Raw genomic sequence first — 72,089 nt, forward strand, 5'->3', positions numbered from 1 at the left:
CGAGTTACCGATAAATACCGCTAGTTACCGTAAATTTTCCTATAATACGACAAGCAAAATAATAGTATACGGAATTTCCGCAAGGTGGAGCTAATGAAGCTCAACCTCTCATGTTTGAGCTGTGGCCATCAAAGTCTTTAACGAAGATATTACTAATAGTATTAATAATGAATGACCTTGGACAAGCTGTAAGTGTACTGTAAACTCAAAGTATTGCCCTGGTCAACATTCTTTTTTTCATTGACCGTGTTTGTAAAAGTAACACCACAGCATTTCGCAATCGCGTATTTGTTTCCAATCATGCAAAGTACAGTCATTTTTGAGAATCGATTCACCATGCCTTTCACATGCTCATAAAAGAGATTGATTTAGAAACATAAACATATTACCGTATGAAAACTGTACTGTATACAGTATGTATATGTATATTTAATGTCTTATCTGTGCCCGTTTAAGTATTGAATATTCATATCTAATTTTACCACTGAAGGGAAATCTTAGTAGCTGAGCATAAAAAGAATAGGAGCATACTGCAATGCGTGTGAAGGCCATAAACGATATTAATTTTGGAACATAAACATACAGTATATGGCTGGTCTCGGTACTTTAAAGAAAACATACACGAAACATGGTTTCATTATGACCAGAATCGGTCTTAAAATATTTTTAACTTGATTTACAGTATTTGAGAGGTATGTCTTAACACCGATACTACAGTACGTAAATACTGCTCACGTATATGTTTCTAGGTTTATATTATGCATTTCATACGGTCAAATTACTTTTGAGCAACTAATAAGAAGCGCGAAACGGTATGCCCAGGGCGTTTTAGTTTCGTTTTGTGCTGTATCTAAGGAAAATTGCAGTATAACTTTGTTCATGCACAAACAGTGGCATGTTACATTATAATTTGGGTGTCTCCTCTTGCCAGAAAGCTCTAAATTGCATTTTGAGTGCGGTTTTTGACTTTTTCTAAATTGCAACCCATAAATAAAGCTGATAAAGCTTAGACTAACTGTATTCTAAACTGTATTACAACAGCACATTGGACAATGCAACGTAAATTGCAAAAATGCACTTGGAATCTGTCCAAGCCCTCCTACAAAAATTATTTAAACTGCGACACTGATCATTCATCTCTAAATAAACTTTATTTTATATAGCGTTTTAGGCGAATAGGTAATTAGATTGCTCATAAACCTAATCGCTTTTTCTACATAAACACAGTGTGATTGCTCTCTGAAAATTTAGGCTCAGATTTCAACTATAGATCGCATTATTATAAACTTTCTTGGAAAAATGTATTTTATGTAAACCAGGTTTGCTATTAATTCATTTAGGGCTAAAATACGTTCATTGTCTTCCAATCGAGTCGAGTTGACATTGGAAGCTTGCCACTCCCGGACTGTTACACCAACGCATTAGCATGTTAAAGCGATTTCATTGAGGAGCCCAGCTACCAGTTAACACTGTACTTCCTACTTTGAAAATACCTGTGAAACTGGTTTAATTCGTCACAGCCAGCACTCCTGCAGAGATGGGGTTGTACTCGTAAAATAGAAGCAGGCGAGATTTCCAGCGAAAGACACCTCCCCCCCCCTCAAAAACCCAGTAAGCAGTAATGCTTTATGTTGAAAATTGAGGTGGATTTTGTTTATGATAAAGAGGATAAACTGGGATGGGAGGAGGGTTTGGTTTTGCATAAGGGGCGGGATTATGATAATTGGAGGAATTTGCGAGAGTATAATGGTTTGATATATTTGATTTTGTATTGTGGTCGTTATCTATGTTTTTGGTTGGTATTATGTTTATATGGTTGTTTTTGTTGGTGGGTTGTTATTATGGTTATTAATAATACGATCTATAGTTGAAATCTGAGCCTAAATAAAAAGAAAAAGCAAGTGATTAGGTTTATGAGCAATCTAATTACTTATTCGTTTAAAACGCTATATAAAATAAAGTTTATTATTAATTTGCTGGACAGAGCGGTGAACATTATTATGCATAAGACAAAGATAACGATCCTGATCAGTTTAGAAATCTGTGTACGCTGTAAGGTTTTTACTTCTTAAATGTTTAAAATACACGTTTTGAATAGAAAGAAATCCTCTTCCTGGTACAGTCGCATGAAGAGAGAGGCGAAACAGCCCTACACAGCCCTGTCGCAGTACACAAATATAATCATATCGGTATTAAATTCTTTAGATACGCGATTCCATATTATATTAGCAGAAAAGCTTAAACTACCACTTTTTCACACGCTATTTCACATGTTAGTTAAATTTAATTTATTTATATATTATATATTTATATCTCTGACCAAGGGAAACATCTCATTTTTTCAAAGAAATGTTTGTTTGTTGATTGTTATCAAAAATGACTTAAAATCGATCATGTTGTGATATTTTGAAATATAAAAGTCAATTGATTGTCCATAATATCGCTATTCTATTTTTTCGAAGAAATGTTTGTTAAAAGAAAAGTCCAGCACCAGCTCGATTTGAACACACAACCCAGGAGTTGGTAGTCAGGCACGTAGACCAGTAGGCTACAGGGGAAGTCACATGAAGAGGGAGGCGAAACAGCCCTACACAGCCCTGTCGCAGTACACAAATATAATCATATCGTTATTAAATTTTTTAGATACGCGATTCCATATTATATTCCCTATTAATCAAATTCTAAAAGTATGCTTGTTGACTCCGGTATCTCTTTAGTTAAAGACTTCGATGCTTAAAATGTTTAGGGAGAAATGGAATACTGGTGTGTATTTTTTCTTTAAAGTACCAAGACCAGCCATATACAGTACTGTATGTTTATGTTCCAAAATTAATATCGTTTATGGCCTTCACACGCGTTACAGTATGCTCCTATTCTTTTTATGCTCAGCTACTAAGATTTCCCTTCAGTGGTAAAATTCAATATCTACAACAGGCACAGCAAAGACGTTTACTGTAAGTCTTTCTACGACAGACCAACAGACCACGAGTGCCCCTGTCGGTCAACCAATCACGTACTGCTGTGCCGCGCGTCATCTTGTGTCACAATGCGCGACGCCACCTGCGGTACGTGTCTGTAACGCGCACTTTGAATGGCTGCATCTGTATGAACACCTCTGAGTTCCAATTTCATCTTCAGGATGTTAAACCCTTCGTTGAAGTTATATACAATCCTTTTTAAAATGATGCTAATTCCATAAGCTTTTGTTGCTGCTCCCTCAGGGCTTGGGTTGAGCATAGAAACACTCAACCATCTTCAGACTTTTGCAGCTGTATCGAACAAAAACACTAGATGAGGCCCAATTTGTATCTGTTACGGTCGCCTGAGGGGCGATGTTGGACCCTATGCAGGAATTCTTCTGAGTGCAGCAAGAGGCGGATAGGAGAGGTCTAGGTTGGTGTTGAACAGGGTGGTCCGAACACAGCGGAGGTGCCTATGGCGTACACAGAGTCCGAATAGATGAGCAGGGTTCACACCGGGATATCCACAGGTCAACAAGACAGTAATCAGGAGGCAAGGTCGGAGCAAACAGGGTCGAAAGCCGAGAGATGCAACAGGAAGTTTAAGCATCGCCACAGAGAATGAAGGAGTAAACCCAATACTGAGAGAGGACAGACGGGCTCGGCAGGTATTAGTAAGTTGATGGAGAGCACATGGATGATTAGATAATTAAGCCTACGCTGGAATGTGTGGGGCAGCAATTCCTGTGTGGCTGGGGCATAACAGTAGTAGGCTGCAGGGAAGAAAGGTGGTGCATGTTTTATTGTCCATCTTTAAATAAATGTGAATAAAAATAACTGCTTTATGCCACAATCCTGAAATCAGAAATTCCCATTTTCCTGTCTGTGGAGGTATTTTCTAAAGTTCTAATGCATATGTAATGGTCACTCATAAACACTATAAGAACTGTACTCCAACTTTAAAACTCTTTGTAAAACTGCTTTAATTCAGAGCACCATTGAGCTTGCACATTGTGTGTGTCTTCTTTGGTGTGCTCTGGAAATGGTCTTTTTCATTACAAATTAAAACTAATTTCAAACCCTTACTGAACTGCAGTGTGACTTCTCCCTTTTCTTCATGCTCATCAGACTTTTATCTTTCCATTTCATTAGTTCTCTGTCAGTGTTAAGGCAGCTGTCACCTCCAGGATTACATACAGTGTGGAAAGAGCTGCTGCACACAGCTGCTTGAAGCAGTTGAAACTGTTAGTTGAGTGCTTGCTGATGGCCTGTCACACAAAACTATTTAATAGTTATACTATGACACATATGAACAATATCCTACTAGTCACAATCCCTAAAGGCCTAGAAAATGAAGAATGTTGTCCCTGTAAGCAAAATATTTAACCAAACAGGCCAAAAAGCTGGTGATTGTGGTGTACAACAAGATTTTGCATTGCAAGAGCACGTGCTTTAGATGGAAATATAAAGAAAACAGGATAAATAAGAAAAGGTTATGTAAAACAATAGAAGAACATAGTTCAGTTGAACAATGGCTGACTATTTTTTAACCATGTTGGTCCTCAGCAGGACGTCCTGAGTGTGATGGAATACATAATTTAAATGTAAGCTTTTATATTATATCAGACCTTGGTTATATAGTAATGTAAATATAAATTTATGGATTTCATTTTACTTAGTCTGTCACAGGCACTGTGGAGAAAGTGTGATGAATTCACAGTAGAATGATTGCATCTCCAAAATAAACAGTAGAATTAATTCTCATAAAAATGAAAAAATGTTTTTTAAAAGTAGCTAAAATTCTATCAGAAAAAAATCACACTGAAGATAGAAAGCAGAAATCAAAATAATTTATTCTTTTGAAACATACAGCATTAAGTGAGTCAAATCTTAAAAATTGCTTTCTAAATGGTTTTAAGAAATGTTTCTTTCCCTTTCTTTGATTAGGGAGTTCTTACCTACCAGACCCCTACTCCACTACAGTTCTCTAAATATCAGCTATTAGCTATTAGTAGTACAGAAGAATTTATACTCATCTCTTATTATCACTTACTTTGCTTCTTATTATAGAAACTGACATTTCAAATTCACCCTTCATTATTTAAATTACAGTTGTGTTTAAAGATGTGTTTAACTTCATTCCATTTGGCACTTCAAGCCAAATCACAATACAGTACATATATTGATGATCCAGGCTGTAATTTTTAAAGGTGTGCTGATTTGGGTAGAGTGAGGTGAGTTATATATTGGATACCTGTTGGTAGACCACATATAACTCAAACAATGGTTCACTAAAGTTGCTGCTTAGAACCCCTGTTTCATTTTGTTTACAGATTCAGCTGTAGACACAAAGAACCACATTACTACAGGAACAGCATTTGATGTTTGCTGTTTTCAAGAGGCAGTAAGAGATAGAAACTCAGTTTTCTGCTTATGCTTTGCATGATAATATAAATATCTTTTTTGATATTTTCTTTGTACATATGTCTTATCTCTCTGATACAGTGAATACCTAGCTTGTTTACTCTGCAATGCATTAATTATATAGTACCAAAATTTAGAGAACAAATAATTGTGAACAACTATTGCAACACAGTTACAGTATGTAGTCTGTTGTTATGCCTATTTGCTTTGTGTAGAAATGTGGGTACAATGATGTGTAAGAGATGAAATCTCAGCTGAGTCAAACCAGCCACACCTGGAGCAACAGAGATGGAAAAAAGATGAGTAAAACACATGCATAGAAATTGCACAATGGAATAGTTTTGTTTTGAGTTCTATATTGTGTTTTATATTCTGAAACTAGCAAATGATGAAAATCCAAAATACAGATTAATACAACATGATAAAATTATTTCTGAAAGGGAGTTATAATATATCTTTATAATAAACTTTCCAAACCCAAGGACACTGTTCATTATGAATAAAGAAGCAGACAAAAGGGACAATAAAAAGTAAAAAAAAAAATAAAATAAACAAGATCAAACAGGTTCTTACAGATGTAGGGCCACTCTCTGGGAAACTCTACAAGTATGTTTGTATGGTCAGATTATTTCATACTCAGCCTTTAAAGGTGTAAAAGAAAAAGAAAGATGGAACATGCTGTACATGTTCCTGGATGCAATAATACTCAGCTGCTCCCAGTTTTCAATTATTTAAGGAATGCCTAAAGCTGAAGGGTGAACTTGACCTACTCAGGCATATCAATTAGATTTAAGGATGCCATAGAGAATGTTTCTGTCCTGACAGATCCTAGTCATATAAATGAGAAATCTAAACAATATCACTCTAATTTATACACCCCAGAATCCACTATTGAGAACTCCACTCCACTGTGCTTTTTCATACACCTCCCCTCCATTACTACTGATTTCAAAAACAGTCTCAGTGTCTCAATCTCAGTGTCTAAGATGATAAAAGCAAGTACTGTAAATCAGTGTAATCTGGAAAGGCCCCTGACCTTTGACCTAAAATCCTTTAGACTGCAGCTCCCTTGTCCCCTCTCAGTTGAGGTGTTGAGATCTTGATCAAAATACTGACACAGGGATCTGAGGTTTCTCTCTCCTCAGTTCTTGCACTAGACCAAACAAGATTAATTAAGGGCTCATATTCCTTTTTGTAATTTAAGGTGTTTCTGTAATGTACTCACCATCCAGGATGACACCTGGGGTAATCATAGAATTAAATATAGAGAATTTGGAGTGGTGATATTTATTTTACTCTCTGGTGACATTTGGGTTTTGTCTAAGTTTTATTTTAAGACTGATCTATAGCTGTTCTGTTGCCTCTTTTGTTGTTACTCCAAACTAACCATTTATTCTCCAATTATGTTCTGCAACATTGTGGTGTGAGACAGGGATGCCTTCTGTCTCCCCTTCTTTTGGTGTCTTTGAGAATATTATGTAAATTAATTTATGGTATGATCTGTGGGGGCATTGTTCAGAAGGATTTTTTTGTATGCAGATGGCCTCCTGTTATATGTATCAAGACCTTCTGCTTAAATCTCTCATATACTTTGTATTTTCAAAAGGTTTGGCAGTCTGTTATGGTAAAGGATAATTTGCAAAAAAGGCAGCTGCCTCCTATTAAATCAGTTGCTGATAAGTTGGATCTCTCAATGTTCAAAACCTACCTATAGAGGGGATTATTTAGAGGTCTAAATATTGCAAGAGCCAAGAATCTCTTTTCACAAAAAAAATCAGTTTTACTAGAGCAGGTTAAACAAGATCTGGCCTGCTGGTCAAATCTTTCCCTTTCAAAAGTTTTTCAGATCAATGCAGTCAAGATTAATATACTTGCCAAATTTTTAGATCTTTTCCCAGTGTGTTTCCATTTTCCTTCCTAAAAGTTTTTTTATTGATTCTCATATAGGCACATTCATATGGAATAACAAGGCTCTTTGTATATGCAAATCTTTTCTACAAAGACCTAAACAGATGGGTGAGTATGGTGTTGCCTAATTTTCATTTGTATTTGTGGGCTGCAGATATCCATTGTACAGGGTACTGGAATGCAGTATAGCGTGGATCAATACTGAAGCCTGTCATACAGATGAGGCATTCTCCAGGTCAGTGCTGTTTTATTACAATTTGGCAAAGTCTTACATTGATGAGCTAACTGATTCAAACTCTGAATATTTTTCCTAAATATCACAGCTGTGAGGAAATAAGCATCTTGTTGTTGCCTCTACTTCTTATTTTTTATTTTATTCTTTTACATTGTGTGGAGTTTGTTTGTGTGATGGTTTCCTCCCCTAGTCCAAAGACATACTGGTAGGTCTGGTAGACTTCTAGGAAAATTGGCCTTAATATGACTGTGCATGCGTTGGTGTCTGTGTGTGCCCTGTATTGGACTAGTTCCATCCAGGGTGCATTGCACCTGTTGCTTGCCAAGATAGAACCTGGCTCCCTGGCGACCCTACATTGGATAAACCGTTTAGAAAATTATTGGATCTAAATAATTCTGTAGTTAGTAAACTATTCAGTTTTACAAATCAATGAGATATTGGAAACTCTACAGGAAGAACAGAATTTTCAAGAAGACAGATATCATTTAAAATCTAGACAAGTGTTGGTTTGTTGTAAAAATAAATTAGAAATATAAGATGGGAAGCACTGAGCTTAAAGACGGTACTTACAAAAAAGTCACTGACACATCTTGTTCATCTTCTATAAACTGTGAGGAGGTAATTAAAACAAACAGTATTAGGAGATATCAGTCATAACTGTTGAAGTTAAATTAAAATTCACGATGCATAAGAAAATAAACATGGTAACAAATGAAAGGAGGTCATTTAGACTTCAAGGAACTCATCCAAATTTCATGAAGGAAGCCAAGGTATCAGCATTAACCACTGAATGGGAAGCTTTATCTATACTACCATGACCATTTGAGATAAGAAAACCCTTTTATTCTTGGCTATAAATCACTTTCTACTTGTATCCCCTGGTTCAGGTTTCACTGTTCTGAAGAATTCCATTGTATTGCCATTGTCAAAACGTTGATGTATTTTGATCCCTGAATCATATCTCTGTTACACCCTGAGTATAAGGGGTGGGCCAGAAGGTGAAATGGACCCAAGAGCAAGGGCATCAGTCCAGGGGTACTAGCCGGCCTATGCACGAGAATAGACTCTGCATCACAGGAATAAGTGCAGATAAGAAAATCAGATATAGGATAGGGCTGGTATGTCTGCACTTGGAGCTGGGCAGGACAGGATGCATGTCACTGGCTTGGTCTGCCAGGAGGTGAACCAGGTACCAGGCTGAGAGGATTGTGTTCTCTTCATAGGGGTCTCCAGAAACCAGGCCAAGCGTGTGGGCCAACTGAGGACCAGGTCCAGTGCAGAGCCCTAGAGGCAGATCAGGTAAGAACAGAGGGCAGGCAGACAGGCTAGCAGGCTGAAGCAGAGTCCAGAGAGCAGAGATGGAGCTCAGGGCTGTGACATTGAGTTAGTACATGGGGTCCCTTGGTTTCCTAGTTTTTCCTGGTTTGGCTTTGCTTGTGTTTTGATTCCTTCTTGTTCCTTACCGTGTTCCTTTATTACCCCCCCCCAGGCTTTGGTTTATGTTTTTTTTTTTACTTTAGCCTCTGGCTTTGAACTTGAACTAAATGACCATGTACTTGGATTGTGTTTGCCTGCACCACAGTTTAATGTCCTGGCTAGCCCGGCCTCCAGCCTCCAGGCTACAACTAGATCCCAATGTGTGCAGCATGCTCCCTCCAGTTTCAGTAATGCACAGCTTTTTGTAATCTGACCACTTAATCCGGCAAATGGGTTCTCTACACTCCAGGATTTTGCCACGACGCCCACCTCAGAAGCGTGATGTAACATAATGACTGAGCCTGTAGACATAAACCCATCGGGTTCAGATGAGATTAGTCTGATACTAGCCAGCCACAAATCCGCCCTGAGAGCACAACAAAACAGCATCTCAGAAGAGAGCTATACAGTAACTGTGTGCAGCCATGCTCAACATGCAGCAGAACCTTTCGTTTCTCGGCTCCAACCAGTGTACCATCTTATGGGGCCGACTGATGTGTTATGTCAGAAAGCGGGACCACCTGTTCAGTGAACTGGGGAATGAATCTGTAATAATAACTGACTGAATAATTGTAATAGTAACTTGACCAGACACAAGAAAGACGTCACTTGGGTTTTAGTCTTAGGCACTGTCCAGTCACAGATGGCTTTGTCCTTGTCAACCTGGGATCAGATCTGTCCCTCACCCACAACATAGCCCAAATATTAAAATGGATTTATGTGCAGATGTGCTTTGACTAGGGAGGGGTGGATAACATGACAGTGTTCTCGATGTGAGTTCCAGTCCTCACTGAAAATCACCAGATTGTCAAGGTTAGCCACAGCATATGGGAGCTGCGGTCTTAATAACTAGTCCATCAATCACTGGAAGGTGTTCAGAGCTCCATGGAGCTCCAAGGATCTGCCAATACCCTTTTGTTAAGCCCAGGGTGGTGATGTACATTTCCTTTCCTAAGTCTCTCCAGAAGATGATATAAAAGTGCCAGGTTTGGGAATATTAACAACAGGGGTGGACCAGGGGTTGGTATCTCTTTGATAATGTCCAGATCCAACATATTCTGGATATGATGAGGTGAAACCCTCACAACAACTCCAGGGGGCATCTCAATGGGATACTGAAGGAGATGTGTACACCCCGGTAGGCTTGAGAAAAGATGATTGTCCTAGCATAGGGTAGTGGTCATATCCTTGTTGTCTTCTGGTGAGAGATGAGGGGAGAGAGATTGATTTTTCCACCAGTAGAGCACAAGGACAGCACATGTGTATGGGGTTAAGGTGCATTTCTTAAAGTTGTTTTGAGTCAGTCTCTCCTGAAATTTATTCAGGTAGGCGAGGACATTACGTGAAGTGAGACGTTGACTTCGTTGACTGAGGTGAGGATTCCACGGGGTTGTATCCCATAAAATAACTCAAATAGAGAGACCCCATTGAGGCCCTGGACACCTTCCTGTTAGCAAACATTAGAAGGTGTAAGAACTGGTCCCAGTCTTTTCTCTCTGTTTGATCCACCTTCTTCAACATTTGTTTAAGGGCTTGGGGTTGCTATACTGATATGCTTAAGAATTAAAATTTAAGAAGATCTGCAAATTTCTGCATCAGGTGCAAGGTATATGGGGTTCTCTGGTTTTGGGGACCTAGAAGATCCATAGCAATGTGGGTAAAAGGTTCCACAATAATGGGTAATGGCTGTAACTGGCTTCAGAGAACTAACAGTCAGGACAGTTAGTGCCCTTTCTCGTGTTTTGTCTAGCTTAACTACTTGCGCTGATACATGGCCCAGGGAAGCATCCTTAACTTGGTCTCGCTGGAAATGCAGTGCCAGATTCTTTGTTTTGGTAAGTGATGAAGGAGTCTTCAGAGCTCTACATCTATGCAGAGAAAGAGAAGGGGAAGAATCTTCAGTGTTAAGAGTCTGTTTCTGTAGCAATTCCTTTGCCTCCATGTTTTCCAACGCAGTCCTGTGAAGGGAAAATCTTACTACCTCGGGAGACACGAAACACAGGGCTCTCCTTGGGGTGACTAGTGCTTGTAGTAAGTGACTGTTCTAGAAAAGGACAATGTTTGGAGAGATGACGGTCTGCTTGATCTTCTTACTGATCCTTTGAGGAAGTGTGGATGATGTCACAGTCCATTCTTGTACTCTCCTCGGTAAGACACTCATCTGCCTCATGTCCTGTCACACACTGGGGACAGCAGAGTGGTCACCATGAAGGTGCTAAGGTTCAGCTTGGGAAGGAAATGGCCACCCATGGGTTCATTCAGAAATGAACCCCTTGACCACTTCTCATCTCCGCTTTGTCCCCTTCATTGAGTTGTTCCTGACAAAGAGAGGAGCCCCCCTTGGAATCCCTGATGATGTCACCTGCTGACAGGTGTCTCTCTAAGGTAGCAATGAAGTCATAAGCAGTTTGAGGATCCTTTTGTGTGATAGTTTATTGCACTTCAGGGAGCAGCTGTCATAGTTAAGTTTCAAGTACTATTCATTCTACTCTTCTGTTGAGTGTTAAGGTTTCTGGTTCCAAACACTTTTTTGTAGATCAAATCATACATTTGGAAGCAATCTGAGATATGTGGATCATAATGCCACTGGTGGAAATGTGTCCAGACTCGTGTCTTGACCCCATCAAGGTGAGAATTTCAGCTTTGAGCAGCTTATAGTCTATAGTTGTTGTGCTTTCAAGGTCATAATAAGCCTTCTTATTTGCCACAAAGTCAAAGAGCCACAATACTCACCCAAAGGGCAAGGTCTGTAAAAGGGCATCTTCTGTAAAACGTGACTAGGCTGGACTTAGACCTGAACTAGGGTGACCAATTCACGAGAAGAGGTTGTAATTTTCTCCACAGATCTGATGACACAGATCTTGAGTCGCTGTGACCTATTCCTACATGCCTCCTGGAGCATTGTGATCTATACTTGCTAAGTATCCTGGGCTTGATGCTGCATCCCATTAGCTTCCGATGAAAGATAAGGTGGGGGCTTGGACTGCTTCCTCCAGCAGTCTGTCTAAAAATTTTTTTTCTCTTGTTCACAGAGACAAAGTGCATCTGACCTGAGGAGCTGTTGGCATGGTTCTGGGACAAACAGGGAAGTATACTGCATGAGTATCTAATATAGCTCTTTCAATTAAGGTAGTAGGTGTTGGTAGTGAACCTATGATTGCATATTCATGCGGCTGTCAGGGAAGAAAGCAAGAGTGTCACATTCTTCGACTTCGTGGGCCATCTAGTGAGAACTAGTCATAGGATGATGGATATCTCCTCTGTGGCACATTGGTTATAAAAGTTATATCTCAAGATGAAAGCAGCACAAACTGGATGGTTTTAAAGGTGCTGCAGTACAATAATTCTTTAGGTTTCTGGTTTCTTTTAGCAAATTGCTGAATAAGATCCTTGGATCAAAATGCCACTGACAAAAAAACAAACAAGATACAGTACATTAGCCAAACAGACTCTCATTTGTAACAATTCTTATGTTGTTGTCCTTCTCAAAACTGCTTCAAATGTATAGCTCAAATGCAGGATTAAGATGCCAGTCCATCACAGAGCAGACACATACAAATATGAACACACTCGCACCAGGGCCAATTTTACCAAAGCTGATTACTCTACAGTATGTCTTTGAACTGTGGGAGGAAACCAACATACCCAGCACAAATTCATGTGAACAAAGGGAGAACATACTGTACAAACTGTACTCAGACAGCACACCCCAGGTCTGGAATTGAATCCAGGGCCCCACCATTATGAGCCAGCAACACTAAGCACTGCACCACTGAGCTTCCCAATGAAAATTCTTCATTTTTACTTTTTCTTAGAAGTTATATTATTATTCTACTGATATATTCCCATTAAAGAATGTTCATAAACCATTTCTAATTCAACAAAATAGGACATCATTGGGTGGTGGTGGGGGTACTATAATAGACACTACAGATTGTTACTTCAAAGAAAGTTTCCAAACACAAACTTCACTGGACAAAACATTTTAGAATAAAAAGTCGTTAAGGAAAATACAATTCAACAACCAAGTGATAACTTATTGTTGGTGTATAAAAAGTAATCGCTGTGTTTTAAGTATACATTTGAAGGTGGTTCAGTTTCCTCCCACACTCCAAAAGCATACTTTTCGATTAAAGTATTAAACTGTTTTTTGGAAAAAAATGATCTTGTGTGTCTGTTTCAGTTTGTGCCCTGTAATGGACTGGTATCCCATCCAGGGTGTATCCCACCTTGCTCCTGTTATGTTCTGGGTTAGGTTTCAAAAAACCCCATGACACTACACTGGATAAAGACCTTTGGATGGATGGATTGATATTGACATTACAGAGGTAACCATATTTATTCTACTATTATTGCATACAGTGACACTTCACCTAATGTTTTAGTATGTGTTGTTTAAGTAATCTTGTTCAACTAAAAGAATTTAGGTTTGCCATAACAAAGCGGTAGAAATATTTTGTGGTGGGTTAAGGTGGAGCCAAAGCCTCTCAGGCACAAAGTGGGAAAACCATGCATATTATAGAAGAGCACACAAACTCCACACCGGTAGCACCCCAGAACTGAACCCAGGGCAATGGGCTCTGGTGCCTCCTAATAACAATAGTTGATATATAAATATAGACAGTTATGGGTGATTGAACAATGAAGAGCGTATTGATTTATTTGATCTATTGAATGACTTTTTTATTACTGCTTATGCATCTTTCCATGCCTTTTCTGCTTTCTATTTTATAGCCAGTTACTGCAGTTCACACCCTTGAAAGAACTTTGAACTTGGTTATAACTCTATCAGGCCTTAAAAGATGAGGTCTGGATGGAATTGATTTTGGCATAAACCTACAGAAGGGCTCCTAACCAGGTTGCTGTGGAAACAGAAAAAGTTCATAAAGAGGACACAAGACTCTTAAACTTGAAGTCCAGTGGTTGCCATGGTGATCTCCTTATTTGGCAGAGGGTTACTGTGATGAAGATGAGGGGCACTAAGATAATGTATTGTATTGATGTAAACAAGGTGAGAAGGTGGGATGGCAAGATACTAAATACTGTAATTGTAGTAATGAGCATTATGTTCAGCAATTAGGTCTAGGTATGTTTTTCTAAAATTGGGGAAAGTTGAATTAGCCACCCATATTAGAAATGTATCATCATTGGGAAGCTTGCTTTTATTCTTAAGATTCCATTTGTGTCTGCTTATGGAACTGCCACTGTTTGCATATCGAGAATTACAAGGAACAAGTCTCACTGCTGTCTCTGGTCTGTTTCATCTTTTCCTGATTGCCTTAACTCAGTGGTTCTCAAACTGTGGTACGCGTACCGGCAGTGGTACGTGGAGTGCCGGCAGGTGGTACGCCAAATGACCCTGGAACTGTGTCATGTGCGCTGAAAAATCGGGACGGGTTTTCATATTTTGTATTTTAATACGTGTCGAATACGCAGCCTGCGTACTACCATACAGTGTGTGCTAATACTTCAGTGGACACAAGAGATACTCTGTAATTCTATACCACTCTATAGGAATGCGTGCTACGGATGCAAGTGACCAATTGTATTTAAAAAAAGCTACTGTATCTCCAGCAAATAGGGAGAAAGGAGAATGTGCATGATTTTGGAACAATGCCAACGTTGTAAACACAGGAATGCAAAGATATACGTGCTACGAACGCAGGTAATCTTGTGAGCACACGAAAGCGTGATAACAGAAAAATATTTAAGAACTGTTCTAATTTTAGAAAAATACACCGAACGTCTTTGTTTCGCTCCCATGCACATGAAATTAAGACTTAAAAATAAATAAGGAAATAAAAACGGAAACGCGGAAAAATGCAAGCTTGTGGATTGCTTAAGCAGGTAAGCTACACTATTTTTGAAGAACCTTATTTACCGTTGGCAAAAGAGCTGACACGTATTATGTGTAGAGAAAAAGCTGCTAAACAGCTCGACCTGCTGCCCCCCTCTCCCTGAAAGACACAGTCATTCATAGAATTATTGAAATGAAGGATTATATCAAAAGTACACTGATAGAGCGTGTTAAGATGAGCAGATGTTTTTCACTGCAATTAGAAGAGTCTGTAGTCAATTTGGCCAATTTGCTCGTTTATGTTAGATACGAGTTTGAGGGCATGTCCCATGAGGACTTTCTGTTCTGTAAACCGCTACCAACAGGAACTACAGGAGAGCACATATTTCAGCTTCTGAATGAATTTATCGAAGAGAATGGCCTCGACTGGAAAAAATGCATCTGAGTTTGTACAGACGGTGCTAGAGCAATGACAAGCCAACATAACGGTGTAGTTGCACGAATTAGATAGGTTGCTCCAGAAATGAATGGGCGCATTACAACATCCACCGCGAGACCTTTGCCGTCAAGAAAATGCCTGACGATTTAATATCTGTTAGACTCTGTTGTGAATTGTATCAAGGCTTGAAAAATTAATTCACATCTGCTTTGCTCAACTAAACAGGCTCACCCCTCTCACTGAAATGGTGCTTTTTTATTAGTTGTTGTTAATGTTTTTTTTTCTGTAAAACACTTTGAGAAGCCACCTTTAAAGGCGCTATATCAAATAAAGTTTATTATTATAATATTTATTATATGTATGTGTGAGTGTGTGTGCACGCGTTCTCATGTTGGTCATTGAGAATTTCTGGGGTTCCTATGAGAAGATGACTTGTAGGTGGTACTTGGATGCTTTGGTTGGATTAGGGGTGATACTTGGTCCAAGAAGTTTGAGAACCACTGCCTTAACTCAATCCTTGCAATGGTACAACTTAGCTCGTCTGTGTAAAGCCTTAAGAATGTCTCTGATATAGGCTACTTTACTAGACACTATAGCCTGGCTCTTAAAAACCAACCAGGATATCATACATTGTGTCCGATTTGACACCCAGTTATGAAGTGTCCTATGCTTCAGTCCCTCTCTTTCCATAACCCCAAGCTACAGATACAGCCATTCAAAGTGCGCGGTACAAACACGTACCGGAGGTAATTGGCTACGGCGTCGCGCATCGTGACGCAAAATACCGCGATACGTGATTGGTTAACCGACAGGGGCACTCGTGGTCCATTGGTCAGTCGTAGAAAGATTTACAGTAAATGTCTTTACTGTGCCCATTTTAGCATTGAATATTCATATGGAATTTTACCACTGAAGGGAAATCTTAGTACCTGAGCATAAAAAGAATAGGAGCATACGTTTATGGTGTGTGAAGGCCATAAACGATATTAATTTTGGAGCATAAACATACAGTATATGGCTGGTCTTGGCACTTTAAATAAAAAATACACACCAGTATTCCATTTCTCCCTAAACATTTTAAGCTTCAAAGTCTTTAAGTAACGTGCTAACGTAGTCAACAAGCATACTTTAGAATTTGATTAAAAGGGAATATAATATGGAATCGCGTATCTAAAGAAATTCATAACGATATAAATATATTCATGTACCGCAACACAAGAATTGTACATGCTGTACATTGTCTGTTGATAATGTTTCTGTAGTGCTTTTTCAGCACTCTGCATGTGACCTTGCCGGTGGCACTGTGGGTTAGGTTCCTGACTTCCATGTCACACAGTCTGTGACTGAATCCCACTGGAGCCATGACTTTTTTTTTAACAAACATTTCTTTGAAAAAATGAAACGTTTCCCTTGGTCAGAGATTAAATAAAACCTCACTCGCACCAAACAAATTTATATTTCTAAATATCACAACATGATCGAATTTGAGTCATTTTAATAACAATGAATAGTCACCTATGCGTTACAATATAAACATTTATATTGATTTAAATCGCAAACGCGTGTTTAAATATGTGTTTTTTTTTATTCACAATCAGACAAATGTAACATAAATTGATATCTTTATTTTCTAAGTATCTTAATAAACTTTCAGCATAGCTTTCTCCCCGTTTAGATTTATTTTTCTTGGGATATTGGGATCAAAAGTGGAAAGATTAGATTGTAATCATTTTTATTTTTTAAATACATTTTAGAAAATTGTAATCTATACTAAAAAGCTGTACACCACCTGCTATAAAGATACATATTGTAATACTTTCACAAACAGCCAGAACATGTAACTCCACATTCCCAAATAGACCTCATTTCCATACCCCCGCCCCGTATGCAAAACCAATATCCCTCCCCTGTTCTCTCTCTCCGCTGGCGTTTGTAATCGTTTTTATTTTTAAATAAATTTTAGCAAAGTCATGTATTTTAAAAATATTAAGATTTCTATATTTATGTCTTTATTTAGTGGTTTCATTAGTGACAAAGACTAAACTTTCTTGGAAAAATGTCTTTTATGTAAACCATGTTTGCTATTAATTCATTTAGGGCTAGAATATGTTCATTGTCTTCCAATGAAAGAAGGGTTCCTTTCGCCGTAGTCGAGTTGACATTAGAAGCTTGCCACGCCCGGACTGTTACACCAACGCATTAGCATGTTAAAGCGATTTCATTGAGGAGCCTAGCTTTCTTAACTAGTAAGTACTGTACTTTTGGAGGGGGGGAGGTGTCTTTCGCTGGAAATCTTGCCCCCTTCTACTTTGAAAATACCTGTGAAACCGGTTTAATTCGTCACAGCCAGCACTCCCACAGAGAGGGAGGTTGTACTCGTTAATGTCTAAGCCGGAATATATCATTATATCTTATTTTGTATTTCTATAAAAACATTGTTTGCCCAGCCTAACACTATTGTTATTGTTTTTATCCTGTAAAGCGCTTTGAGGAGCACAGCTTTCTCACCCCTTAGATTACTTTCTGATACCATCCTTACACAAAGCAGAAACGTCTTGTATTTTCCGATGACATACAAGTGGAAAGATTACAGATTTTAATCATCTTTTTTCTGAACCAGGGAAAATCTGATGATGTTTCTCTATAACAATAATAAAAAACTTTATTTTACATATCACCTTTAAAAGTGGCATCTCAAAGCAATACAGTAGATGTAAACCACAGATTACAAAGTAAATACCCAGACAAACGCAAACGCATTTTTAATAAAATGCTTTTATTCATTCAGCAGAAAGAGAGCGTAAAACCTGGTCGTCACAGTTGTTCCTTTTTCTGATCACTCACTCTCTGGATACACGTCTCACCTGTCCTGTTCTTTGTTTTCCTAATTTACTGATTATGCCTTCTGCGATCCACTCCTGCCCATACACCTAAAGAAGACTATTTTAAATTTCTTTGCGCGGTCCATTGTGCAATTAACCCTTGTATGTGCTGTCCTTAAAGTGATATCACATAAAGGTGATATGTAAAATAATGTTTTTTATTACTGTTATAGAGAAACATGATCAGATTTTCCCCGGTTCAGAAAAAAAGATCTAAAGTATACTACTTTGTCACTAGTATACTTTTAATACAGTCTTTGCTGTGCTCTTGAGGATCCTTGTGATATTTCGAGCTCTCGTTTAATGATAAGTGTCGCAGTTTAAATCATTTTCGTAGTTCGAAATTATGAAACGCTCTGTTAAAAGCAAGGGAGTTTTTATGTCCGTTACAGTAAAAGAAAGTGCCTGACAAAGTAGGGATTGGACAGATTCCAAGTGCATTTTTGCAATTTACGTTGCATTGTGCATTGTGCTGCTGTAATACAGTTTAAAATAATTAAGTCTAAACAGTATCAGCTTTATTTATGGGTTGCAATTTAAAAAAGTCAAAAACCACACTCAAAATGCAATTTAGAGCTTTCTGGCAAGAGGAGACACCCAAATTAATAAACTAAAACGTGATTTAAATCAATATAAATGTTTATATTGTAACGCATAGGTGACTATTCATTGTTATTAAAATAACTTAAATTCTATCATGTTGTGATATGTAAAAATATAAAAGTCAATTAATTGTCCATAATATTGCTATTCTATTTATTCAAAGAAATGTCGCAGTACACGAATATAATCATATCGTTATTCATTTCTTTAGATACGCGATTCCATATTGTATTAGCAGAAAAGCTTAAAATTACCACTTTTTTACACGCTATTTCACATGTTAGTTAAAGACTTCGATGCTTAAAATGTTTAGGGAGAAATGGAATACCGGTGTGTATTTTTTCTTTAAAGTACCGATTCCTGGAATCTGACTGGCTGACACCCTTCTGGTTCCATAATATCTGGTATACGGAAAAGAAAGCGTTGATAAAAAAAGCCTGGATTCTCATTTATCTGATACAAGTATCTTTTAATACAGTCTTTGCTGTGCTCTTGAGGATCCTTGTGATATTTTGAGCTCTGGTTGAATGATAAGTGTTGCAGTTTAAATAATTTTCGTAGTTAGAAATTATGAAACGCTCTGTTAAAAGCAAGGGAGTTTTTATGTCCGTTGCAGTAAAAGAAAATGCCTGACAAAGTGGGGCTTGGACAGATTCCAAGTGCTTGTACAAATGTGCTAAAGAAATTATACTTTGAGTTTACATCTTGTCCAAAGTCATTCATTATTAATACTATTAGTAATATATTCGGCAAAGGCTTTGATGCAAAAATATTTCTGATAAAGGTAGGTTGTGTACTTTTGTCCAACTGAGCAATCTTGCTTTCATAAAATATACCAACTTTTTAATGACTGATGATTAACATGCTGTAATACACAGTTTAAATTTAAAAGCTCAAATGCTGTACATGAGAGGTTAAGCTTTATTGGCTCCTCCTGGCAGTTTTACAAGGTGATGCCGGATAATTTCCTTGATGCTCAGACAGTGGTCTCAGTCACATGTTCAATTACAGATGCAGCCATTCAAAATGGGTGGGGTATTTCGCGGTATATCCCAGTGGGCGTGTCGCAGTATCACGGGGTTAATCGCGTCATTTGACATCATGCCGGAAAGTAATCAGCAACTGTTTCCTGAGGCATGTTTTAGAGGGACATATTTTGAAAGGTACCACAAATAGGAAGCCAGTACCTGTTGATTAGTGTTGTCAGTCTCACACTTCTACTGAAAATCCAGACTTTTGTCAATGTTTCCAAAAGTTAACTGGTTAGTAATTGAGTAATCTTGCTTCATGATCCAGGCCCTGGGTTGAGGTTTTATTCCACTACTACTTAATTTCATGAGGTAAACAGATATACAATCCCTGCCTTATTCCAGTAAAGAAAAGAGAGTTTTTATATGCAGTTATCCCATGCTACTCTACTAATAAAAAGGTATCTGTCGCATCTCTCAACATTAGGGTCTTTACATCTGTGAGTGTTCGGTGCAGAGAATTCGCATACAACCAAGTCCACCACTATACTGTTGCATAATGTCCTACAGTTTATGGTATGCATGGTTAAAAGACATTAGAAACTCTCAATTCTACTCTATCAAGTAAAGTAAAATGCAATGGCTTTAAGTTAATTTAAATAACTAAAATAACCACAGTAATCAAAAACATATAGTAAACATCTAAAATGAACAACATGAATCCCTCCTCTGCTGTACAGCAGATACCTCTGGATTCTCATTCTGTTTCTTAATCAGCACGCCACACTGAGAAAAGAAACTCCATAATTCAAAATACTATAGACTTTATATTTGCATTTCTCAAGTAAAATATTAAATTTTAAGAGTGGGAAACTCGTATAAGAAGCCACTCACAGATCCAGCCATTCAGAATGCATGTCGGATAATGCAGCAGACTGAAGGGCACACACCACACCCAACCACACTCCACTGTGCTATTTTAAAAATATAAAAAAACTGCCAGGTGGTGCAGTGAATGCTTAACTTGGTGTGTGTGAGCATTTAGGCTGTTGCCAGAAAACACCTGGTTTCGAATCCTGTTAATACTGTGCCCATTGAGACAATCTTTCTCCAATTGAAGAATTTAAGCTGTATAGTGTTTAGACATTTATTAATTTTATACTGTATATTACAGTATGTTAAATTAATTAAAAAAGAAAGTAGGGGTATTTTACAAAATCAAAATTACTTAGTTGGATCTATACAAATTGTCCATTATTATAGCCTGTTGTGAACGCAATATGTTTCTTTCAGGATTACATCCACATTAAAATAGTCTATATTATGTCTTAATGCAAGTTTCAGCAACAAGTAATCACGGAACAATTTTACTTTAAGTTTTGATTATAAAACATATTCCACACATACTGTTCTGTAGTACCTTGAAAACCATACAGTATCATACTATGTATACAGTATGTTTATATGATCACACTGCAGTTAATTGATCTGTACGCTACTGTTTTAGTATATCTATGGATATGACTTCATGTGATTCTTTAGTTACTTGATTCTGAAGGAATTATTCTTAGTTCAGGTATAAGTCATTTATATCTTAAACACTTGTGTCTTGAAACTTTCCACCCCAGCAGTTGTGAAAGTATGTAGTTCCACTTTTGTATGTATATGCTGAACTGTCATGTCTGTTGTAATCACAAGGCATAACTGCCATATGTTCCTGTTACAAAAACAGAGGAACTTGCACAGCCAATGTCTACTACCTTTTATGGACCAGTTTTACAGACTTTACTGTACAAAAAGACCACTCTTTGTAATACTTCTTTGAGTCTAGCCTGCAAGAGCTAGGTTCCCATATGCATATGTAATAAAGAAGACACGGACACCCAAATTGCTGTCATTTGTTTGACACAACAATTCCATATTAATATTCCGCATTAACTGGATTTTAAAACTTTTTTTTACAACAATAATGACAGCACATAGAAAAGATTAAAACATTTTAGCTTTTTATAAAGTATATACTTAATATAGTTGGAATAAGCATGTCAAAACTTTTCCAAAATAATCACAGTGATGCAGAAAATGTTTATTGAAGAAGGTGGAATACTGTTGTGTATTTTATTTATTTTATTTTTGTTACTGCTACCAGCCATATATTTATATTCCTAAATTAATATTATTTATGATATTTTCTATTGTCAACTACCAACATTTCTACAATTGTGTTGCAAAATTTCATATTATATATTCCATATTAAGTGGATTTAAAGATGACAAGAAGTAGGGAAACAGATTAAATTTAAATGAAGCAATTGCTTCAGTAACATCTAACGCACCACCTAGATCACCACTTAGACCACTAACATCTAAGTGCCACCTATCGATCGTCTTTTGGCCAGTGAATCACATAATGTAACACACTACATTACAGGGGCCGCGTTTCAAAGAAATGAGGCACATTCCGAGTGGCTGCATCTGTATATGAGCTTCTGATAGAAGGATAGCTCTTTAAAGGTTGGAGCACTTGATAATATATTGCTTTGACCTCAGTGTGAGCAAAACATCCAGTTTTCAGCAAGCTGCCCTCCACCAAATGGACAGAACATTCTACTGTTGTGGTGTTTTTTTAAGGTTTTAGAATATTTACAAAAACATCTCATCAAGAACTCAACACATGCACTCCATTCAGCACTCTCAGCCTACAACAGAGGTCACCTATTTCTGTTTTGAACACATTTTTATTTGTGCACTTATTTTTGTTCAGGCTCTCATTGTTGTTTGTGTTGTGTTTGTTTTTTATACACTCATTTTTGTTTTTGTGTTTTGCATTTCTGGGCCACAGTGGAAGGAAGATTGATTCACATATACTGTGTTGTAATCACGTTTGTTTGCAGTGCATGCTTTGTTGTTGTAACTCATAAATTATATGTTGCATATTTTGAATCTGTGTGCAAGTACAAGTTCAAGTTTTGTTTCACAATTTACTTTTCCAGATTCAAATTGTTCCCGTAAGGTTTGCCTAGACAGGGAAATGACCAGCAAAGTGGACTCTGTGCAGGAACCAACAGACTAGGAACTAAAGTAACAACCAGAAGAATAAATCAAGTGACAGTCCAAGAACAGGCTGAAATCAGAAACCGGGAAGGCACTCTGAGAAATACAACACAAAAAGTGGAGGAACAAAAACACAGAGGAATCAGGAGAAAACAGTGGAAAAAGAAGAAGAATTAGACAAAGGGCTGAAACCAGACAAGAGAGGGAAAAAGGAAAGAAACAGGATGCAACAAACAGGAAAAAACAGGCAAATTACGTTCCAGAGTTTAAACCAGAGGTTACGAGACTGAGCACAAGTGAATGAGAACACTGAATATATTGAGCTGATGAAGGGAGACTTAGAGTCCCAGGTACACTGGTCAATCTGTGATTCACTAAGGCTTGACGCAGATGTGCAGCCGGGCCAGCAGCCAGTGCCTGAAGTGCCCTCTGGCAGCAGGAAGGTGGAACCGTTACAGTTCCAGAAAATTCAACCATCCCATTACAAAACACAACCATCTCTACAAGAAAGTTATAAAAAGATCAAATAAATATCACATTTTATTTTAGAATATAGTTTTCATTTTATTTGGTGTTGCTGTTCTATAAATTAGAAGTGTTCTGTTTAACTTATGCAATAAAATGTCGATAGTATTCACTTTGTGCTGATATGTATTCAGACCTCCTGGCACCTACAGAAGGAAGCAATTACAAACCTCAGGATTACAATGTTTACAAGTTAATCTAAGTAACTGTACCATAATACTTTCCTCTAAACAATATTGTTAAACTGGAAAAGCTTTTGATTAAAATCATGATGTGTGTGCACATTTCCTTTCCTTCCACAACATGTTTTCAAATATTTTCTTAAATTCTTTACAGAAACAATTTTCTAAAATGACCTGGGAATCTTGAATGGGTTTATTCTTATATCCCACCACCTACTGCAAGTGCTATGCTTAGGTCATGAAGCACTGAAGTCACACCATCTTACATGAGACTATACAGGGCACTAAAATGGACTACAAAATCTAAGGAGTACATAAAAGCTAAGCATTGCTTTTCTGCCTATGGAAATACAAATACAAATATCAAGTGGTAGTGTTGATATTTCAGAACATATAATTATTATAGAATAGTTCAGGTGGGTAGCTGCCTCAGCATGCATAGTCTTCCAAGGAATAAGTAATAGGTTTATTCCATGTTGAAGAGAGAAGAGAGAAAACACAACGTTTTGGCTGTGAAGCCTTCTTCAGGTATGTGTAATTTGAGCCCAGAGAGGACTGAGAAAGATAGCTTAGATTCCTACAGTATGTTGAGGTATCAGCAGCCCAGAACAAAAACTAGTATTTGTACATTTTACACATTTCCTATAAAAAACAAGAAGGTTAAGAGACTGTGATAAACTAGAAAGAATAATTTTTCGTGTTGTCACCAATATTTTTTATTTAAGGTTTTCCTTAGACTTCATGTGTGCCTAAAGCTCTATAATCCAGGTTTCACAGGTTAGAGTAGAGTTCAGCCCAGATTTCCTAAGATCTGGCACACAACTGGCTGAGCACTGGGTGAGATTAGTCATCCCTCCTTGACAAGGAGTAATGACTAATCCCCCAAAAGCCGTCTGTTGACTTCTGTCTACACAGCAACTTCCTCTGATTCCCTAGTTTTTGCAGTCCTGTGGTGCTTTAGGCTGTAGTTGAGGGACACACTTCTCCTACAACAGGTGCTAAACCTCTTGTATGGGGCTTTGGTTCCTGTGATGTATTAGAGAAAAGTGGCTCAAGGGGGTCTGGCAAAACTTTCCAATTCTCCCCTGCAGGACGAGGAAACAGGAAAAAACTATTTTTTATACAGTGACCTCCAGAATTATTTACACCCTTGGTAAAGATGAGTAAAAAAGCTATGGAAAAACGTCTTTCTTGTTTATCAGCTTGATCTTACATTGAAAATATGAGAGAAATCTAACCTTTCAGTGAGGTAAAATTATTCAAAGAAAAAAATCCTTATAAAAAAATAAACATTTTTCTCAAAAACGGATGTGCCACATTTAGTACTTTGTGCATCCTCCCTTTGCCAAGATAACAGCACTGGATGAGGTGGGAGAATACATACTGTATGGGATGGGATGGCCACTGCAAAAGCTTGATTCTGTGGTCAGTGAACCATTTTTATGTGGATTTGGAGGTATGTTTTGGGTCATTGTCCCACTGGAAGATCCAACCACATCCTAGTCTTAGCCTCCTGGCAGAGGCAGCCAGACTTTGATCTAATATCTCCTGGTATTTGATGGAGTCCATGATGCCATGTATCCTAACAAGATTCCCAGGGCCTTTGGAAGAAAAGCAGCCCCACAACATCACAGATCCACCACCATACTTCACAGCGGGGATTATGTCCTTTTCTGCATTGTTTGCCTTGGCCACACCTCCCCCCGACCACCAGCACACGATGGACACCCCCCCGTTTCATTCCCATATCCTGCATGCTTTTTTCCCCTTTGTTTTCCCCACTGTTCGTTACATGCGTAGGGTCAAAATACACTTGCATCCTCTTCCAGGCAGGTTCATCACAGTAAGTTGTTTTAAACTTCTTAATTATTGCCCTAATAGTGGAAATGGGTATTTTCAGGTGTGAAGCTATTTTTTATTCAGCCATTGCATGATTTATGAAGGTCAACAACCTTTTGTCTCATTTAATTTATGTATTCTCTGATCTTCCCCATGTTGATGGATGACTAAGGGTGTTTGGCCTGCGTGTCACCTCATATTTATACAGTACTCTAGTGAAACAGGAAGTCATGGATGACCACTTAAGAGTTCCTACTCAGGAAGTAAGACTCAGGTGTGCTTAAAAAGGTAAAATATGAACGGGAATATGTCAATTAGATTTTGTTCATAGGAATTTCTAGGATTTTTTTAGAAAAATGTTGTTGTAAATTGCAAATGGGATAGGTATATTTGGCCACTCTAAATAAAAAATCAATAAAATCATGAATTATCATTCACCATGAATTTATCAACTATTCTGTATGCATCATAGATATGTATGAAAAACAAATATTAATTTATTTTAAAAATGAGCTGTTTACCCTACATCTCTCTCTTACCTGATGTTTTTTTCTTCCAGATGACAACTGCCATAATTATAACAAGAACTACCAAAGCTCCACCAACAGCAGGAATTACAGTGTTTTGACCAGCATCTGGAACTGAAAGCAGAGAATATTAGATCAGTAATCCTTCAGCAGATATCAGATTCTGTTTATAAGACACAAGTTACCCATAGTACTTTTGTTTGTAGTGTACCATCTTTTTTACAATGCATTAATAGTAAGACCTTTCTATTATACAGCTGTCCTGTGATCTAGCATGAATTTGAAGTAAATAACATTTAAAGTACAAGTACATTAAAAAGATTATATATGTTTAAAGGCCATTGTACCCTTACAGCCTTGCTGGTAATCTCAATTAGCAGTAAACAAGTATCTCATCCAGTTGTTTCTTGAAAGAAGCCTGGGTATGAGCTTCAACAAGATGGCTAAGCAGCTCATTCTATACTCACAACGGGGATATGTTTTACCCATGTTACTCTTCTGATCTTTATCAATGATTAACATTGTCATAGTTAGGAAACTAATCAAATTTGCAGATAATACAAAAAACAAGGAAAATACCAAACATTGAAATGGAGGAAAAGAAAATACAAATATAAATTCATGGACTGGACAGACGTATGGCCAATAAAACTAAATATTGCTTAACTTCGATTAAACATTGGCAAGTGCGCACAGATCCACACAATGTGGAGAAAGAAATTAACTACAGGTTCTCTAAAGAATACAATCTCATCTATGAAGCATGATAGAGGTTATTTCGTACATGGCTTCATTAGAAACTCACTGGCCTTCATTGATGATGTAACTAATGATGGCAGCAACAGAATGCAATCTGAAATTGACAGAAACATGTTGTCTGCTTTTATAGAAGGAAATGTGTGGTGCTTCACTTTGCAGCAGTGACCCAAAACACGTGGCCAAGTCATTCTCCAGATTTCAATCCAATTAAGCAAGCATTTCATTTCCTTACAAATGTTTCTTCTTTGATATGATGATCCAACAATCTCATACAGCTATTTTAATATAAGTGTACAACATGTTTAAGTAGCATATTTCATAGTCTAAAAATTGTTTAGAATTGTTTTACACACACTGCCACATAGTTTCAATTTGTGTCTTATGCTTTTTGTTTCAGTGTTCTGAAGAATTGACTTTGTGATAACATATTCTGTAACTGTTCAGATTAAATTAATCACAATAAATTTAGACATCAGGCTTTGAAGAAATCAGCCAGAGGAGTGGATTTGCACAGAATATGGGATCTGTGAAAAATGTTTAACAGTTTAAAGAAATTCTGCTACTACACCAGCTAATGAGCCATCAAGGATAAAGTAACATATATTTGAGACAATAATGGGAAACTCGTAAACAATTAAAGGAAAGTGATTGGTGTACTAAATGAATATTTGACTCAGGTGTTCACTAAAAAGTCAGCAGCTGGTTGCTCACTCACCTTCAAGGAATTCTAACAATTGATATTTTCAGAAATATTCTCCGATAACCATACTGTCTGCCAAGGCAATGCCAGTTAAACATATGGTTGCCAGTCTTCAAAGACATACCAGACATACATCAGAATCAATTTCACAGCACATTTTTTTCTTAATACCTGCAAGTTCCTGATCTTTTCTGCATTGGTAATTTTGGAGTACTGCTTGCTTCTTCTTTTTGGACATATGTATGCATATGTTATGGCCAGGATTTGGATTAGCCAAATGCGTCGATCTAAATTTCACTATACCATGAATATTAAATAGACTCAAATACATATAACTCAATAGTCCTTAAAATAGAAGAATTTTAAAGTATAGTATAGTAAAATAGAAGATATTCACTGATGTTTGTGAGGAATGATGACAACCAGGCCCTTTGCCCCAGCTGTCCTAAATCATCATAATTCCTGATGTCATTGTTTGAAGCTACATATAAATATATTCCAGTCCCTGGGTACTACAATTAATAATAATAATATAACATATATATTATATAAAATAAAACATAAAATATGAAGATGAGTGAGGAACCTGCATAGAGACATGACAAGGCATTTCTCAACAACATAGAATCAATGGAAAAACTCAAATTCCACATTAACTGTGGATGACCTACTCCTGAGCTTCTTTACAATAGCAATAAAATGCTTAATGTCAAAAAGAAGGAAGGGTGAGGTTAGAAGAGAATGATCAAAAAAACTTTCCAGTATTCCAATAAGAATAATATGATTCTCAACAATATGGTGTTTTATGTCATCTGACGTTATTGGCAGTAACTTTACTGTATTTGTCCAAAAAGTTGAAGGTCTTCTGGAGATTACAACTTGTCATAGAAGGAGAGCATGTGCTTTCAGTTTACCAAATCTAAATCCTACAACTGATCGTCTGCTTTGCAATGAGGTGAATGTTACATTGTGATAGAAGGAAGAAATTTACCATTTATAGAGAATCTGTTGTATTTTAGCAAGAGTTCAGTCTTTGGTTGCAAGAGTGGTAATTATTGGAGATGCAGGGGAAACAATATGGGAGTTACAGAACAGACTTGAGAAGCCACGTCCATGAAACAGTTTTGTTTTTAATTCTTCAGTTCATTTAGAGCATGCTCCACACATAGACGAATCACAAGATGAAATCCGAGACACATGAATATTTTGCTATTTCATTTTTCTTTATTTCTCCTTCTTGTTGAATGGAACACAGCCCACATATAGACGGATATCACGTTAGGCAATTTGTAATGAGATGAATGCAAGAGATACTTTAATCTATGTAGCAGCAAAGAAAAATATCATATAATCTTTCTGTTGCCTTTTACCAGACAATAACAGCTTAGGCCTCTCTGTGTAAAGAAGTACAGTAGTACAGCAGAATGGAGCGTCTGTGATAAGCAAAATAAGCAACATATCTCAAGTAGGTAACTAAGACAAGGACATTGTAAGGCTCCATTCTCAATCTTCCTATGATGAAAAGTCCAACATGGCCTCTCTCAGTCTGGTAACAAAAAAGTGAGAAATTCACACAGCTTTGTCCCAGAGCTTTCTTGAAAGCTTCTATGTGTTAGTGGTTAAATCTTTAATCAAAACTGAATAACATAGCAGAGAGAACCTATAGGAACTGCTGAAATTATCCTGAAATTATGTAATTACCTACAAATTAACACATTTTGATTTTCAAGGTCATTTGTTGCTTTTCAGCTAAATTAGGACTGTCATTACAAAGGGGTGGACACTATCAAATTAAGTTGTTTCATTTTTTATTTTCTAAATATTTATAGAATATTTTAAAGATATATATATATTTTAACAAGTTCTGAAATTAATCACCCAGCAGAGGGAGTGTGTATAGTTAAATATTAGGATACATACTGTAGCTAAAGACAAGGAACTTTAATTTAAGGGATACTATCTTGTAATTGTCTAATGGTTTTTCATGTATATACTGTAGTTTTCCAGTTTTCCTTTGCACTTAGTTTAATTTAATAATTCATAAGTGTTTTTCTCTTACCCCACTCAAAACTCTTTTTGTTATCCAGACTGCTGTGATCTACCTGGCAGGAATATGTATGTTTCTTCTGGTCCTCGGAACTAACTGTCAGGGTCTTTCGCACCTGGTAGGTTCCATCTCCATTGGGTAACACCTCCTGGCTCAATACACCCTCTTCAAGCAGATAATCTCCATCTCTAATCCAGTTCACTTCAATCTCTCTGGGGTAGAATCCTGTTACGTGACAAATTATGTCGTGTCCCACAGACTTTCTCTCTATCAGCATGACTTTAGGGCGGACTGGAGAAGAGAAATATTAGTGTGGTTAGTTTTTCCAGTATGATTTTTTTAATGTAGGGTGGCATAATGGTACAGTGGCCAGTACCATGATCTAATAATAATAATACCAATAATTTTGCATTCCTTGCCTAACAGCATCAACTGGTTAACATACAGTAGGTCTTGAGCCCATGGATAACACTCAGCTCTTAAATAGTCAAAAGAGATGTATATTTGATGTCATTGGCCATGCAAAATATGAGTGTCTAATATTCTGACTATTCATCAGAAATTAAAAATGTATTAAGAGCTGTTACTATACATTTTTTAAATATTGTATTCAACATTCGATATTCAATATTCAATATTGGACCTATCCCAGCAAGCAAAAGGACTAAGGCAGGATACACACAGGATAGGACACTATTCTATTTATTAATATAATTTATGAAAATGTCAACATAGTATATGTATTTATTATATTTTATTATTGTAGAGTCATTATTTTGCTCATGAGGCAATTTGTTAATCATACAGCTTTTGCATTAGCTAAGAATCGAACCAGGGCCTCTGGCATGACAGGCATGAATTCTGCCACAGAACCACTAATGTATCACTTGCTAAATTAAAAACTGCAAGTGTAGCTCTTTCCATTTTTTACAAGTTTCATTTTCTGTTTTCTATTACAAGGTGCAAAGTGATAATACGCTAGCTGGCAGCTAGTGCTCCTGAAAAATTAAGTTAAAATGAGCATCTTAAAACTTTTTGAACATACTGTAACTATACCAAGTGACCAGGTTAAAGAGTTTGATACAAAAGAGTTTATGAAAAAGGTGGAATACTGCTGTGAACCTTAATTTTTATTTTCACCTATATAAACACATATTTTAATTCAGAAATCTATATTATTAATGAGATTCAGAAACATTATTATACACTATTTTTAATTTTAGCTACAGATCTAGCCATTCAGAATGCGTGAGAGATAATGCACTATTTTGTAGCGCACGTGTTGCGTTTTTACCACAGCTTTTTAAAAATCTTAAGTTCTGGGACTGCATTGCTATGTAAAACTGCCAGGTAGAGCAGTGAAAGCTTAACATGGTGTGTAGAAGCATTTGGGCTGTTGCCAAAAAATGTCTGGTTTCGAATCCCAGTCAATGCTGACAATCTTTTTAAATTATAGAATATAAGTTGTATACTGTTTAGACTTTTATTAATTTAAACTGTATACAGTATTTTAAAATGTTGAATTAATTAAAAAAGAGAGTGACATTACAAAAACAACATTACTCAGTTGGATATACAGTATGAAAACGGTTTATTAAATTTACTGTGGCTTGTTGTGAACCGGTGTGCTTCTGTCAGACTTAAATCCGCATTGAGATAATCTACTGTATTTTGTGCCTTAATGTAAATTTCAGCAATGTGTAATCAGGATACCATTTAACTTTATATTTTGATTGTGAAAAATATATTTCACAATGCTGTACTGTAGTGGCTTTAAAGCCATACAGTCTCATACGTAATATACAGATGCAGCCATTCAAAATGAGCAGGTTATACCATGGTAAAACGCGGTGAGTGTGTTGCAGTATAACACGTCATAACACAGGTTACACTATAATACTGTTTAATACCGCTTTTACTGCAAGTAAGATAATAGTATCCTGAATTACCGCCGGGTGGAGCTAATAAAGCTCAACCTCTCATGTACAGCGTTTGAGCTGTCGCCATCAAAGTCTTTACCAAAGATATTACTAATAGTATTAATAATGAATGACCTTGGACAAGCTGTAAACTCAAAGTATTACTGTGGTCCCCATTCTTTATAACTGTCTTTGTTAACGAAAATACTTTATTTTTTCATTGACAATAAAAAACAACACAGCATTTCGTTGATCCGATCACGCATTTGTTTCCAATCATACAAAGTAATTATTGAAAATCTCCGATTCACCATGCCTTTCACATGCTCATAAAAGATATTAATTTAGGAACATAAACATATTACTGTATGTATACTGTACTGTATATGGCTGGTCTTGGTATTTTAAAGAAAAAATACATACCAGTATTTCATTTCTCCCTAAACATTTTAAGCATCAAAGTCTTACATGTGGTTATTTCGGAAACGTTTTTACGTGCTCCTTGCTCCTTCTGACCATGTTACTGTACGTTAATACAGTATACAGTACTTTGTGAGAAAAGTGATAGTTTTAAGCTTTTCTACGAATATGCTCGATACCAGGGTAAACAAGCATACTTTTAGAATTTGATCATAATATAATATGGAATCGCGTATCTAAAGAAATTAATAATGATATAATTATATTTATTTTTTAATTTATTTTTAATACATTTTAGAAAAGTGTTATCTATACTAAAAAGCTGTATTTATTTAACACCACTTGATAGTTATATTAATATAGATTAGAATTCAAGTTGATACTGTTTAGACTTTTAATTATTTTAAACTGTATTACAGCATCGTACACATGCTTAAAAGAGAAAAGAGAAAACGCAACTTTTTGGCTGTGAAGTCTTCTTCAGGTGTGAGGGTCAGCTCAAAATGAAACGTGAAAATGTAATGTAGGCTCTGAACTGGTTCAACTATGGGTTTGCTTGAGGTCACTGCCTGAATGCTGCTAAACTAAAAATTAGACAAAAGAAGAGAAGAGGCTCTGGTGAAATTTCTCTGTGAACTGAAGAGTTAAAGTGTAAAGTGTCTCCTTCTTTTAACGGGAAGAGACGTGGTGCTTTAAACAAGAGAGTGTGGCATTACTTTTTGTCAATGAAAAAGTATAGATTTTGTGTGTGTCTCTCTCATGAAATGTCTCTCCCTGTTCAATCCATTGGAAAAAAGACAAGCGTCTGATGGTCATAAACGATATTTATTTAGGAACAGCATCAGAGATATTTTTTAACTTCACTGCATTGGAGAGAATACCATAGCGCATTTGTTTTTTAACTCCCTGGCGGAAACGGGCTTACATAAGAATCAGTATACTGTAGCTTGTGGGAAATACATTTTTCTTGCATTAAAGTTTAACCCGTCCACAGCGCCCTAAATTACAAACTCCAAACATTTCATTTTGAGCTGAAGACCCTCACACGTGAAGAAGGATTCACAGCCGAAACATTGCAGTATTGTATTGTAGTAAATATTTATATTATTATATCTAATTTTTAATTTATTTTTTTAAAAGTAAAAAAATCATTTGCCCAGCCTAAGAGAGGGTATCTGCTCTCATTGACAGCTGACACCCCTCCATACACTCAAGTGAAAAATTAATAATGCCAATGTAAACATCGTATTTACAATTTGTTAATAATAAAATTGTTAAGTTCTTTAAAGCTTTCTCAGTCAAGTATGACTGACTGAGAAATTGACCTAGGGAGCTGTGTAAGCATGCGTAGGCAGCAAAAGATCAGCTAAACTGGGAAGATGCGACACCGAACATATTATTAATAACCTTTTAAATCTGAAGGAAGATCTGAAGGGATCCACACGATAGAGGTTCCTGCTACTGGAGCGATTCAGAGGGAAAGATGGTGAATATTTGTTGTTATTAAAAAATGACTTAGATTCGAACATGTTGTGATATTTGGAAATATAAAAAAGTCAATTAATTGTCCATAATATTGCTATTTTACTTTTTCAAAGAAATGTTTGTTAAAAGAAAACTTGTGGCGATAGCTGGATTTGAACAGCCGACCTCTCACTTATAAGTCAGGCACTTACACCATCACACTCGCGTGACAACTGGTGAAATCGTTAATCCCACATCAGCAGGGTCCGCTTGTCAGCACACCTGTCTCCATTTGGTGGTTTGAACCAAATCTTTGAGCTGACATTGCCATTAAATGAGACCGAGAATACTCCAACCAGCATGTCGCTCCGCCTGCCGTCGGAGTGGGGGGAGGATAACAAAGTAATGTAGCCAATTCATAGAGGGGGATTATTAGGAGGCATAGGAAATTTGGCCAGGACACCAGGGTTACACCCCTACTCTTTTTTCAAGAAACACCCTGGGATTTTTAATGACCACAGAGAGTCAGGACCTCGGTTTTACATCTCATCCATCACTATACTGGGGCATTAGGACCCACATGGACCACAGGGTGAGCACCCCCTGCTGGCCTCACTAACACCCCTTCCAGCAGCAGCCTTAGTTTTTCCCAGGAGGTCTCCCATCCAGGTACTGACCAGGCTCATACCTGCTTAGCAGCAGTGGGCTGCCAATTGTAAGTTGCAGGGTGACATGGCTGCTGGTGAGAGCACACTGAGATTACTGAGCTGGATAATAATGGTTAATATGTTGGCAAATGTCTGGATTTTGGGTTTCACGAGGCAAGATAAAATTGTATCCAGCTGTGAATTCGCCACGTGACATTGCCCCAGTGATGTTTTCGGGAAAGGGGGTTAGTGGACAGTGTCCCTCACTGTGTAGTGTGCCTATAGGCACTACACTGTGACATATATAACAGTGTATTACTGTGAACTTGCAAGTACATTTTTTTAAAACATTTGTAATCACTATTCTTGCAAATCCATTTTGTATTGTTATTTAGTTTGTGTCTGCTTGTTAGGTGGTGGGCAACATTCGAGGTGAAAATTCTTCCACGAGGTGGGTACCTTCAAAGCGGAACTGAAATTTTTTTGGCTCTGTATGTCTTTTAAGTCATTCCTCTTTGGCATTTTAGAGGTCATAGAGGTGGGAAGACGAACCTCCCCCTTCCCTATGGCTGCTTGGCTGCCTCCCCATTTTTAACCATTCTGTGTCCGAATCACAGCGGGTGAGAGGGAGTAGGGGAAGACAGACAAAAAAAAGTGAATCCTGGCTTAATTTTAAAGTATATTTTACCTTCATTTTTTTTTACATTTTATAAGTTTATATTTTAATTACTTTCTGATAGTCAGATTTAACATATATTTGAACAAAGTTTATACTAACATCTGACTTTCTTATTTAGCTGTATAGAAAATATTGTGTGACATTAGTGAGACATAACATTCACAAATACAATCGAGAATAGTTTTTCTCGAAATAGTTTTTCTGTATATCACTATACAAATAGTGATATTTGTATAGATTAAACTTTTCTAAAATCTATGAAAAACTAAATACGATTAAAATCTTTTATAAGCTTTCCACATGTAATGTCATTGGAAGTACAATAAGGTTTGTTTAATGATGGTTTCAAAAATAAAACTAACTGGTGAGAAAGCTATGTTTAATGATAATTAAAAGTCATGAAGTTAAAATAAATGATTAACATTGCTTGATAAATTTTAAAAACTATGTTTTAAAGGCAGACACTCTAGGTGCAGTAAGCGCTCCAGGCTTCTCAGACTGAACTCAGTGGGTGGTGTGCTATTTTCTCAGCAACCTGCTGATCTGCTTCACACCACAGGAAGACAGGAGAATGTGATTTTTTTCTGTACAAAAGGCATGTTGCGATTACAAAATAAAGTGATTCTAAGCTGATCATGAAGAAGAAAGAAAAATCACCCATTTTTCACATAAAAAGTGGTTTTTAACTATCTACACCCAAATTGTTGTAGCTCTTAAAGTCATGCAATGTCTTTAGTTAGTTAGGCAGGGACTCAAATGATGCATAAAAAATGTAGTTCAGGTCTAGTTTTGCCTTAAACCTCGCTAGACAGCTTGAATTGTCTTTGTTGTGGACATGCATGGACCAACATGCCAATCCCCTAAACTCCGACCCAGAGAACATGCAATAAGGTCAAACCATTCCTCAGGCCTGCCAGGTAGTGAATGAAACCGACCTGATTGTTCCTGCCTCAACTGCAAGGTTTCCAGTACGCCTGGTCCCAAGGAAGGGACAAAGAAGGAAAGCCAAGTAGGTTTTCCACCAACCATCAGCTAAGTTTGTCAGCCGGAATCTGACCATCTGAATGGCAGAGCCACCTGCCCGTCAGTGCAAGACATGGCAAAAGGGGGTGTCAGAATCCCCGCTCACACTGACATGGGCCTGGTGATTAATAGTGAGTTCCATGACTGTGAACTAGCTATCGCAGTGCTGGGGCAGCTCCCTGGCCCCCTAGCGAGGGAAGGGGGGAGCGAGCAGGTGTACTACATCTACCCCCAGCGAATGATTGCGACATACCGATAGAGGGGTTCCTCAATCAGGAGGATTGCAGGGTGGACCTGAACAATGAGAATGGGGTAATAATCCCAGTTCAGTCAGGTGTTCCAGATGGCCGCTCAACTGAGGGTCAGGCAGGCTCCACCGCCACACCACTCCCAACGGGGTTCCTAGAGCAAAGGCATGAAAAGATTGAAAAGGCAGATGCCCTGGAACCGGAAGAGCAGCTTTAGCAGGTGTGTCAGATCTTCCAGGATTTCCAGGAAGGAGATGCCAGGGATTAGTGACAGGCTCTATCAACAGCAGCAACAGCTAAGAAGCCTAGGGAAAACCCTACAGGGCACAATAGTAGCTGTAAACCTTCATGCTGCAGTGTTAAATAACACCCTCCACACAGATGGCAGGACTGGCGATGTGATACAGTGGGATTATACTTTTGTGCAACAGGTCAAAATGTTAATGCAGGACCTGCTCATGGAGCTCAGTGCCATTGTAAACAATCTAGCCATGGGACAAATTCCAAACGACATGGTCCCACTCTCCTTAGTAGAAGAAGCACTAAGGACAACCACTTCAGAGACTGTGCAGCCACTGCAGGCACACCTTGTATACAGTTTAGAAAGTGCCATTCCAATACACCAACCTCAAAACCAAGGAGGGTTTTTGTTGAAGCTCCCCATTGTGGGCAACAAGAGTATACTGTATACAGACTTAAGTCCACACCAAATGTTGGCTTCTGGAGGGGGGGCATGCATGTGAAGTTAACCACCCCACTGCTCGTAGCTTACCAAGAAGACGAACTGAGTTCATATTTGGTTCCAAACTTTCATATGTGTATCTACTAAAAATATATATTGGCTGCATCCAAGTAAGCCCTTCCTGAGGGACACCACCCAGAGATTGTGTGGTATCAGGAAAGGAGCCACCACCGAAAAGTGTAACACTACTGTAACGAGCCAGGGGGAGGTTAACAAAACAAACCTCAACCAGAGCAGGTGGGAAAGAAATGGCTGGTCAGCACACCACAGTTAACGGTTACAGTAACTTACAACAGACATGATACAGCTACCGAAGTGCAGCTACCCAATCAAACAGTTTTCCTACCAGTTCCTGAGGGGGCCACAGTGCATCTCAGTGATTTAGCACTGTACCAGTTGGAACCAGAACGATTTGAAACCAAACTTAAGGTTGTGGATGCCTTCAGGGGACACACTGTTGTCTTGGATGATAGAATCCAAGAGACAGTATGCCTTGAAGGGGTGCAGGCAATTGAGTTTGCCCTCAATGAAATAGACCTCCAAACCACACTTTTATGGTTGTTGTGGATCATCTGGTGCTGAGAACAGGAAGCATTGTCGTTCTAACACTGCTGCTGGGTAACTGGATCATGACTGGTGGGATATTTCGGATGCTGTTCTCTCGCATCAAGACCTTGCATGGACATTCCTGGCACCTATCTGTCCATGAGATTCTTGGGAACATCTGGATTGCAGTCCTATATGTCAGAGGTCATTGTTACTCATCTCTCACCTTGACCAACCAATCAGGAACCTGCAGGGCATGGTAACCCCACATGGGTCTCAAATGCCAGCTAAACTTTCGACCAATCATCACCTGTCTTGGTTTTGGTTTAAAAGACACTGCAGGGCTCAGAACTTTGCTTCTCTGGCTATTTCCGCGCACCTTTAGAGACAATCACGTGATGGCCAATGTTGTCTGTATAGGGAATTAAACCTTGTTTCAGCAAAGCATCTGCCCAGGGAATGCCTGTAGGTAAGAATTCAAATTGCTAGCAAAAGCCAACATGGACGCTTCGCTTGATCACCGAAGTATACGTTAGGACAATCTGAATAAGTTTCTTCCCCCAAAATAGTGACTTATTCGGACCCGCAGTCACCCTCTGTGCATAAAGACTCTCTACTAGTCAGTCGGACTACAAGTAGGTCCCTGAGAGAGACGACTGCACTGCGCGCCGCAGTTAGATTTCTTCCTCCTCCCTTCCTCCAACTCGGAGCCACACCAGGATTGGTCCAGAGACGTTATGCTCCTGTTATTTGTATGCTTAGCTACCAAAACTTCCCTTTAGTTGTAAAATTACATATTGATATTCCATATTATCAATATTATCAATATTTAAACATGCATGGTAGAGAGATTAAATGAAGATTTCACTTCACTCACATTTAATGGCACACCACAAGTGCCAATTGTCGATCATCTTTGGACAGCAAATCACGTGCCACCGTAACCTGCAGCCCCAATCCCATGTTACAGGGTTTGACTGTGCAGTCTGAATGGCTACATCTGTACCAGCATTTCCCTTTAGTTACATGATTTCATATTAATATTCCACAGAAAGCAGATTTAAAGAAGTAATAGAACAGGTCAAATGAAACTACTGTTTCACTAATATCTAACAAACCACAAGTGCCACCTGTTGATCTTCATCCAACAAAAAGCTGAATTCTACCTGCTGAAGAATACTGCTATATGACACAGGTAACTTGCCACAGGGAAGGGTTTTGATGTGCATTCTGAATAGCTGTATCTGTACTTCCAGGTGTCATGACTGTAAGCTTTAAAGTAATAAAATTGGAAAACTGTGAAAAGGGTCTGAATAAAGCACCCAGACACTGCCTCCAGGGTGTCCCTCCAAACTGGAGGCAAGGAGGGAATTGGTTAGGGATTCCACCAATGAGGCAAATTGAAACTTTCAAAGAACTACAGAGTTCAGTGAGAAAAAATGTCCATGGGTCAGCAATATTCCAGACACTTCACAAAGAGAACTTTGTGTGGAACTGAAAAAAAATAAACATCTCAAATCCCACAATAACACTGCAAAAAAAAAAGATATGGTCAAACATATGGTCAGACGTGTACTGTAAATATATTTATTGGTCTAAACTGAAAGCATTATCCTTACTTTCAAGCTTGATCGTGGCAACATTATGTTAAACTGTAATTCTGCTTCTCTGGGATTTGGAGAAGACTGATGGGAACATACACTGATACTGGCAAATCTTAGAGGAAACCGGCTTCAGACTGGGACAAAAATTTACAATTATGTAAATTGCAAGGCCAAAGCTACACAGGAGATCTTAAGAAAAAAAAGTAAATGTCATAGTAGTAGCCCAGTCAAAGTACTGGTTTGAATTTTGTTGAGAATGTGTAGAAAGACCTGACAGCAGCTTTCTATAAGCAATCCCTATTCAACATTTTAAAGCAAATTTAAGCAGTATGCACCAAAACTGTGTGTAGTTGGTAGAGACTTACTCACAAAGACTTGCAACTGTTAATTGCTGACAAAAAAGCTTCCACCAAATTTTCAGTTCACATTTTTTGTGCATTTGCAACCAATATATTTAATTCCTTTCTGTTTATTTAAAGCTGATTTTACTGTATCTTATCTTGCTCCTAGATGTTTTCATTTTGAATTGGGGTTTTGAATATGATATAAAAAATATGTATATATCAGTTTGTTATGTCAGAAAAATGGACACCATAGGGCACAATAAATATATATACAATTAGTAAACTATATACAGTATATCTGCGTTTATTCTGCCAATGTATAAGGAGCAATGAGATTTTACCTTTCTTCTGAAGGGACTCCATGCCATACTCATTGTACCACTTCAGCAACTGGAAACACTCTTCTCGATAATAGTTTTTAAAGATTTCTTGCAGTTTTGTGTCAGCCTCTCTTTTATGCTTATAGTAAACAGCCTGTGGTACAGCAGCGACCCATGCCATGGTGTTCACATCAAGACTGACAAAATCCTCCCCATCATATGCATAATACAAATTTGCTTGCCTGGACCCATCATCATTCAGCACACAGTGACTGGAGTATTGGTAAGTATGATCTGGGGGAAATGACAATGTCAGAAACAAAAACATTATCATAAACATACTGTATAGAGAGACTATGAATTTAACTTTTCTTAATGTATAATGCAAACGATAGCAATGTTTTATGGTGTTCTTATTTAAGTTAGCCTTACAAATACAAATATCAAAGATGATTCCACTAGATACTACAACTAGGACAATTTAATGTTACTTTTTATAAAGGCGTGGTTTTCATTTTAAACTGCAGCTTGATCCCAACAATTACAGGAGCTGCTATTCACAATTAAAGGAATTTTTTTTAATGCAATAACAATTAACTTCCTAGACACAACTTATGTCCCTGACCTTGTGATTTAAGGCAGCATGTCCTTATATGTGGAAACTACATGAAAAGAGGGGGCAGAACAACTGGATAATTACTTCAAGGGAGACTTCAGTAGTTCAGTAGGCCAAATCATGATGCATTGTGCAGATGAAACATATTGAAAATTTAAAACATATGAAAGTTTGATCTCATATGACACTTGTTGTAACTTTTCTGGCTGAGGTACTGGCAGTTTGCCCGTGAGGAAAAGGCTGAAAGAACCCTGACACACTGAATGTAACTAGGAGCACCCAGCTCCTTGGTATAACTATGACTCCTCTGGTTCCACTTAGTCTCAGACTTTATTTCAGCATAATAATAATAATCAAAAACTTTATTTTATATAGCGCCTTTAAAGGTGGCTTCTCAAAGCGCTTTACAGAATGACAACAACCATAAATAAAAAGAATACACAAGATAAAACACAATTACAATATACAGAGGAAACCGTGGATGGCGGTACTAAGAAAAGCAGAGGGGTGAAGAATGGAACCAGTTAAGTAAAGGCTTTTCTAAAGAAGAGGGTTTTGAGTCTGGATTTGAAGGAGTTTAGAGAAGGTGACTCTGATATCCTTGGGGAGAGAGTTCCAGAGCTTGGAGGCATAACAGGAGAAGGCCCTGTCACTCATACAATGTAGACGGGCTTGGGGGACAGTAAGGAGACCAGAATTAGAAGAGCGAAGGGTGCGAGGTGGGGAATAGGCCAATGGTAGTTAAAACAGGTACTGAGGTGCCAAGCCATGCAGAGCCTTATAGGTGAGCATGAGGATTTTAAAGTCTACACGGAATTTGACCGGAAGCCAGTGCAAGGACTCCAGGATATGAGTAATGTGATCATTTGCACTAGACCTGGTCAGGATTCTGGCTGCTGAATTTTGGACATACTGCAGATCAAAGTAGATTTAGATACCCCAGCGAGTAGAGCATTACAGTAGTCAATTCGAGAGAGCACAAATGTGTTGATCAGCTTTTCAGCCACAGTTAGTGATAGCATAGGGCGTAGTCTAGCGATGTTTCTGAGGTGAAAAAAGATGTTTTGTCAATATGCTGTACATGTAGGTCGAATGTTAAGCCAGAATCGAATATAACCCCAAGGTTTTTCAATTTACATACAGCATACAGTATACAGCCACTGGCACCACTGTGTCTCACACTCACACTAGCAATACTATATCTGCACAGGTTTTGCCACAGTTTTAGCTTTGATTTGAATATGTAAGAAGTGCAAGCAATTTGCATAACAACAAACCCCTATGAATGCAGTTTTTCAGGTCTTCAACACATGGTGAATGCACATTGTGCTGAAAGTACAGGACTACTCCATATTCCCATGAGCAGTCGTGATTAAGAGATCATACTATTGTGATGGAATAAAAAATGGAACTGATGCCTCTCTAGGGTGCTATCTATGCAGAGTTAGTACTGTACATTCCCCCATGTTTGCTTCACTGTCCTCTTAATGCTGCAGTTTCTTCTCAAAGTCCAAAACCATACTTATTGGTTATTTGGTTTCTGGTGGGAAAATTGACCCTAGGTGTGGGTGTGTGAGTGTGCATAATCCCATCCAGGGTGTACCCTGTCTTGTTCCTGTTGCTTGCTGAGATGGGCTCTGCCTCCCCCAAGACCCTGAATTAGAAGCGGTTAAAATTGATGGAAGGAGGATATTCCTTCTTGTTATGTGAAAACATTTCAAGGCAATTTGCAGCGAAGTTATGAATCAACAACAGCACATAAAAAGAAAGAACAAAATAAAACAAAAAAATGTGTTAAAAAGTTAGGAAAAACGTGTTGTGACAAGATGGTCATACATTCTCAGGTAGAACATTCAAATTTTAAATGCATTTCTGTGGAAAACCCTATGATTATTTGTATCTCGTCTTCTCATGAGAACAAAGATCTGTACCTCTAGTATTAATAGAAAAAGTTACATGTATCTGCACTCACCGCCAGTATGGTTAAAGTGTCGGACTGTATTTTTCAAACTCCATGTTATGATCTCATAATGATGAAGAATATGCCAAGAGCGTTGTTCCCAGAAATTCCGACCCATAGTGTCATTCATCCAGTCTAACAGGAGAATAGGTTCTTTCATTGTGTTGTTGTAATATGAATAACGCACATCATCCACCATCCCCATATATACATACTGTGGCATTTCATTCCCCTTTGATGTTGCCATTGCAAAAGAAAGCAGAGAATGTGTTACTGAAAGAGAAATACAAATGAGAATTAGTGACAGATTAAACATTTTCTATTGTATAAACTTATTAAGTTTAATTATAGAATTATACTTATGTTTCATAAGTCTATACTTATTGAATTATGTCATGCGAATTCCATGGATGATGATAACCCATGGTTACAGCATAATCATTTATATATGTTCTTATGCTTTCTCAAAATGTCAGGGTGCTGTGCAATAGTACCCACACTAAATATAACAGAAAAAATAATAATTCATATTTTATAATTAGATAATAACATAATAAAGGTCAGCAAAGTGGCGCAGTGGTTAGTTCTGCTGCCTTGCAGTGCTGGGGCCCTGGGGTGCTACATGGAGTTTGTACGTTCTCCCAGTGTTTTTGTGGGTTCTTCCCACAGTCCAAATACATGCTGTAACTAGTAGGTTAACGGATTCTGGAAATCTGCCTTAGGTGAGAGTGTGTATCTGTGTTTTGTGTCTGGCATGTGCTGGACTGGTGCCCTGTCCAGGGTGTAACATGCATTGTGCCCGCTGTTTGCCAGAATTGGCTCTGTCTTCCCCATAACCCTGAATTGGAAGAAGTGGTTAGAAAATGGATGAATGATAAGAGGTATAATAATACACAAATTTAACAGCTGAAGATACCACCAATGCAATATCATCAGCAGAAACACCAATATCATACCATCTGCACCTTGTCTGTGTGTCCCCATCACTATACTGGGGCATTAGGACCCACACAGACTGCAGGGGGAGCACCCCCTGCTGGCCCCACTAACACCTCTTCCAGAATCAACCTTAGTTTTTTCCATCCAGGTACCAACCAGGCTCACACCTGCTTAGCTTCAGTGGGCTGCCAATTGTAAGTTGCAGGGTGACATGGCTGCTGGCACACCAACAGAATGAAGTAAAGGATAGAAAATGATGGGGAGTGAGCTTCTTGACATGAGAAGTAGAGGTAGATTTTAATGTGCATTTGAGTTTTGATAAAGAGAGAAGGCACTATGAGGTTCAGATCGTGAGAGAGGCTGGGAGTTTAATAGCTTGATAGTGCGGGGGTAAAAACGGTCTCTGAGTCTGGTAGTCTGGGCCCAAATGCTCCAGTGCCTTTTTCCAGATGGTAGAGGGTCAAACAGTCTGAAGCTGGGGTGCGTGGGGTCTTTGATGAAGCTAAGAGCTTTCCTCAAGCACCGTCTGTCATAAATGTCTTGGGTGGATGGGAGAGCAACCCCAGTGATGGACTGGACAGTTTTCATCACCTGCTGTAGGACTTTGCGGTCAGCAGTCCTGCAGTTGCTGTACCACACTGTGATGCAACTTGTCAGTGTGCTTTCTGTAGTGCATCAGTAAAAGTTAGTGAGGATCTGAGGACATATCTTAGCCTTCTTCAACCGTCTTCAACCGAAAGTACAGGCAAGAGACCATGTGAGTTCCTTGGTGATATGGACGCCAAGGAATTTGAAGTTACTGACCCTTTTCACTTCAGTCCTGTTGATGTGGATAGGGGCATGTCTATTTTGAAGTTTTCTGAAATCAACGATCAGCTCCTTGGTTTTGCTGACATTGAGGGTTTGGTTGTTGTTTTCACACCGTGTTGTAAGGAGATTGATTTCCTCCCTGTAGGCCCTCTTATCATTGTCTCTGGTCAGACCTACAACTGTTGTGTCATCGGCAAACTTTATGATGAAGTTGGTGTTATGTTTGGCCTTACAATTGTGGGTGTAGAGGGAGTAGAGCAATGGACTAAGCACACAACCCTGGGGGACCGCAGTGTTCAGAGTTAGTGTGCCAGAGGTGTGGTTTATAAGCCTGACAGCCTGAGGTCTGCTTGTCAGAAAGTCCCGAATCCAGTTGCAGAGGGTGATGTTGAGACCCAGTGCACTGAGTTTCTTGACTAGTTTCTCTGGAATTATGGTGTTAAAAGCTGAGCTGAAGTTGATGAATAGTAGTCTTGCGTATATCTTCTTTTTATCCAGATGGGATAGGGCAGTGTGTACAGCAATGGAGATTGCGTCATCTGTGGATCTGTTGGGCCGGTAGGCAAATTGGTACGGGTCCAGTGTGTCTGGAATGGTGTCCTTAATGTGCTTCATGACCAGCCTCTCGAAGCACTTCATGATGACAGGTGTTGGTGCCACCGGTCGATAGTCATTAAGATATGTCACTGTGGTTTTCTTCAGTATTGGGATGATGGTAGCTGTCTTGAAGCAGATGGGTACTACGGCCTGGGCCAGAGACATGTTGAAAATGTCTGTGAATACACCTGCCAGTTGATTGGCGCAGGCTCTGAGGATGCGACTGGGTATGCTGTCAGGTCCTGCAGCCTTGTATGTGTTTACTTTTAGCAGAGATCTCCTCACCTCATCTGCAGACAGCGAGAGCACCTGTTCAGCTGTGGAGATTGCAGCTCTGTTGACTGGTTCTGTGTTGCTGGCTTCAAACAGAGCATAGAAGGTCTTGAGCTCGTTAGGCAGGGAGGCATCATGGGCAGAATTTAACTGTACCTATTTTCTGTGCTTGCCCTCTCTTCTGTTAGATTTGTAATTATACTGAAATTATTTGTAATTATTCATGAATGAGCTATTTAAATACCTGTTTTCAATGTTCACATCTTGCTCCAACTCTCTGTGATGAAATATACAGATGCAGCCAGTCAAAGTGCGCGGTACAAACACGTACCGCAGGCATTTCCCTACATCATAACGCGTCATACCGCGGTACGTGATTGGCTGGCCAAAATGACCGACAGGGGCACTCGTGGTGCGTTGGTCAGTCATGGAAAGATTAAATCATTTAATGTCTTTACTGTGCACGTTTTAATCCGCTTAGTATTGAATATTTATATGGAATTTTACCACTGAAGGGAAATTTTAGTAGCTGAGCATAAAAAGAAGAGGAGCATAACGCATCTGAAGGTAAACATATTTTGTAAACTGTCTATTGCTGGTATTGGTAGTTTAAAGAAAAAAGACACATCGGTATTTCCATTTCTCCCTAAACATTTTAAGCATCAAAGTCTTACATGTGGTTATTTCACCATATTACTGTACGTTTCTATACTTTGTGAAAAGTGATCGTTTTAACCTTTTCTGCGAATACGCGTGTTATCGGAGTAAACAAAGCATACATTTAGAATTTCATTAATAGGGAATATAATATGGAATCGCGTATCTAAAGAAATTAATAACGATATAATTCTGTTCATGTACTGTAACACAAACAGTAGTATATACACATATCAATAGATATGTGTAAAGCTGTTTCAATGCTTGTAATGTGATTGAGTCAGTGGCGTGATGGTTAAAGTGACTGACTTATAAGCAAGAGGTTGGGTGTTCAAATCCTGCTATTGCCATGAGTTCTCTTTTAACAAACATTTATTTGAAAAAATAAAATAGCAATAGCAAAATAGCAATATTATGGACACTCTATTGACTTTTTTATATTTCTAAATATCACAACATGTTAGAATCTAAGGCATTTATTAATAACAACGAATAGTTTCAAACTGCTACTGATATCATTATCAATATTGAAAAAAGTGAATCCTGTTTTTTTATGGTCTGTAGCTCAAATCCTGCTTAATTAAAAATTAGACACAAGAAGAGTATTATTGGACAATGTTGTGAGGCTAAAGAAATCAATAACAATATTAATTCAAAGATCTAAATATATTTAACGCATACGCCTGACATTAGAGGGTGTGTCTGCTCGCCTGCGCGGTGACGTCACCGTCTTTCCCTCGGAATAGCTACAGTAGCAGGAACCTGTACCGTGTGGATCCCTTTAGATCTCCCTTCAGATTAAAAAGGTTATTAATAATATCTTCAGTGTCGCATTAACATTGGAATGTTCTTCCAAGTGTAAAAAGAGGCAATATGCAACGTGTCTCCTTCATACATTTTCAGTTTACAGACCATACAAGATCATCCACCTATTTTCTAGCCGCTTTATCCAGGACAGGTAACAGTTTCACAACACACCGTCCCCCCTGCCTGTCTAACTTTCTTTTTAACCCTTCTGTGCTCGAATTGCAGCGGGTAAGACATTTTTCCCGGAAAGATCTGATGACGAGGAAGAAAAATCACCCGTTTTTCATGCACAAAAAGTGGTTATTAACTATCGAAACCTGTTTTTATCACTTTTAAAGTCATGCAATTTCTAAGTTAAGCAGGAACACATCATTACATCTTTTTTTTAATAAAAAATTTGATTTCCTAGGCTAAGCGGTGTTTATAATATTCTGGCATTATTATATAGGACAGACACAGTGACTCAGGCACTCGTTGAATGAAAAACGGTGCTTTATTTTTCAGTACAGTTGAGTACAGAGAGACACACACACACACTTTTTCATATACAAGATATAAGGATGTGTTCCTTCTTAGACATTGCATGATTTTAAAAGCTATAAAAACATGTTTTGATAGTTAACAACCACTTTTTATGCGCGAAACATGGGTAATTTTTCTTCCTCCTGATCAGCTTAGAATCTGTGTACGCTGTAAGGTTTTTACTTCTTAATTAAATGTTTAAAATACATGTTTTTGAATAGAAAAAAATCATATTCTGTTGTCTTCCTGGTATGTAGAACAGATCAGCAGGTCTGTCTTTCCCCAATCAGAGGCTCACCACAATTCACCCTCAACCACATCACAGATCTTACCATAATTTGCAAATGGTAATTTGCGGTATACCGCGTTTTGATGCGACACGCCAACCCCATTATACTGCAGCATACCCCACTTGTTTTGAATGGCTGCATCTGTACATGACAATACAATTTTTGTTCTATAGATTCATTTTCTGCTTCAATAATCACCATAGAAATATTGTAGCGCATTCGCCCGGGGCTGCGGCTGGCTGGGGTACACGGTGAGGGGCAGGACAGGAGTGGAAGTGGTCAGGTCGGGGTTTAGGAAGGCCGCTGACCAGTGCAGCTGTCCCACAGTGAAACAGGCGTACAGTCTGGGGAGATCGCCCATTTTCCGTGTAAGTAGTTCCCTGGTTCCGCACCCCTGGGTGTTACTCTCTCTCTTTTCTCTCTCTCTCGCTCGCTCTCTCTCTCCCTCTCCTTCTCTCTCTGGCTCGCTCTCTCTGGCGGGCTGTCTTGTGTCTCTCACTCTGCTGGGCGCGGGAGTGCTGGCTGACAGGTGGTGAGGAAGAAAGAAATAAAGCGCCGTTTTTAACTCAACAAGTCTGAGTCTCTGTGTCCGTCCTCACTGAACTCTAATTTATTACGATAATATTTTTATTATTTATTTTTTACGCTGCTGCAAAACACTGTCAACGAAGCAGACAGAATGAAGAACTTCAGAAATAACCTCACATGATTTCAAGTACATTGAGTAAAGTTAACCAACAATGTTTTAAATACAAATTTCAGTTTCAATTATTTTTTTAATATTTGATGCATTTTTATGTGTATGAATGCGGCCCGCCGATTAGCACATTTTATCTAATGCGGCCCCCATAATCATTTGAGTTTGAGACCCCTGCTCTAAAGATTCTAGAATGGAATCACTGCTTAGGGAGAAAATGCCCACCAGTACACTTTAATTGAAACTTGCTTTTTTAAGTTTTTATTCAGTTGTAGCAACTTTCATGTAGTACTTAGTTGGTTGGGTTGTTTTGAAATATTCTATGGCTCAGCTGTTCAATTTTAATATCTAAATGCGTGGTTATTTTTTGTGAAATTTGTGTTATATTTCAATTAACATTTGACTTTATTGTTAAAATATTATTTTTCCCTGTGACACCAGTGAAAACAAAAGGGTTTATAACAGGGATATGACAGATGAATCCTACAGTATGTCAGTTTATCTGAATTGCATAAAAGCTGTTATGGAACAGTTATGTATAGGTACCTGCAGCCATATTAATAGCACTGGATTAAGATTTTGTAACAGTGATTTTGACAGCTAAAACCTATGTCACTTTAAATTGCAGAAACTCTACTGTGGAGCAGATACTGTACATTGTAATTTGGTCAATGTCGATTTAACTTTTAGTAATATTTTTCAAAACTGGCAAGATGCTTAATGCTAAAAGTTAAGCCAACACTGACAGTTAGATCAGCAATTACTGTCTAATACATGTAGAACAAAATGCACTGCAAGAAAATAGGGACAGTCCCTAATGTACAATCTGCCATTTAAGTGCGAATTCTGTTTATGGCTCTTTCAGAAATGTTGGCAAAGATATTATTTTCATAAACAATTATACTGACACCGCAGGGGCACCATAACATGTATATTTTTTAAAGGGTCCACTTTTCATGAGGAGAAAACAAAAGAGAAAAGTAAGGAATGTACGCACACTATCAGGGTCTTACGTTGCAGCAACAGCTCCTTCATAGAAGGGGATTTACAATGCATGTTACACAGCGTGTTAATTTTTGTCATAACATATTGTCGGTTATGTCATTCTATGCATGCATTATATTACTTCCTGTGACATAAAGCTGCATGTCACATGCCATAGAGTGAATGTCATATGCATCGTACCAAGTGGTATAAACAATGCTAAATCAAATGTCATGACCTCTTGCATGTTATGTTATTTGCTCATGTCTTCATAAAGCTTTATGTATGTGATAGCAGTTATAAAGGGATTATGAGGCCTACAAATACGGTACAACATGTGCTACATATTCATTTAATATCACATTTAAAAATATTGCATACTAGAACATTACAAAAGTATGAATTATCTTCCGATTTCTGAATCTGACTTTCTTTAAAAAATATGGACTTAAGAGAAGCTGTGATATCTGCAGTGCATGAAAAGAACATTCAATTTCAGTGTTATGTTAAATCCAAGTTTAATTCTAATGTCTCATCCACGTCATTTTAAAGTTTGAAAATGCATGTCGTGCTTCTTCAGAAAATATAATCAAAATGTATTAAAAACACAACTGCTATTAATACTGTAACGCCCTTGCCCAGTGGTGAGGAGGAAGTGCCCCTAGGCACTCATAGTACCGCTGGGCATGCTGGGAGTTGTAGCTGGGGAGAGTCTGAGGGTCAGCACGATGACCAGCAGCTGACCCTACATGTGTAAATAATGTCATAGTAGTTCTAGTGTCCTGTGTAGCCTTATAAGTGTATAACCTGTTGTTAAGTAATTACCACCCTAAAGATGTGTACGTGTTCCGTCAGTCTCCTCATGTGTGTGTATATCCTGTGTTTGGTTTTTGTGTGGTTGATCAGAGAATAAAGCTATTGCTTGGTTTATTTATCGCGTCTCCACTAGTCCTTTGTCCTGAGAAGAACCTGTAAATACTACATTGGTGTCAGCAGTGGGCAGGATGGACAAACCTTGGCAGACATTAGCTGATTCTATCAAGCGCCGACTGACTCTAAAAGAGACCGAACCCACCGGCAGCGCACATACGGAGCCTGAGCAACTCCTGGGTGCGTCAGGTGGCCACAGCCCTTACCAGGGCTACTCAGTAGTGGTCCCGCCGGTAAAATTGGGGCAACTGCCCGCTGCTCCTGCCCAGCAGATACCCCAGAGAGAAGATGCCCTCCCTGCCGGAGCTGGCCAGCTATTCCCACACCCGCCGGCACGGGTGTGACCCGGTCGCTACGACAGGAAAGCGCCTTGGGAAACCTACGAGGTGCAGTTCCAGCTCGCGGCCCGGACGAATGGCTGGAGCCGGGCAGAGATGTCCGGCCACCTGGCGGCGGCGCTGGAAGGAGCAGCCTGCCAGGTGCTCCTGGACGTCCCGGAGGAGGACCGAGGCGAATACGCAGCGCTGGCAGCAGCTCTCCAGCTGCGCTTCAGCGTGGAGGAGGCGCCGGACCTGATGCGGGAGAGGCTGTCCCTGCGGTGGCGCCGACCAGGAGAGGGACTGGGCCCGGTAGCCGCTGATGTCATGTTCCTCGCCCACCGAGGATACCCAGCTTTTCCCCGGGAGGTGCAGCAGGAGATGGCTCTCCAGGCCTTTCTCAAGGCCCTCTCACCCGAGGAGCTGTGGCGCCACGTACAGCTGGCCGCGCCAGCCTCACTGGAGCAAGCCTTGGCCCTTGCTACACGGGCTGAGGCCGTGTTTGGGGTGGCTGGAAGTGCCAGCAGATGCAGTGCACCCTGCCGGCTGACCGAGGCAGCGATGGAGGAGTCCAGCGAGGGGGAAGAGGAGCCAGCCCGTGCAGCAACCCCCGCGGAACAGCCCCGCACGCTGTTTTGCGAACGCTGCGGGAAGAGGGGACACCAAGCCCGGTACTGCCGGGCACCCGAACCTCGCACTCCTCGATTGGCGTCGGGAAACGGGAACTGAGCGGCTTAGCGCGGGGACGGCTGCCCTTGAACACCTCAACCCCCGCTCCGGAGAGCGCTGTGAAGACCGGCGCCCCTCATGCCACCATGGGGTGAGTCGGCTGTAGCCGGGGCCTGTACCTCCACTGCCGAATCAAGGACCAACACTGCCTGGCCCTGCTTGACACCGATTCATTGGTAACCCTACTCTGGCCAGGCGTCCTCCCCTACACCGAGGGCACCAACCCCCCAGGATGGGAGGCCTCCGGCCTGCAGCTAAGGACCGTGATGGGACAGCTTGCTGCAGTCCGGGGGAAACAGGTGCTTGCCTTCTGTCTAGGTACAGCGACAGTGCGCCACCCCTGCTACCTCGCAGCTATCCAGGAGGACTGCATCCTGGAGCTGGACCTACTGCAGCGAGTGGGGGCCAGTTTGGATTTGGGCCGGCAGGAGTTGGTGTGGCAGGGGGAGCGACTTCACCTGGTGGAGGGCAGGCCCAGCGAAGGCGGAGGGACGCGGGCTTGCCGGAGCCAGGGGAAAAAGAGGCAGTGGCGGCGGCGGCAGTCGCCGGGGCGACAGGGCCTACGAGCCGGGGAGCGAGCGTGACGAATCCTGCCCCCGAGTCACCCGACAAGGCAGTGGCGGCGGGGCCGAGTGTTGCGTGGAAGCGAGGCACGCCGTTGAGGACCTCTACCTGCGAAGCTGCGAGGGCCTCGATCAGGACCAGCGGCAGCGGCTCCAGGCACTACTCGCCCAGAACGAAGACCTCTTTGCAGTGAGAGATGAGAACTGCACCCGCACTGCCCTGGTCCAACACGAAATCAACACCGGCGATGCTCAGCCTATCCGCATCCCACTGGGACACATGGCACACGCCAAGCGGACCGCCGCAAAGGAAAAGATCTGGGAAATGGCTGCAGCAGGGGTGATTGAGCCCTCCGCGAGCCCGTGGTCGGCGCCAGCTGTACTGGTCCGAAAAATAGATGGCTCGTGTAGGTTCTGCGTCAACTACTGCAAGCTGAACGAGGTCACCCGGAAGGATTCCTACCCCCTGCCGAGGATAGACGACGCCATTGACTACATCACCGGGTCGACCTGGTTCAGCTCCCTGGACCCCCACTGCGGCTCCCGATGCTCGCCAGAAGATGGTCTTTTCCATCGGCCAGGGCCTCTGGCAGTTTACTGTCATGCCCTATGGCCTGTGCAAAGCCCCGGCGACGTTCGAGAGGCTGATGGAGAGGATGCTGGCATCGGTCCCGTGGAACCAGTGTGTGCTGTATCTGGACAATCTGCTGGTTCATGCCCGGGGTTTCGACCAGGCCTTGACGAACCTCCAGGCGGTGCATCCGCCGTGCTGGCCTAAGGCTCAATCCCCGCAAGTGCAAGCTCCTGAGGCGGGAGGTGACCTGTCGTTGGACAGCGAGGGGTGGCTACAGACCCAGGTAGGGTCGCAGCTTTCTGGGGTTGGCCTCGTATTACTGGAGGTTCATCCAGGACTTTGCCAGCATTGCTGCCCCACTGCATCGCCTCACCGACAAGGGCCGCCGTCTCGACTGGGTCTCTAGCTGTGAGACAGCTTTCGGCCGGTTACGTGAAGCTCTGTTGGGGGCCCCCATGCTGGCCTACCCTGACCAGCGGTTACTGTATATCTAGATACCAACGCGAGTGACTTGGGGGTGGGCGCAGTGTTGGCGCAGGAGGAGCCAGATGGGGAGCGTGTAGTTGCTTACTATAGTCGGGCTTTGAATAAGGCTGAACGGAACTACTGCGTGACCCGTCGCGAGCTGCTGGCGGTGATGGCGGCGGTCCGCCACTTCAGTTTGGGACCCGGTTCCAGTTGAGGACCGACCATGCGTCCCTCACCTGGGTGCTCTACTTTAAGAAGCTGGAGGGGTAGATGGCGCGATGGATAGAGGTCCTGCAGGAGTACGACTTCACTGTCGTGCACCGTGCGGGATCTCGCCATCTCAATGCCAATGCTCTCTCGCGGCGCCTGTGAGGCCGCGGACTGCCGCTACTGCGCCCGGCAGGAGCAATGTGAGGAGGCCTTCTGTACCGTGACGTAGGGAAGCGCCGCGGCCACGGTCCCCTCACGGCCACCCAAAGCCCTCTGCGCCCTGTGGGAGGCCTTGGAGGTAAAGGACAGGGTGCTGCCTGCTGAGGTCCGCGGGGTGGTGGGCGAGGTCTGCTACCAGGTCCGGTTGCGAACACGGGGGAGAGTGGTGGTCCTGCACCGAGACCGCCTGGCCCCCTACCGGGTCCGGGAGGAGGAGCCCTACGGGGAGGCCCCAGAGGACCAGCCACCGTGGCGCAGCGGCCGCTCACGCAGAGTTCCACAGCCTTTAGCCGAGTACAAGTACAGCCTGAGGGGGGTGTTCGACGTTGGTGGGACGCCAGACGCTTCGGGTGGGGGCAGTGTAACGCCCTAGCCTGGTGGTGAGGAGGAAGCGCCCCTAGGCGCTCATAGTACCCCTGGTCACGCTGGGAGTTGTAGCCGGGGAGAGTCTGAGGGTCAGCACGATGACCAGCAGCTGACCCTACATGTATAAATAATGTTATAGTAGTTCTAGTGTCCTGTGTAGCCTTATAATTGTATAGCCTGTTGTTAAGTAATTACCACCCTAAAGATGTGTACGTGTTCTGTCAGTCTCCTCATGTGTGTGTATATCCTGTGTTTGGTTTTTGTGTTGCTGATCAAAAAATAAAGCTATTGTTTGGTTTATTTATCACGTCTCCACTAGTCCTTTGCCCCTAGAACCTGTAAACTCTACAATACCATACTGAAAAGTAGAAAGAAGATAAAAAAACAACGTATTGTCTATTGTTTTTTTCATACTGTGTGTTACCTGTTTAAAAGTAATGGAATACCTCTATTCAATATTTTATATAAAACACAACTGTACTTTCAAATGTTTACATACATCTTTATATGTGTCGTATTAACAAATCTTTTATATATTTGTTTTCGTAGTGCAACAATATAAACAATCCTTTAGTGTATTACGATGAGTTAAAACGTTACCTTTTTGCCTCAAAGTTATCATACTAAACAAAATCGTCTGGATTTAATTCGAATTAGTTTGATTTTGGCATTATTAAGCATTTTTCATTTAGACTCGTTATTTTACTACTATATTTTCTGTCGCTATCGCAGGCTAATTGTGGTTATTCATTTAATATTTATCTCAGAACTAAAAAGTGACAAAAATTATCCTGTAATTAAACACGGTTTATCCAAATAAATACAAATTCATACGCAGACGTATAACAAACATTACCACAATAATAATTTCCGGTAAAACAAAGACGACTTAGGTATGTCTTCACTGCTTGTTTGTAGCTTGTATAGTTAAACGTACCTGCTGCAGCTCCCTGAAACCAGCACAGAATCACTATCATTCGGATCATCTCAAAACACCCTCAGAAAGCAATAATTTAAGGCTGGTTAATTCCAACAAATAATGACACTTTTCTGTGATACTGTACGTCTACTGAATTATTTCAATAAAAATACAGTACGTTACGCCAATCAGGAACTAAATAAAAACTCAGAATTTTGTGATTGGTTAGAACAAATCACTTTGGCCAATACTAAAGAGAGAGTCAGAAGGTTCTAGGTAATTGTCATTGCGTTGTCCTACCGAAGTGAAACTAAACAGTAAAGATAGCAAATGATCAAATTTACAGTACTTTTAAAGTGTTTATTGTATTTGCTAATGTAAACCAAATCCCGTTTAAATTAATGATTTAATGTTTGAATGACATATATTTTATGGAAGCCCGTTTCCGCCAGGGAGTTAAAAAAACGCGCTATGGTAACTCAGAATTGCGACTTAAAAACTCAGAATTACGACTTAAAAACTCAGAATTACGACTTTATATTTCGCAATTGCGACTTTTTCCTCACATTTGCGAATTCGAAATAACCCACATTTCATTGTCTGTCCTTTTGTTATTGTAACGGATTCGGGTTCAAGGGCTTGTGCCCTCGCCGCTCCCACCCTAGTTCGTGCCTCACTGCATTGGCTCGAACCCAGGTCTTGAGATGATTGCAGAGGTTTAAGGCCAAACTGAATAAGACCCAGACTGTATTAAAGATTTTTCCTTATTAAGCTGGGAATTTGTTACAGCTAGTATTTCTGCTTGGGTTTTTTCGATCTGACAAAAGTCATAGTTTTCAATAAAGTCCCAGTAGCCAGGGTTGTTGTTCTCAGAGATCTTAATTATAAACGGTTCAATTTCAGATTTGCTGGCAGCCATTGCTATTACTCAGGTAAAACAAAAGTCTCTTTGAATAAAAGACACCTTACTACAAGTCTACCTACTACCACACTATCGTTTATTTGAGTTAAAAAGATCAGGACAATCTGCACCATAGATTTAAAGAGTAGGTGGCAGCTGGTGTTGCTTCTCGTTTACACAGAACTGCCTACTGCAGATAACAGTGAAGCTGTGTTTGTCATTCTGATTTGTAATTCAATTTGATTATTTTTTCAGTCTAAACCAATTCTCACATGGGGCACCAAAATATGTAAGGGTTTGAGTAAATTTACTGCCACAATTTTTAATTGTAAGAGTAAATTGTGTGCGTTTACTTTGGCTATTAGGAATCAATCAGCAAGACAACAGGGAGTCTTCACAGGGATTTACAATACACAGAATACATTTATTGATATCTGAAACAATGTGTACATAAAACCAGGGTAAATACATGATATTGTGCCTAGATATTGACAGCATCCTGTTACATGAGAATTATCAAGCTAAAGCAAGTATAAGGAAGAGATAAAAACAAGGATAAAACGTTCAGTATAAGGTCAGTTACAATAAGCCACTTATTAATGTATTCAACATTCAGGTGTTCACAGTAAATACTACCACTTTAATTAAATTGATGTGTTAATATAACAATTGAATTTGGGGGATATTAAATCATACTCATCCACAACCGAGGATTGGTTGAATCGATGGGTGGGGGAACAACTGATTGGATCTGTCGAAGCGCTGTCCAGTCCAGGCTCTGCTGACTCAATGCCACCCCAGTCCTGCTGTAGCTTGAGGTAGCAGGACAGAAAGGGAATGATTGTGCTGTAGCCTTGCGCCGACAGACAATTCTCTCAAGTGAGGTGTCTGGTTTGTGTTGAGCTGAATTGGGACAAAGTCCGTGCATGTGGTGGTGACTGCTTAGTTGCTTCTAGACACGCAAAATGTGGAGAAATTCGTATGCTCCTAGCATAGTGGCTACAGCTGAATAATGGTATAGTTTTGTTGTGCCAACAAAACTATTGTAACATTGTTACAACAGTATTGTAACATTAGTTATGTTGAATCAGAAACTTAACACAGGTTCGGTCAGAGAAAGGAGTCTTTTATTGTATGCATACAGGAGCAGCACAGCAGTGTGACAAAGTGAAGCTAAATTTACAGTAAGTCTTTCTAGCTTATACAGTATATAGTATTGTAAGCAGGTTTGTGGTCTCTGTCACTAGTGTTGCTAAGCAACAGAGCCGGTCAGCAAGAGTCCAAAGACGAGAAAAAAGGAAAGACAAACGTGCTAATGTCACATACCAGAGAGTGCCAGGGTGTACTCCCAGAACCCTGAGAATTAGGAGATGTCTATGTAACTAAGCCATATCAGTATTTTCCACAAGACAGGGGGCTACAATTAGCCTTCAACCCTCAGGGATCTTCAGGACAAGCATCCTTTGTGCCTGCAGGCCCTAGTCTTATCAGCAGCAGATAAACCTTGTAACTCAAGAAACTTAAAAACATTTCATGATGGCACCCCGAGAGGCAACCACGGTGTTTGGTGACTTGTATGTTTGTTTGTTTTATATTATTATAATTTAAATTATATTATTGTATACTGTAAATATATACAGTATACTGCATTTACAATTGTCATGTAGAAGAAAAAAACAAAAGGATTTATGAAACGTGGCTAAAATCCACCAACTTTGAAAGAGTAGAGTTGACAAAATTAGAACTCCCCACAATTTAACTGGCTTTATCAATGTGCTACCGGAGTGCATGGTTGAAGTGATCTTTTCTGTTGTGGTCATCATTAATAAAGGCAGCCTGTGTTGTTTTTGGCTCAATTTGATGAGAATTGTTCCAGAGTGAGAAACATCCAGAGTTAGAGTTTCCAGGTTTCTGCTTCATCTGATCCTTCTAACCTGTGCAAAGCCAAGTTCCACATATCATTTAGAAACTAATACAGCCTGAGAAGGTAATTTGTGCTCTGTCTTTGGTAATGGAATTACTACACAATGCATTTTAAGACAACACATTTAACATTTAAAATTATACCTTTTTTATTTTTTCATTTTTAATTTAGTAACTATGATATATCCATCTATTTCATTCCACTTTTCCTGGTAAGGGTTGCGGCAAGCCGGAGCGACCCAACACGGAACAAGCACAAGACAGTCCATTGCAGGACTCAGATATATTTACAAGCTATTTTATTGCAACATGGAATACTGTATAACATAGGCAGCGTGGTTGTGCAGTGGTTAGTTGGATTCAATTCTCGACCTGAGGTACAATCTGTATGAAGTTTCCTCCAGGTGCATCAATTTTATCCCACAGTCCAAAATATGCTGGTTGCTTGATTGGTTTCTGGGCAAATTGGACGTGGTTTGTGTCTGCAATGGACTGTTGTCCCATCCAGATTGTATTATTCCTTGAGATGTTATAGTCTCCAGCCCTCCTGTGACCATCAATTAAAATAAGCAGTTAAAAAATGGATTGATGGAATATATAATTAATGTACATGTTTATTACAAGGTATTTTAACAGAATGTACAGTTCCAGCTATGTTCAGTCTCACTGTGTCTGCAGGGTCCTGTAACACTGTGTAAGGGGGGTTTGGGACAGTGGGGGATTAGACTGATCGAGCTTGTGGGGGAGGAGGGATGACAGGTGGGACACAGATGGTCCATGAGGAAATGGAAGTGCTCCCTTCTGGACTCTGGAGATGAAATGGAAGCAAAAAATACATGATTTATAGTTGATTTTAGTAACATTTTCATGTCAGAAAAAAAAACTAGTCACGAACAAAAAAAAACGTCTGTAATTTGATTTTCACCAATACAGTTCTATTTATAAATTTTATATTTATATTATAATGAAATGTAATTTTATTGGTCACAGAATGCAAGAATTATGTATAATTCTTCTATTGAGCAAAGAGCCCCAGTGTCCCTCAGCAACAGAATCAGTGGCATAATTGACCTGTGTGAGTCAGTGAGTCTGTAAGGGCTGAACAGTGACTGATCCACACTATGAGCCTTAAAGTGTTTGGAGCAGTGAGGCAGCATAGATATGCAAAGCACCTTCCTGTATCTAAATATAATCAGAAATAGTCAATGGAATTTAAGTCATGAAGGTTTGTAGTGTTCCATATAGCTCTTATTGTTGTTTTTTTTAAAAAGAAGGTGGCAGGAGTTCACTGTTGGGTATTTGAGTATGTACTGTAACACATGGTTAATCATAATCATCCAAAATGTTAAAATCTGTTATAAATGAGTTAACCAATCTGCATACCTAGCATATCCAAAAACCCATGCTTTAAGAAATGTGAAAGAGGTTTCTTGGATGAAGATCTCCTGCTTGGTATTAGCATGATTGAACTCCCTGTTCTTTTATTGATGTGAGAGATGTTGTGTAGACAGTGAGGCATCCTGCTACAACATCTTTGGGGTAACTCTGAACTCTCCCAATCATGTCACTTTTGCCTTTTTATTTCAGCTGGAAAAAATAATACATGCTCCAATATACTGATCCCTTCCAAATACTGGCAGCACCATCTCTGCACTTTGCTGTTCAAAGTAAAAGAAACAAATGAGCGGTTAGGAATAAGAAGGGACTGCAATAACAGCAAGCTATCCACTAGAGGACACCAAATGCTCCCTCTAATCAGTGAATAGTTCTACTGGCTGTGAAGATTGTGACTGAATGTGTCGATTATTGATGGACGGTTTGTGGATATTTTCACAAGGATCTCACGTGAGTGTGTTATATAAAGGGTTTGCATAGGGTTGAGGAAAAGCACATTAAGAAGCCTGTGAGGGACGTTTTTAGTGTTTCCAAATTCCTAGAAGAACTAAAAAAAGCTTCCTGCATCTTCATTGTGTTTTTTTTTTGTTTGTACAGATATTAGATATTAGAAGACCTTTATTATCCCAGACCTGGGAAATTCATTTGGCTTTACAACCATCACCAATAAAAAGAAAAGACACATACATACAAGTGCAGAATAATACAATAAATGCAACATGGAATCCTTCAAGATCCATACATTACTGTGATTCAGTGCATTTTAACATTTTAACATTTCAGTTAGTTATGAAATTTTAGATGCAACTGAAGTGCTTATTTGACAGTGTTATCATACAATGTAATGGCTGCAGGAATAAAAGAGCTTCCATGTCTGTAGGTGTCTATCTTGTGTTGCAAAAGACAACAGTTCTGCTGTATCTACACAACCTGCTGGGGGTGACTTAATCTCCTATTATCTGTTTTGTCTTTTCCTTTATAAGATTTCGATAGAGCTGAAAGACAGTCATTTACCAATAATTCTACTGGCTTGTCTGATAACTTTCTTAGGATCCCTGGAACAGCTCTAGACAAGGGAATATTCTGTCACATAGTATAATAATTCATCAAACAGATATGGTGCTTTTCATTCTAGGAGTCTTAAGTGCTTTACATGTAGAGCTTAACACTTAATCCAATACCCTCATGGGCTATACATGGTACCCTTCATGCATCAGCAGCTCTGCTACACAGCAGATCGGGTAAAGAAGCGAGAAGTTGTTAATATTTGAGCTTGCCACAACCTCGCCACAACCCTAAGATAAGAGAACAATGACATTTCTTCAGAAATGACTAAGATACTGTTAAAATACAAGCTCTCTTATTCTGTCTGTGTAATGAAAGACTACACCATGTCTCAGCCAGTACCTAACACATCTGATTGCCACACACTCCACAGTGGTGTTGCAATGATGAACTCTAAAGCATGTCTACTTTAAATGTCATGTGACAGATGTTTGCTGAGTCATAATTGTTCTAAATATTTCAATAAATGTTTTAGGAATATAATTTGTTGCTCTTACAGTGTTTGCTAATCTACTTGATTTTATACGACCTGCAATCTTGTCTTCTAAAAATACAAGAATCCCTATTATTGATATGAATGAAGAAGAGCAGTAATTCTTAAATGTGGTCCCATTCTACTACAATAATTACACCTGTTTTAATTCACATCAGGAGAGACCATTGATCCGGATACGTAGGTTCCCTTTGTTTAGGCCATGAAGGTCTACAGGGGAATAGTGGGCAAGGGTCACCATTTTTCTTGGCCATCTCAAACTGAAGGTGGAGGTGATGTGGGCAGCATCACGCTCCGGCTGAACTTTTTTAATTCCATGCAGTATACAAAATTATTAGTATTTGCGTATAAATAGCAGTTAGAAAACAGATAATTTTATGTTCGATTTTGATGATAACAATGTATTCCATAAATACTGCACCAGCTTTAAAATCACAGTATTATACCATTTTAAAAGCAAATAAACATGCAAATGCAAAACAGAGGCCAGCTTTAAATACATTTCTGAGTAGTGATCTGAATGACTATCAATTGTGTACTATATAGTACAGTACAATACAGTTAGTTGCACTGTAGGCAGTGCAAGTCTGCACAGTATTTGTTATGCAAGTTATCCTGCAGTGTCTAAGCCTATGGTTGCCCTGGGAAACTGAAGCATTCTCTTGAGGACTCATGGTTTTCCACAGCTTGCCTCTCTGGAGATCTGTTCTAATTATCAGTCATGTTTATAATGCTCAGGCTCCTGTTTTGGGTCCTTTGTCATTATTTCATTTTCCTCTCACTGACTCCTTGGCACTACTCCCCTCACACACCCCATATTCTTCTATTATTGTGGGGCAGCGTCCACTGACCAGAATACCAGAGCTCCTCACCTAGTGCTCCTCTTCGACTCATCACTCTACTCAGCACCTTACTTTGAGTCCTCAGCCTGGTAGCACTTCCCACCGAGTCTTCACTCCGCACCACCCACCTCAGGGGACTCTACTTCTTTCTCAATAGTCTGACTTCACTCTGGGAGCAGCATCCCTTGTCCAGGCCCCCAGGACTCTCTACTCTCTACTTGCTGCCTTTATTTCCTAGACAAACCAGCCTCTTTGCGTGATCAAGCCTTGTTCTGAACACTGGCCCCTTCTCTGTCTGCCCACATCCCTGCTGCCTTTGTTCTCCAGCAGTTCAGGGCTACTTCCTTCTTTTTACACTTTCTTTCCTGCCTTGGTCACTTTTTCTTTTATTAGCCATCTTCCAGTACCTTGCCATCCTACCTTTTCCTTCCTAGGGAGCCAGACAGCAGGAATCCACCCTGAAGCAACACCCTGTTAGCCTGAGCTCCCTGAGGAATCCTGTGTTCTCAGGCTCTGAGCTAGAGCTTCCCCCTTGGCAGCACTGATCTGGGGTTTCAGAAGACGAGGACGAGTCATATTGTTCCTTGCAGATGTCTCCCCCAGTTTGGATATCCAGTGTCGACAGCACTAGGGTGTTGAACCTGCTGACAATGCTTACCTGACCTGGACTTGGAGAAGATCCCCCATTAGAACCTGCAACTGGACAACCGAGCGGAGCTTTCCTGCCTTGCCAGAATTCAGTGAGGCACTCCTCTTAGTGAAGCTTTTGGGATGAAGCACAGCTGAGATGGCTTTGATGGCTGTTTACTGTCAAACGAGTTATCTGCTAGCCTACTGCCCTCCATGGCTACTCAAGGGGGCTGACCCCCAGACCTTTTCCCAGGAGATCTGCAGTAGGAATTCTGTCTCAAGCCAAGAGACCAACACCCAAAAGCTGAGGCTCCCAGATTCCAGTGAATGGGATGAGTTTAGCAGTTTGAATGAAGGCTGGCTCTGTGCCATGACAGCTTTTCTCTTTTTTCACCAGGGATACAGAGAGCTGGTCTGTATCCCAAGACTGTCGCATCTCACCCGTTCTCTTTACATGCTGGCTGGCCGGGGCAAACTTTGTTCCACTGGCCAGTATTTCCTTATTTTTTCCCTTTATTTTTCCCTCAGCATACTCTACTTCTGAAGAGCAATATTTGAGAATATAAACTTGAAATTAGTTTGGACAACCCCTGACAGATATTACTTTAAAAACAAGGTTAAAGAAATAACATTTAAAATTGTTCATACTGTATATAAGCCTAGAGTTTGTACCGGCACTTTGAACAATACTTCGGTTTTGTTGTTTCTTGCGGGAAACAAGACTTCGGCTTTATTGTTCCTTGCATGCAATAAACTCATCTATTTAACTTCATCTCAGGATCCAGAACCTTATTCTTTCTGTTACAACAATACAATTGCAAGCAATACTGCAGTGACTCTTCTTTAGCTTATTAATTCTATCTTTAAGTACTGTATATTTCATTCATAGGAATGGGAACTGCATATAAAATATAATTCAAGATGATATCAGCATGATGGCCCTGGATTCAGTTCCAGACCTGGGGTGCGATCTGCAAGGGGTTTGTTCTCCCATATTCATGTGGGTTCCCTTGTGGTACTCTGCTTTCCTCCCAGTGTTCAAAGACATACTGGTAGGTCTATTTACTTCTGGGAAATTGGCCCTGATGTGTGTGTATCTGTGTCTGTGTCTGTACGTGCTCTGTGATGGACTGGTGTCCCATCCAGGATGTACAGTATCCAGGCTTGTATCTGTTGCTTGCTAGGATCTGGCTTCCCTGTGACTCTGTATTGGATAAAGCGCTTAGAAAATGGATGGATGGATGGATATTGAGTCTCCTGAGTGTTTCAGTACACATGTCACCAGGATTGTGGATGACATGGTCTGTTTTTCAATATTGTAAGTCAATAGCCCCAAACAAAAGCCTGATATAATATATTTAGTGAGAAAAGGAAATCAACAGGATTGAAAGTGTCCCCAGATATTCAATCCACTGAACCTTTCAATGCGTGCTATTTACCCAACAAACAGCATTCAGTGCATTAACTGTACAACTTAATGCATTGGGAACCAGACAGAGATACACCTCTAAGGCTGTTGAAAGGAATACCTAGAGTATGTGCAGATGTGAGTGATGCAGGAGTCAAAGATTTTAACAAAAACACTTGATCTTACCAAAAGAGTGTTATATTTTTGTTCAAACAATTTAATGTACAGTAGTCTGTATTTTTTAAATATTGTGCATTTTTACACATTAATTTTTTTACTTGAAGATACCCATAACAGATCAACTTTGCACAGAATTTCAATGAGCCAAAGTCATGCAGTTGTACTTCACTTACAGTAGGGCTATTTCTGTTAAAGCTGATTCACCTCAGTGCTCTTTGTTCTGGCTATGACTGTACTTAAATTCTTTTAATTTCCACCTTTTACCTCTGTTTGAAAGCAGAATGTCTGCTACGTGCATACTGGCCAGACTGCCAGCACCCAGACTGCACTCAACTGCAACTGTGCATGCTGTTACTATTTGTGTTGAAGAAAAACAGGTGCACATGCTCTCAGCCAGTGAGACTTTGGCCTTAAAAATGTGTTTATTGTGACAAGACTTAATTCATGCTTATTGGCACCCCCCCTCAACTTCGTAAAGCCAATCCTGTGACCCTATCTGTAGATGGTTCTGAACTTGAGCTTCAGTCTAAATTGAAAAGCCTTTGGGTGATATCCAATGCTGGCTTAACATTTGGCCCACATGTGCAGCATATGGTCAAACATTTCTTTTTCACCTCAGAAATATCGCTAGACTATACCGTATGCTATCACTAACTGTGGATGAAAAGCTATTCAACACATTTGTGTTCTCTGGAATTGACTACTGTAATGCTCTGCTCTCTGGGGTATCTTAATCTACTTTGAACAAACTGTACAGTATGTCCAAAACTCAGCAGCCAGAATCCTGACCAGGTCTAGTGCAAGTGATCACATTACTCCTATCCTGGAGTCTTTGCATTAGCTTCCTGTCAAATTTTGTGTGGACTAAAATCCTCATGCTCACCTTTAAGGCTCTGCATGGCTTGGCACCTCAGTAGCTGTCTGAACTATTATTGCCCTACTCCCCACCTCGCAACCTTCGCTCTTCTAATTCTGCTCTCCTAAATGTCCCCCATGCCCGTCTACATTGTATGGGTGACAGGGCCATCTCCTGTTATGCCCCCAAGCTCTGGAACTCTCTGCCCAAGGATATCAGAGAGTCACCTTCTCTAAACTCCTTCAAATCCAGATTCAAAACTTTCTTTAGAAGAACCTTTACTTAACTGGTTCCATTCTTCACCCCTCTGCTTTTCTTAGTACCACTATCCATGGTCTCCTCTGTATATTGTAATTGTGTTTTATCTTGTGTATTCTTTTTATTTCTTGTTGTCATTCTGTAAAGCACTTTGAGAAGCCACCTTTAAAGGCACTACATAAAACAAAGTTTATTATTATTATTACAGTACTGCAGTGGCTCTCCAGCTTCTCTGTGTGATTTCACCTATTTCTCTTATTAATATTCCTGTGACACACAGCCTGGCCCATCCTAGCAGATATAGCTACTCCTATCAATTTCCCACCACTGCAGAGGTGGTTAATCTACTGCACCCAAACTCTGATTGAATATATCAGAGCATAGTAACACTTTTCTTCTGGATCTACACAGGCAAACATTCTGTGTGATTATTATATTCTGTTGTAAAAGTATGATACCAGTACCAACACACTAATGAAACTCAAATACGGCTTAAATGTAAGAAACAGAACTCCTAGGAAAGTGCCCCTATTGAACTCCTGCTATAACAACCTCCATTCCCACAGTACTTCTTTGTCTGGAGCACATGTCCACCAGTAAGGGAGGTGTTGATATACTGTATTGGCAACCTGTTGACTGGGAGAAAGAATCTTCAGGGTGTGAACAAGGCAATTTAGATCATATTGCTCACAACTGGAATTTCTCCAATACCACGCACAGGTGTGGATGTTGTGAGGGCTTAAATAGTAATGGGAACAGGTGTGTTCATTAGATAATGAGATAATGAGTGCCAATTGGTGTCTTTGGGAATTGTGTGTGGTCGTAACAATCTGTGTGAAACAAACAAGTAACTGATTGATTTAACATTCATCCTTGTGATGGATTTCAAAGACTGGTTGAGCTATACAGTAGGTTTGAAAGCTTCAGTAATATGGCCTTCCCTATAATAATTATAATAATAATAATAATAATAATAACAATGAAAGTACCTTTTCTGGGGTGTTGAATCGCTCCATTAATCTGTTATGTAGTGGGAAATCCCAGAGTGCCATCATGTAAATTCCAGTAACAGTGAGCAAAAAACTCTTCAATATTGTGGTGAGTCACAGCTTTAGGACTCGTCTCTACAAAAGCTTAACAGATATTTATTACAAATGACTATTCCAATACTATTGTCTGAATACAAAACAAATGTCTGGAAACCTTGAGGAGAAAAAAATTCTGAATTTACCATTTGTCCTCTCTTTCATCATTAATAAGCTCTGCTGTCTTCACTGGGTCATCAAAGTTTAATGGTATGAGGTCAATCTTCTGCTGCTTCAGTAGTTTCTTGTAATCCTGGTGAAAAAATAACAAATTGTTCTTCATACATTTTAAATAATTTTGAGACAATATTTCTTGGCTGTACGTGTTGCATAAAATGATGCATGGAACCAAAAAAACTTAAATTTACACAATTGTCTTTGAAAAGGAAACACAATATTGCCATGTGGGTATCTGAAGGAGAAGGGGATTATTGTCCCCATTGTTCCACAAAAAGATATGATTTGAATTTTCAGTGCAAGTTCATCTCTAGGCATGGATAGCAGTGGATAGCAATTAGACCCTAATATGCATTTTTCTGACTTGACTTCTTGTCTGAAAATGTAATTAAAGTGCAACATGTCGGTGTGTGTATAGTAAATGGGGTTAGAAAACAGAATACAGAGTGAGAAGATGACAGGATAATGCAGCACAGTCATGACTTTAGAACTAATGCAAATCACAGTACTGAGCAATAGCGTACTGTCTGAGGCCCAACTCTCTATCGATCATCTTACCTTGAAAAGAGAAAGACAGACACATCTTCTGAGAATACCCCTGTGTTAACTTTTTAATGGCAGAAAAGTAATTAAAAGTACAATGGTCGCCTGCGACATGCCTACCTCTGAAGGTCGGAAATGCTGATCGTAGCATAGGAATTCTGCTTTTGTGATGTCTACCTTGCTGTCTTCGATAGTCTTTCGTAAGGCATCATCAAAATGGTTGGCTTTTCTTCCCAGTTCAGCACACTTTGGGGATTTTACATCCCACTTAAAAAGAACAACAGACATTTTAATATTCCTTACTAATTTAAAAAGAACAACAGACATTTGAATATTCCTTACTAACAATTACTTCATATATTTTACTCTAGAATGTAAAATGTGTGATTGAAACAAAACATACAGTAGCAAAGTCCAGGTTTTCTTCTGGTCTCAGCAAGAACAGTTCTATACAGTTAAAAGGACATTATTGAAAAAAAATATCATTTGTGATATTAGTGGTCCTCAGTACTGGCCTTGAAAAGCCACAGAATGTTTTTTTTTGTTTTGTTTGAAGATTGAATTAGTATACAGTATTAATCAGTTAATGATTACAGCTTAATCAGTCCAAACCTTTTTATCTGAATTAAGAAAACAGGTTAAATAACAGTCAGAACAGAGTGAGATTATGCTGGATTTTACATGTATTTGGAAAACACATATAGTAATAAATGTCAGTGCAGAGAAACATTCAAGTTCACCAAGACACAGCCTTCTTAGAAGCAAAGACTCCCTGAAGTTTAAAGTCTTCAAATTCCATTGCAAATATTACATTTCTTTAATTCTTAGAATGAGGCCCCTGATATTTAGTACTACAATATGTGAATCATACTTTACTGAGCTGTGGGATGGAGTGGCGTTTCAGGATCTTGATGAAGCAAGTTTGGAGCTCCAGGATGTGGACTCTTTCATCACTGCCCATACAGTCATGTCAGTTAAAGAACATCTAGAATATTAGGATGTTTCCAATTAAGCACCTTAAAAGGACTGGAGATTAGAATGAATGAACTTCTGACCTTGAGCAGGTTCAACTTGCCAAGAGCAGCAACAAAAGCCACGGAGCAGAAGGTGATGTTTGGGACATGAGAGTCACTGGCAACCTGAGCAATAGCTTCATACAGCTTGTATGAGTCTGTTTTGTATGTGTCATCGTTGTACTGAGCCATTTCTGGGAACTGCTGAATAAAGCAAACCTAGAAAAAGTCAATGAAAAGACAGGTTACATTTTGTTAGTATTTTACATTATTAAATGTTCCGTGGTATTCATTTTCCCAATACATCTCATTCAGGTTATTATTATTTTTTTATCTCACATCAGCTTCCTGAATAGGAATAGCAATACCCTAACCCACTTGTATTCTAGTGGCATCTAGAAATCATTACATTTTCTAAACATTGTACTTGTAATTTGCACTTTAAAACATTGCACAAGGCTATGGAGAAATACTAAGAGAAAGCAGATACCCTGTTCAACCTTGTTTCAATTCTGAGAATATAGGCAAATATAGGCATATAAGGCATATAAGAAATATACATCTGGAGGTTAAATTAGGATTAAAATATTGATAAAAAATACTACAAGTTCAGTCTTAATAAGAAATTGAAAGATTCATTGTCATAGATCAGTAAAACTGAAAATTAACATCATAACAAGAAGATATTTGCTCCTAATTAAATACAAAAAATATATTCATGCACTGATATAATTGCAATGGCTATAAAAGGACAGGACAAAAGCAGAAATAAAGAGTAAAGGTCTCACCAGAATGTTGCTTGTGAAATTTTTCTAGTAGTCTGACTAAGAGAGACAGATGTTGGGATTGTTTTGAGGGCTCACTTTATAAAGCCAAGAACAAGTGGGCATGTGTTTCAGGGAAAAGGCTAAATGGAATTTCAACACCCATAAAAAATAAGGTGTAGCTAAATGGAAATTCACTGGTGAAAGATAAGTTTAAAACCCTTAATGTCTAAATATCACATTAAATTACATGTTTATATTTCACATTCATCTAATAATAAGGCACAAAACCATGATAAATATTTTTCGGAAATCAAAGCAAAACATTAACATGAAAATTTCACTCTTTACTATCTATACAGTCAATGTACCTGCAATTAAACCTGTTATTTAAATATTGGAACAAGAGAGTTTCTTATAATTGTTGTTAAATATATTGTGCAAAGGTATAGCATAATGTGGAACATTTAAATTATGAAAGGAAAAAACATAATATTTGACATGACTTTTTCCTTCTTTTCCTACCCTAAGACTCTTTTGTGCAACAATAGAGTTAACCAGCTAAATATATTACAGTAAAACAAGTCTGCAATAAGCTCAATAATTCATCTAAAGGGAAAGCATTCAGACACAGCTAATCTCGTCCAAGGGCTTCCCAGGCTGATGTGGATTTTAATATTTTAAAATAAATTTAAAATAATTTTTTCAGAATAATAGATATTAAACTGATATATATAATATCTCCCATGTAATTGCAATTATAAAAAATATAATATATTTACTATATGGGTATAATACCCATTCAAATATATTTTAGGTATGTACAGTAGAATCACATTGATTTACACTTAATTGTATAGGTTCAATAGAATGCTGCTCTTAAACATGACATTTTCGAAGAAGTACCTTTGTGACATGTCCTTCTTCCGATTTACTGAACACCAATATAACACAGAATCTGGTTTATTTATTGGGAAATTTCCCAATTTTTGTTTCTATAGTTTATGCTTTCCTAAATTAAGGAAGGGCACCAGTCCTAATACAGTCCTAATACAGATCTAATAGTGTTCTAGAAATTTTGCAGTTATTGTATATTATCTGTCTCAAGCAGCTTTTGGAAGTATTTTGACCTACTGACATGTAGGCTAAAGGAGGTATGAAAACAAAATTGATTTATTTGTTTTACTTTAAATTCATCCTATTTTATTATTTCATATTAATATTATTTGGAATAATAACTTAATTCTAGAGTTTGAAATGTATAAATGGAATGTATACACACTGGAATTGAAAGTTCTCGGCCAGTTCTGATGAGGATTTAAAATGAAGAGAAGAATAACTGGATCTGTGTGTTATCAGAGCTGTGTCTTGACTAAATTTGGGCCTGATTATTACTCTAATATCAAGTTGTGCCAGAGAATAAAACACTCATGTCCGGTGTTACTCATGGTAACCTCTAACTTTAGGGGATGGCATTATTGAATATTATTTGCTTGCATACAAAGCTACTATCACTATCACAATCTGATCTTGAGATTTAAATTATTGCTTAATTCTTTTCTAATTGTACCACCTCACCCCTGATGATTTGTAACAGTATTATTTTGATGATCATGCAAAATCACAAAACTCCACTTTTTGGAGAGAAAGCCTCGGGTAGAATTCTAGGTTATGTACAGTATAATCTCTCAGCCCAGAAACTACTTCCAGCTAAGTTTGTTTGTTGTTGTTGTTGTTGTTTGGGGAGTGGTGGTTTCAATCACATTATTAAATGGCTGTCAAGTTGCCATGAACTCAGAGAACATCACAATCTGCTTGTGAAGATCTTACATCAACGCAGGTAGTGATTGGCAGTGATATCCTCAGGTAAAGGTGTAGAATCATTCCTCCAAGACAAGATCCTCATTGCAGGATCCCTCTAGTCCTGTAATTTTATTTATGACAGGTGAACTCCATCTTGAAGCTGTGGAGTGAGAGGTGTCAATGTGGGCCATCTATCACTGGAGATGGGTTTGAGTTTGTGTATTGGCTACCTGTCCATCAGAATCCAAACTTGGCAGTGTTCCTAAGAAACTGAGTTAAAGATGTTAAACAGTTCCAATTAACCTGCATTCCTACACTTACACGCCTAATCCATGGAAGGAGTCATTAATCATTTGTCATTAGGCTGTTAGCTGCCATTAAAAGGGTTTGATTGACATTAAGCAGGTTAGACAGCACAAGTTCTGTGGTATGCAATTGACATTTTGAATTCAAAGGAATAGCTGAGGAAGTCTCAGAACAGCAGTGACAGCCTTCAGGAAAATGAGAAGAGATGGCTACCCTTCCTGAGCTCCAGCCTAGAATATCTAATACAGAAAAAAAGGGCAGGACAGACAATCTTATGTTCCAGCTCCGCCAGGCTGTTGCAAAGAAGAAACAACTGGAGAAAAGGGTTTTCTCCACAAATTACAGACTGGAGAAGGCAGGAGTGAAAATACAGAGGGATTTTCTACATAAAATAAGAAATTGGCCAATAAAAGATAAAAAGCCACCATCTTTTTTGTGAAAAGCTTGGGAACCAATGAAATACCAGTGTCTTCTAAAAATATGCAGAGAAATTGAGTTATGTTTAGACCATGGAGGGTTTTGCTGAACAGTAGTTGACCCAGTGGCAGACAGAAATGAGTCAGACCTTTCAGAAACTTTTCTATTTGATTCCCAAAGATGCAGAGCAGAGTTGACATAAAGCTTGACTGATAAAACAAAATGAGGCAAGAATCTCACTATATTTTACTGGTAAAGTGCAGCACAGAATGTTAAAACTGAATGTGGGCTAAATTCTCTAAATTATTTTCACAACAGTCAAATTTCTTAATGGGGAAATTAGTAGCTCACAAGCTGAGCAAGGTCATGAGCATCAGAAGTGGATGTGGTGCCTAGAGTGTCCAAGAGTGCCAAGAGGTCTCCGAGTCCCTGGAGGGACCAGAATAGGACCAGAAACTGATGACAAAATGCCCTGGCTCAAATCTCCAGAGGAGCTGGGTGATGATGAGCTGCTATTCCTATCTTGCCAAAGAAGGGAAGGAATAGCCTCACCCCATACTGTATATTCTCAAAAGTAAATGGAAAGACATCACATGAACTCTATCATTTACCCCTATATTTCCTGGAGCAGTAGAACAAAATTGTATCAGGACAGCATCTGCCCCTATTCCCCCAGCAGCATTATGGGAGCAGGGGTATGTTGGTATCTGCTCCAACATCTCTGAAATACTGGGAGAGATCACTGGGCCATGACCTTCACTACTGCCACAGAAGAGAGGGAGGACTTTACAGATTATCAACCATGTTTGCTCTAGAGTTTGCTACCAAGTTTGTCCTACAAAAGATGATCTCTGACTACCATCCAGTCCTTCTGGAAAAAGAAAATTGCCAATAAAAACATTTTTTTCTCAAGCACTAGGAACCCGTTTAAATCTGTTTGTTTTGGGGTTTGTTTTAACATGAAGGTTGCAACAGAAAACATGAAAATTAGGCCATTTGCATTTTACAATGAATAACAAAAATGACAATGAGAATAGTAGATGGAAAAGCAATGAAGAAGTGAAGAGTTTTCTGGAAATGTATCAGGAATAGGTTTGGTGCACATAGTTGACAGAAATATTTCATTTTGGAATCTTTCCAAACAAGCTTCTTGTATTTTTACACTGACACACCTTTTCCATTGAAGATAGAAACATTGTTCACAATGCAGTTTTCAGTGGAAAAATTATTTCATTCTGGCTATATTTAATTTTCCTGTGTCTGTCACTTAAAATATGATTTACCTGTGTGAACACTTATACTAAACAGTTTTGTGCAAGAATTAAGTGAGATTTCAAACAGGTTTGTCAAGGGTTTCTTCTCACTCAGATATCTGTATTAACCCTGATGTCTGTGTGTATTTAGCCCTCAATCTATGTCACTTCAGCAGTGTCAGTGTGTCTATATTAACTCCTCTCTTAAACTAAAAAAATGACAACTTAAAAAAAGTTAAGCAAATCCAAATACACATGGCAGTTACAAAAACAACACAGTTGAATCAACAATAAATAGTAGTATTGACAAACTTTAAGTAGTGTAAGAGTTTGATTCTGGAAATCATTCCGTAAATTAGATATTATTCTTGAGTCATGTACACACTGTTTTATACTTTGTTGGCAGTAAGTTCTTAACCCATTATTTCTCTCCTGGGCTAATCCTACTGTATGCGTACAGTATGTGTACTGTAATAGCGACAAACAATTTCATTAAATACAATGATTACATTGTTGAGATAGATTGTTGTTACCACATTGTCACCACAACGATATGTGTAATAATGTACTGTACAATATGTCTCTGTACCATATAACGTAATATCGTCTCACTCCCCTGTTTAATAGTATTATCATTTTGTTTATTACTCAGTATGCAGAAAGTTTGTAAAATAGAAATCATGAAAGATAGTTTTGTTTTAGATTTTGATAATAAAATATATATTATACAAACACTGCAGTGGCATTAAAGCCATACAGTATCATAATGTATTTAAAAGCAAGTAAACATATAAAAAACAAAACAAAGGCCAGATTAAAATAATGAGTACTGACTTGAATGACTGTTGAATACTGTACAGTAAGTTACATTGTAGCTAATGTAAATTTGCACTATATTTACATCAGTATATTTAAATTGTTAATATCAGAATTTGCTATTGAGGTACTGTACAGTATGCTCTGCTCTAAACATTTATATAGTATAATTTAAACAATCGCTTGCAAAACACTGGTGTGAATAATGGCATGTAAGTAGCCTGCAAGAATGA

At 39.2% G+C, this 72,089-nt stretch overlaps 1 protein-coding gene across 4 annotated transcripts; it reads right to left on the reverse strand.

The window, feature by feature from the left end:
- Positions 1–4,796: 4,796 nt before the first annotated feature.
- Positions 4,797–53,925, reverse strand: LOC148815783 (major histocompatibility complex class I-related protein 1-like). Of its 4 annotated transcripts, XM_088904875.1 has the most exons (8): positions 53,747–53,879; positions 44,489–44,562; positions 41,870–42,130; positions 39,303–39,575; positions 29,338–29,616; positions 25,832–25,933; positions 8,098–8,135; positions 4,797–5,658 (listed from the first exon to the last, which is right to left on the reverse strand). In XM_088904875.1, exons 3-7 carry the CDS (start codon positions 42,102–42,104, stop codon positions 8,122–8,124), a joined length of 903 nt encoding a protein of 300 aa, XP_088761001.1. In that variant the 5' UTR covers positions 42,105–42,130; positions 44,489–44,562; positions 53,747–53,879; the 3' UTR covers positions 4,797–5,658; positions 8,098–8,121. The 4 variants fall into 4 exon arrangements, 3 of the variants coding, with proteins under 3 accessions (XP_088761001.1, XP_088760999.1, XP_088761000.1); XR_016086057.1 differs by lacking the exon at positions 44,489–44,562 and having other exon boundaries at positions 29,381–29,616; positions 53,747–53,878; XM_088904873.1 differs by lacking the exon at positions 44,489–44,562 and having other exon boundaries at positions 53,747–53,925.
- Between the last annotated feature and the right edge of the window lie 18,164 nt (positions 53,926–72,089).

The sequence above is a fragment of the Atractosteus spatula genome, chromosome 24 (assembly GCF_055471065.1).
Source record: "Atractosteus spatula isolate fAtrSpa1 chromosome 24, fAtrSpa1.hap1, whole genome shotgun sequence".
Classification (NCBI taxonomy): domain Eukaryota; kingdom Metazoa; phylum Chordata; class Actinopteri; order Semionotiformes; family Lepisosteidae; genus Atractosteus; species Atractosteus spatula.

Excerpts from the sequence above, each read along its gene's own strand:
- LOC148815783 (XM_088904873.1), bottom strand. The coding sequence starts at position 53,795 with ATGATCCGAATGATAGTGATTCTGTGCTGGTTTCAGGGAGCTGCAGCA. Across the intron at positions 42,131-53,746 it reads GTTTCAGGGAGCTGCAGCAG|TAACACATTCTCTGCTTTCT; the intron begins GTACGTTTAACT and ends TTTCTCTTTCAG. Across the intron at positions 29,617-39,302 it reads GGAGTCCCTTCAGAAGAAAG|TCCGCCCTAAAGTCATGCTG; the intron begins GTAAAATCTCAT and ends TCTCTTCTCCAG.